Source organism: Eptatretus burgeri, chromosome 4 (genome assembly GCF_056783735.1).
Source record: "Eptatretus burgeri isolate ZD-2024b chromosome 4, Ebu_testis_v1, whole genome shotgun sequence".
Lineage (NCBI taxonomy): Eukaryota > Metazoa > Chordata > Myxini > Myxiniformes > Myxinidae > Eptatretus > Eptatretus burgeri.
The window spans coordinates 93,812,355-93,877,354 of record NC_140964.1 but is presented as its reverse complement, the minus strand read 5'-3'; the positions used below and the strand labels follow the sequence as shown (position 1 = coordinate 93,877,354).

General features: G+C 44.3%; 3 long non-coding RNA genes across 6 annotated transcripts; 2 read left to right on the top strand and 1 right to left on the bottom strand.

Annotated features, from left to right (window-relative positions):
• Positions 1-10,886: 10,886 nt before the first annotated feature.
• Positions 10,887-35,698, top strand: LOC147028698 (uncharacterized). 2 transcript variants are annotated; one of them, XR_015057673.1, is made up of 3 exons: positions 10,887-11,320; positions 11,481-12,715; positions 27,351-35,698. It is a non-coding gene; the product is annotated as an uncharacterized LOC147028698 (long non-coding RNA). The 2 variants fall into 2 exon arrangements; XR_015057674.1 differs by lacking the exon at positions 27,351-35,698 and having other exon boundaries at positions 10,890-11,320; positions 11,481-11,619; positions 11,768-15,007.
• An 884-nt stretch (positions 35,699-36,582) lies between these two features.
• On the bottom strand, positions 36,583-62,239 carry LOC147028697 (uncharacterized). 2 transcript variants are annotated; one of them, XR_015056934.1, is made up of 3 exons: positions 62,153-62,239; positions 38,313-38,414; positions 36,583-38,208 (listed from the first exon to the last, which is right to left on the bottom strand). It is a non-coding gene; the product is annotated as an uncharacterized LOC147028697 (long non-coding RNA). The 2 variants fall into 2 exon arrangements; XR_015056933.1 differs by lacking the exon at positions 62,153-62,239 and adding an exon at positions 61,029-61,402.
• A 31-nt stretch (positions 62,240-62,270) lies between these two features.
• Positions 62,271-64,388, top strand: LOC147028696 (uncharacterized). 2 transcript variants are annotated; one of them, XR_015057672.1, is made up of 2 exons: positions 62,271-62,490; positions 63,581-64,388. It is a non-coding gene; the product is annotated as an uncharacterized LOC147028696 (long non-coding RNA). The 2 variants fall into 2 exon arrangements; XR_015057671.1 differs by having other exon boundaries at positions 63,576-64,388.
• The last annotated feature ends 612 nt before the right edge of the window (positions 64,389-65,000 follow it).

Sequence of the window (65,000 nt, the reverse complement as noted above, 5' to 3'; positions counted from 1 at the left end):
GGGTGTCTGAAGCAAACATCGTTCAGTGTGATAAAGAAAAGCAACTGGAATGAAGTTGATGGCACGCCATCACAAATCCCCATACTTCCACCCAAAGCAAAGTTGAAAGATGGCAAAATGTTTCATGAGGAATGACCCAATATGAAAGTTTCAGTGATGAAAAAAAATATTTACATATTTAATGCATCTCTCAATGTCAACTACAAATACAAAGTTTCATAAAAAAAAAATTATATATATTTCATGACAACGGCATTCGGTAGAGAGCATACCTCCGACAGGCTGAACAGTTTAGGTTTTGTTTCCCACTGAAAGGCTGGATCTGGATCTGGACCTGAACCAAAACCTAATCAACTTCCTCTTGTCACCTTCCAAACTCATCCACCAAATGTTGTCATAATCCATCCACAACTTTTTGATACATCATGCTATGTATCGTTTTTGGTCCCGTCTCTCAATGGTGAAGAATCACTTCTAAAATAAATAAAAAAAATTCTTGGATCTGGATCCTCACCAAAATCAAAATCGATAAGTTCATCGCTGGACTTGGTATTCCAACGCTGGCGGTGTGGTAAAGGAGATTGAGAGCTGTACCAGGCTGATCCACCAGTTGTTGAGTTGGACGTCAGGAGAGGAGGAGGAGATTGGGACCATACTCTATGTGGAGCGTTAGTGCTGCTTCAGCAGTCTACTTGACAAATGGGCACAATCCTGGATGGGTCGCCACTCTGACACAGTACACCAGCATGCTGGCACTCATTTTGCCGACCTCACAAGCATGACAGGACGAGTTAACCCCACCTGGTATTAATTCAACAGCTGAGCAGGATTTGAACTCAGGACCCGAGGATCCAAAGCCAACCACCCTAACCATTAAGCCAACACCAGGCATGATGTCAGGGATGTTACTATATCCCTATTGCTGACCCCCCAATCAACTGTGGTCCATCTTCGTTTGTGGAAACACAGGCTGCATTGAACCGGATGAAATGGAGTAAAGCTCCAGGGATCTGTGGCATCCATTCTGAACTTCTCAAGGCTGGTGGAAATGCTGCACTCATGTCATTGCATGCAGTTCTGTGCTCTGGCTGGAACACAGGAATCATCCCAACTGACTGGAAGAGGGGCCTTGTTGTCCCCCTCTGGAAAGGGAAGGCTGATCGTCAAGACTGCAAAAACTACCGAGGGGTGACGCTGCTCTCAGTGCTGGGCAAGGTCATTGCTCGGATAATTCTTTGCAGGGTTCGCCACCATCTGCTTGAGCACCAGCGTCCAGAGCAGTCAGGCTTTACACCAAAGAGGTCAACGATTGAACGTATCTTTGCTCTTCGGGTCCTCACCAAATGCAGATGATAGTTTTTGCAGGGGCTGCTTGCAGCCTATGTTGATCTCTGTAAAGCGTTTGTTTCAGTGAATCGGGATGCCCTCTGGAGGATTCTTGGTCTTCGTGGGGTGCCACCAAAACTGATCGATCTGATGTCTGAACTATACTCTGGTACTGAGAGTGCTGTGAGATGTGGTGATACCATCTCTGACTTATCTCTAGTTGTTACTGGAGTTTGTCAGGGGGTGTGTACTGGCCCCCACACTTTTCAGCAAATGTATGGACTGGATTCTGGGGAGGATGTCGGAGAGATCAAGCTGTGGTGCATCGTTTGGGAATGTCAAGATCTCTGACCTTGATTTTGCAGATGATGCAGTCATCTTTGCGGAGACTCTAGATATCCTTTTGTGGGCCCTCGAAGTACTGAATGAGGAGTCAAAGCTGCTGGGATTACGAGTTTCCTGGGCTAAAACTAAGATCCAGACTTTCACTGATGTCTTGGATGCTGCTATCCTGTCTGTACCTGTTTGTGGCGAGGATGTTGAGGTTGCGGAAAGATTCACTTACCTTGGCAGTGATATTCATGTCTCTGCTGGCTGTGATCCAGGGTTTAACAGATGTCTGGGTTGGACCTGGGGAGTCATGGATTCACTGGATCACAGGGTGTGGTGCTGTCGGTACCTGTGTGGGAGGATGAATGTCCAAGTCTTCAGGTCCTTGGTGCTTCCAGTCTTGCTCTATGGAGGTGAGACTTTGACTCTGACCAGGGACTTGAGACCGAGACTTAATTCCTTTGGTACCAGGTCACTTCGGAGAATCCTTGGCTATCGCTGGTTGGTCTTTGTGTCCAACGAACTGTTGCTGAGAGAGACTCAAATGAGATTTGTTACCTGCATCGTCCGTGAGCATCAGCTGTGACTGTATGGACATGTGGCTCGTTTTCCTGACGCTGATCCTGCTCACCAGATTGTCTGAGCGAGGTATCCTCGTGAGTGGAGGAGGCCAATGGGCCGACCATGTGCCTCGTGGTTGCAGCAGGTTGATCAACATCTCAAGGAGATGGAGATGGGCCAGGCATCTTCCTGGGGGGTGGGCAGACAGACGCCCTTGGAGTACCGGCAGAAAGAGGACGCAGCGACGCGCTGCTCTTGCACATGCTGACCGACCTGACCTGACCTGACCTATGGTGATGCACCAGAAAGATCTACTGGAAGGGATTTATGATTCATGTTGCTCGAGGTTTTTCTCCCAGCTGAAATCCTCCTTCCCTGTGAGTGGAAGTTTCCATCCATTAGAACCATACTCTGTGCAGAGAGTTGGTGCTGTCTCTGCAGTCTCTTTGGCTATTGGGTACAATCCTGGATGGGTCGCCTCTCCGAATCAGGATACCAGCAAGCTGGCACTCATTTTGCGACCTCAAAAGGTTGAGAGGCAGAGTCAACCCCACCTGGTATTAATTCGACATTCGAGCAGGATTTGAACTCAAGATACTGGGATGCCAACCCACCACCCTAACCATTAAGCCAACTCCAGGCAGAGTGGAAGGATGTGAGTGGTTAATATACTCATTATGCTTGTGAGTGGTTAATCAACTGAATATCATTGTGTGGTTACATGCCAATGATGCTTATTTATGATTGAATACATTCATTATTCATTTTTCGGTCTACACTTTGAATTAGCTTATAGTTTTTACGAGCAGAGTACCCACCAGACTTGCTCCAAGATGCAACTCAACAACATGGGCATCCAAGCCAATTTTATTGAAATTTTCGGGAAACCCCTTCCACCAACGCAAGGTCAACCATAATAAGCCAGCCATTGCACGGGGTGATTCCTCTACCATCAGCCATTTGTGTTTACTGCGTATGCGTGATTGCATAATAAGCATTCAAGGATGGAAATCCACAAAGCTACCTTCTTCCCCTGCCCTCTCACCTCCATCTCATCACTCCACCTTCTCAAATCCTCAACTGCCTTCTGCCCCCTCTCTTGCCCCCCCCACCCTCTTTCCCAGCACCACGGAGCCTTTTCTCCTCCTCATCCAGCCCCATCCCCTAGCTATTCTGCAATCCCCCACACTCTTTCAACAAATCTCCTTACCTCCCCCACTCCTCCCTTGTCCTACCCTCCCACTCCCATCCCACCCCCTGCACCCAAAGCCTCATTCCCTCCCTCTTCCTTAACAGTGTGGACCTCAAATATCCAGGGCCTTCGCTCAAACCTTTCAGATCTTTCCATACAGGTTGCCACTGAGAAACCAGATATAATCTGCCTAACAGAAACTTTCCACCCTCAAGACGTATCTGACTCCCAAGTATCTCTCCCTGGTTACTCCCTCCTCCGGTATGACAGACCTGAGCCTCATCCTGGTGGAGGAGTTGCTCTCTTCATCAAAGACTCTATTCCTCACTCTCCATGCACTGCCCTCACTCCCCCACACACCCAGGAATACCTTTGGCTACGGCTTCCCCTCAACTCCCACCTCATGTTTATATGTGTACTGTACCGTCCACAAAACAGTGATGACTCCATTTACACCTCACTATCCGAAAACATGGACCAACTTCAATCTTCTCATCCAAACTCTTCCTCATATGTGGCGACTTCAATTGTCTTCATGCCAGTTGGCTAGGTGTGGGTACCTCTCTCACCTGTCATGGCACTTCAGCAAAAACTTTCTGCGACTCATTAGGACTGACTCAATCGGTCAATTTCCCGACCCGGATCTCAACCAATGGTACTCCATCTCTTCTGGATCTGATTTTGACAAATTTCCCTGAAAATATCTGCTGTTCTTCCTTCGCTCCAATCAGTTCTTCTGACCACGTCCTTGTCAAAGTGGACATCCCTCTGGCTGTTATCAGAGAACCACCTCAGCGCCGTCGAGTCTGGCATTTCACTCAAGCTTCCCATTTGTCCTTCCCATTGCTATTCAGAAGCAACTCATCCAGGTGCACTGGATGGTGGCACTGGTGGCAATGGTGGCATGGTGGCAACTCACTGGTGGCAATCGGTCGGGGGTTTGTGAAGCAAATGCATGTCCACTCGGGCCTTGCACCGACCCACATGGTCGGGAGTTTACAGTACGAGCAGCTTCCCTTTCAATCCTTTCTCAGTACTGAAAAAGTTCTCCAAGTTTTTCGTTGTGCAGAGACAGAGCTCTTTCTCTCAGGTTCTTTTCCAAGTATTTTCACTTTATTTCAGAAGCTTTGTGAGCCATTTCAAGGAACAATATTTATCTCCCACACACAATGTACTTTGTGATGCCCCGGACGCCGACGTTTCTTGGACTTTCTGCGCAAGCGTGTCGCGCATTCTGAGGAGGCATACATCATTTTGAAAGTCACATACAGTATTTGACAAACACATATATATAAGGATATAAAAGGAACTTTGACACAGGATGAAGCTATTTGACTCATCATGCCTGCGCCATTATCCTGAAACGGCCTACACATCCCGATTCTTTGAAGAAATAATGCTCCAGGCAGCTTAGCAACACTTGCATGTTTAAATCACTTATATTTTATTTTAAAACACTCCAAGTGTGACAGTAAAAACTGTGCTTCCTCCACACACAACCACCAATCTACCAGACAGGGAAGAGCCGAACCCTCGCCCCCTGCCAGCAGAGATGATGCAACACATGGGCGGAGAATAAATATACATGAGGCAAAACATGATTATGCATGTGTCAAGACATGGGCAGAGAATAAATATATATTTTACATTCAAACTTGGTGACATCACAGCCATATCAACATTACTAATCCCTAGTTTTAGTAAAGAGGGTGAAAGCCTGATGTTGGCATCATGGTGAGGTTGGCTGGTTGGTTGCGGATCTTAACATCCTGAGTTCAAGTCCCTTGATGGATGAATTAATACCAGTTGGGGTTGATTCAGCCTGTCATCTTTCTGAGGTCAGTAAAGCGAGTACCAGTGTACTGGTATCGGGGCACAACATCAACATCAATAGCATAGCTGTGCCTCAACAAAATGATAGCTAACCAGCAGCCAACCTACTATACGCAAGTAGAGTGTTTTATTTACTTTTTCTTCCTATAATTATTTTTTTCCTGCTTGCCCTTACGAATCATGTTTTCAGTTGAGGTTCTTTCACTCTCGTGCCTGCCTGCACTTACTCCACCCTCACCACTGCCTGATAAAACAGTATTTGAACCTCGGTTTCCGACATCATGAGCCAGGAATTGAGATGGAAATACCAACAAGCCAAACCAACCCACCTGTTTTCTCATTTTCTTTTCCCTTTTTACTTATTATTTCTTCCTTTTTATTTCTATCGTTGCCAGGAAGCATCTTTGTGGTTACAGCACCTTTGCATCAATTGTGTTCTTTGGTTTTAAGGGCCTGGCAGAAGGCTTCATTACTTCATTCTGTCTTGATGATGATGCCTGAGTGCAGGAACAGCAGGTGTTCTTGTCTGACCATAAATTTTGGCGCTACGTCTGTTTATTTGTTTGAGGACACTTCATACAAGAGATGCAGGTGCAAGCTAAATCATTATCTTTGGAGGAATATCCTATCGACATATTACATATATGCAGGAGGGTAGGTTCATTAAAAAAAAATCATTGAGAAGTTAAAAGATAAGGATATGGAGGGTAAGGTGAGTAGGTGAGAGGAGGGTAGATAAGGGAAAAAATAATGTCAAGCTTGTAAATATTCACTGCTTTTGTGAGACATCAATTAATCCGATCTTGCCTGTCGCTGCAGCTGAATTGCAACACAGAGCCTCATGGTGAGGCAGTCACTATGAAGCAATTGTCAATATGGAAGGCAAGTTCAATTTATGGTTAACAGATTAAATTTCAACTTCTGAAAGTCAAAAAGATCGCAAAACTGTGGTCTTTGACAATACTGTTACAGCTGTGGAAATTCGCATTTCACCATAAAGAGTCCTCAGGTGAGATATCTTCATAGGTACATGTGTAGTTAGCCCAAACCCGTTGTATAGAGGGAATTTATGTGATTCATCTGGGCTGCGGTGCTTTGAGTTAGTCATTTTTTTCTTTTCTGTCGTTATTTTGAACCAACCACGTCTCAACCACCATCACACAACAACCACCGACCTGACCACCATACCAGCCATCGTCACCAACTACAACCACGCTCCAACCCACAGACAACAACCACAACGCCAACCCTCCACCACCTTCGCCTTTACCTTCACGAATCCATCCCACATCATCGCTTCCACGGCCATTCCCGCACCACCTGTGAACACTGAACGTCGGGCTGTCTCGGGCCCGTTCGGTGATTGGTGCTGAACGCACCGAGCCGCGAGCGCCAATGGCGGCCTTTCCGAGGGGAAATTCGGATCAGAAACGCTTCACGCCCACTTCTCCTTCGTCCAATTGGCGAGCGCGGGGCGGCTTGGCCCCGCCTCCAAGCGTGTGTATGTGAAGTCCGTATATGCAAATTTTAGGATCAGGAGAGGTTCACGCCCATTTTTGCCAGACCAATGGCTGACCGGGCGGGGCGGCGTGGCACCGCCTCCAATCACATTCTGATCCTAAAATTTGCATATTGGCTGCTCCTGCCGCCTATAAAAAGGTGAGCGCAAGGCGAATTGAAGAGTTGGGTTTTGGAGTTGCTTGGAGAGTGTCGTCGAGAGGGTGCTCTTGGGGGACAAGGAGGATGCGTTGGCGGAGTTGAGTGCGCGCGGTGGAACTGCAAGCAAGGGAGCTCGGGTCCGAAGCAAGAAGGACGGCGGTCGGCGACGAGGTTGCGGTGTGGGGGATCGCTCGTCTCGTCGTGGGACCCAAGCCAGCCAGCCACTCCCTCCCTCAGGGCATCAACATTCCCCCCCTTTCCCCCGTGCTGAGATAGTGCAAAAGGGGGCCCCATTCCCACCCCACTCCAAACGTGGTGCCAACGAAACCCGCCAAGGAGCACGGAGTCGGGGCACAGCGGTGCGGCCACATTTGCGGCTTGCCCGCCAACGCATCACGAGGACGCGGGTAAGACCTCCCCAGTCGCGCGGACCTGGCCGCTCCTCCAGGTCACGCACACATTTGGCCTACGGGCCTGTCTGCCTCCTTGTCTGTGAGGGTGGCTTCTTTCCTTTGCTTTTGTGTAAATGTGTGTTGGCGCCGTCTGTGAAGTAAAACTGTATAAGTGTTGCCGTGTGTGCGCGTAGTGGGTTTTAGCTCTTACATTTGCTTTATGTGCATTTTGATTCTGTATGGCTGCATATACGTGCTTTCCTTGTGCCGGGAAATAAAATGCTTGCTTGTTGAACTGTGCCCGTTCTGCTTTGTGTTTTCTTTGTCGACCCTCCATCTTGCATCACGTAAGGGGTTCGTAGTGGGTGCAACATCCCGGTAATTAATCTGAACCGTCCAGGTCGATGATAACACCGCTCGGTTATCCCGATAGTACGGAAAGGGCCGCCCAAGCGGCTCGTGTCCGGAGTCGACCTGCGGCGAGGTACGATCGCCCGGTTTACCATCCTCGTGGGTACTTAGGTAGGTCGAGTTTGGCGAACAACCCTATCCTACACGGGTGGCCGATTAGCACGATTGTGGTGAGGTCGAAAGGCCCACCCGTGACTAGCTCCCGGCGTTGGTCCGAGAGGGTCACGACAGAATTGTCCGTCCGGTGGGCGACGTGCCACGATTCGAGTTACGCGGCCGTTCGCACGCTTGCGGGCGTGAATTCGCAACAATACGGTGATCGTTTGAAATCAGAACCATACGAACATTGATCATCCTCCTTGAGCAAGACCTTATGCTTCCTCGTCAAGAAAGTCTGCATGGACTGTTCCTCTTCCGTTCCCTCCCTCTAAAGAGAGAAATTGATGCACAAGACAAGGCAATGTGCCGAAACCCTCCCTGAATTTTCTTTGAAAGCCTTGATGCCTATACAACATCCCTTCCTGTCGGATAGCTCAGAAGTAATGCACTTGCTCTTGAACAGTCTCGTCTGGGTTTGATTCCTAATTTGACTATAAACTACCACCATGGTATTTCCGAAGCAGGGTATTGCAACAATGTGTGTGTTATCTCTCACATGGTATGGATGCCAAGTTGGGGACCCTTCAGCTTGCACTATCTAGAAGACATTAAAGAGCTTTCAACAGAGAGTTGGTGATTCATCACTGGCACCCCGGCCAAATTCTAAATGCCTCTCCGAACCTACATCAACGACACAGCCATGTCCCATAGTAATGACGAAACCAGCAGCCAGTGACAAACATCTTGAAGGGATACAGTCTTTTTATCATGTGGGATTCACCATTAGTCATGACCCATTATGGGAAGGCATAATTTCTAAACTGGTTGAAGCCAAGTACCAACAGCCCATATTTTGTACATGAAGTCCTTCCTTAACACTCCTCAGCTTCTGAAAGCTTACAGGACATCAGCACAAAGTTCACTGGAGTATTGCTTTTATTTATGGGCTGGGGATCCTGTATCCTACCTATCATTTGTGGAGGCTGAGGCACCAGTCTTGCTCCTGTAAAATCACAAACTAATTTTTGGTGTCCTCTTCTCATGAGGTAGGTAATACACCTGCTTTATTTTCATGGTACAAAATACAAGTTGTCTTATCACCTTAATTCCTTTGTTCCTCTTTTGCCGTTCCTGTGAAATAACCTCTCTGTGTCTGCTTACTCTTTTTCTTTCATCGACCATATCATGTCACCCTACTTCCTTCCCCCACCTCCTTCTCAACCTTCCATAATCTACCTACCTGTTATCTTCTTTCTTCTCATGGTTTACATTTGGCTGTATGTCATGCAGGTCGGTTCTGCACCACTCATTTACGACTAGCTCCTCCTGCATCTCATGATGCATTGTCCTTACATGAGCTCTTCCATGGGTCTCATAATGCATTGTCCTTACACTACCTCCTCCATGAGTTTCAGTACTGACATGCATATATAGTCTACACCCCCTTTCAAAATGTTCACCTTTTGTTGCCTTAAAGCCTGCAATTAAATTTCATTAAATCAGACTTTTCCCACCTTTATTTACACATCGTAACTCACAACTTCCAAGTGAAAAACAAATTCCACAAATTTCAGAAAATTAATTCAAAATACAAAACCAGAATATCTTCGTTGGATTAGTGTCCATCCCCCTGGGTTAATACTTGGTGGAAGCACCTTAGACAGCAATTACAGCTGTGAGTTTGGTGGGATAGGTCTCCACCAACTTTGCACACCTTGATTTGGCAATATTTACCCATTCTTCTGTAAAAAAAAAAAAAAAACTGCTCAAGTTCAGTCAAGTCACGTGGGGAGCGTTGATAGACAGCAATCTTCAAGTCATGCCACAGACTTTCGATTGGATTTAGGTCGGAGCTTTGACTGGGCCACTCAAAGACATTTATCATTTTGTTCCTAAACCACTCCAATGTAGCTTTGGCTGTGTGCTTCAGGTTGTTGTCATGCTGAAAGGTGAACTTCCGTCGCAATTTCAGCTTTTTTGCGGAGGGCAGCAGGTTTTCCTCTTGGATTTTTCTGCATTTTGCTTCATCCATTCTCCCTTCGATCCTGACATGTGTCCCAGTCCCTGCTGATGAGAAACATCCCCATAGCATGATGCTGCCACGACCATGCTTCACAGTAGGGATGGTGTTCTTTGGGTGATGTGCTGTGTTGTGTTTGTGCCAAATGTAACGTTTTCAATTGGGCCCAAAAGTTCTGTCTTGGTTTTGTCAGACCACAAAACTTTTTGCCGCATGGCTTCAGAATCTCCGGAGTGTTTTTTGTGCAAACCTCAAATGGGACTCAAGGTGGGCTTTTTGACTAATGGCTTCCTTCTTGCCACCCCACCATACAGGCCAGACTTGTGGAGTGCTTGGGATATTGTTGTCACGTGCACACAGTGACCATTCTTTGCCGTAAAGGCATGTAACTCTTTCGAAGTTGCTATTGGCCTCTTGGTGGCCTCTCTGGTCAGTCTCCTCCTTGCTTGGTCATCCAATTTGGAGGGACTGCCTGATCTCAGCAAGGTCTTGATGGTACCACACGCCTTCCACTTCTTAATGATTTTCTTGACTGTCCTCCAAGAGATATTGAAGGCCTTTGAAATATTTTTATACCCATCCCCTGATGTGTGCCTTTCCACAACTTTATCCTGGGGGTCTTTTGAAAGCTCCTTGGTGCTCATGGTTGAGTCTTTGCTATGAAATGCACTACCCAGCAGGGGAAACCTCCAGGAACAGCTGCTTTTATTCTGAAATAATCAGAATCACTACAAATTAACACAGGTGGAGGCCAGTTAACTTGGTGTGTGATTTTGAAGGTGATGGGTTACACCTGAGCTAATGTACAATTGCTATTATAAGGGGGGTGGGCACTTATCCAACCAAGATATTCTAGTTTTGTGTTTTTAATTAATTTCCTGAAATTTGTAGAATTTGTTTTTTCACTTGGAAGTTGTGGGTTACGATGTGTAAATAAAGGTGGAAAAAGTCTGATTTGATGACGTTTAATTCCAGGCTTTAAGGCAACAAAAAGTGAAAATTTTGAAAGGGGGTGTTGGCCTTCTATGGACACTGTACTGTATATGCATAGTGTAATCCCATACAGTGCTGGCAGGATAGCCTACTGGTATAAACACTCACTTCTGAGCTGTCTAGCTTGGGTTATAATCCCAACCCAGCTGTAAACTGTCATCTTGGTGTTTCACAGGCAGGGTGATTCATCAATGTGTGCGCTGCTCCTTGGATAGACACTAAACTGGGTGTCCCAACTCCCAGCATGAGTTGGTGGACGTTAAAGATGTCACGGTGTCCTTTCTGAAGAGTAGGCGAGCTAGTGCCGGCACCCTGAACAAATTGCAAACCCTGCCCTGACTGATTACTGGGAAAGCAATGGCAAACCACCCAGTATAACCCCTTGCAACGAAACTGCTTTGGCAACACCAACACTCTTTAAAGAGGCTGGTGCATACCATACCATCTCAGCACCACACACCATCTTTTTGTCGCTCAAGATCTCTTCACCACACCGTTTAAAATGTAAGTATATACAGAAGGTAAAGGTATATTCTGGTATATCCCTTTTGCCAAGAAGAAATCACCCAATGTAAAACTGCTGTGGCTTGGTGGTTGCGTGTGATGGGTAAAGCCTCGATGCGTTGGTCACACTCGTGTGCATTCGATTCCCTTGGCCACACAGGATGGAAATTGCTGCACCCCAAGACCAAGTGGACACCTGTACAGGGTCGGCTCTCGGCCACAGAACTTTCTCAACTTGTCCCGACTCCGCGTGCCCCCAATGCTTCGTCAAGAGTACAGGACTCCACTTCCAAAAATTTGTACATATGTTATGTAGAATAATTTTAACACCCTTTCTTACTTACTTACAATCACCTTCAACTGTTGTCTATGCAGTTGTCTCTAAGTTGTCTATTGCAGGGTTTGAATCCCACCCCAGCTATAAACTGTCATCCTGGTGTTCCACAGGCAGAGTGATTCATCAATGGTTGTACCGTCCCTCGGATGGACCTTAAACTCGGCGTCTACATATGCCGGCATTAGTTGGTGGACGTTAAAGATCCTATGGTGCCATTCATGAAGAGCAGGTGAGCTATTGCCGGCACCCTGAACAAATTCTAAGTTCTTGCTCTGAGTTCTGCTGGGAAGGCAATGGCAAACAACCCAGAATAATGCCTTGCTTGGTAAGCTGCTTCGGTGGCACAGATGCTCTGTGAAGAGTTATAGAGACACAGAGAAGAGTTTAAGGTCAATTGAAGGATTTTCAATACTTTTCCAAATTGTAAAATCGATCAACATTTTCCAAACGACACAATCCGTTGCCAGTCCAACTTTAACATTCCTTCTCTTACACACTCAACGAAATCTCTGCACCTCGTCCACGTTGAAAACACTTTGTCTAAAACCCGTGAGAGTGCCTTTTGTAAATGAGAATGAAATTCTGAAAAATGCAAAACATCTTTATGATGAAATCAAAAATAACAGCAAAGAATAGAAAGAACGAAAGGCTCTTTCGCAAGGTATGGCTTGTGAAAACGAAGGCATGTTTATCTTCCAGAGGATGTTATCAGACGTGGAAAGCTCTCTTGCCCAACTCGAGCAGATAATTTTCAGCTGGGAGCACAGATTGCGCCAAAAGATTGAAACCAAACATCTCAACGACCTGCTCGTGGCTCTTCTTCGAAAACCTTGCTCTGACACAAACAGCTGTCATGGAAATGGCTTTTTACCTCAATCTCAGGTTCGTGGAGGAGCTTGAACTTGTACATATTATGCATTGGCAGTATAGAGACAGTATATGGACAAATATATGGACAAATATACAGAATATATGGGATTTGAGGCTGGGATCTCAGCATCGTGAGGTGAGCAGAGACCAGATCATCAAACTCACCGGAACATGGACTCTTAAGCAAGGTATCACAATTATTTCCTTGATCCCATCTGTAATATCAACAGGCTGTTAGCATGATATCCATGTTTAGCAATATTCTACAGCTGCATTGTTCGGCTGACTGTCCGATCTAACAATATTTGTGTTAAGCTGGCTATCCTATCTCCCAATATTGGTAGATTTTATAGGCAGCTTCACACCTCTTGAAAGGAATGCTATATCATATAAGAGCTCGGGTTGGGGTTATGGTCCAGTGTCACTGCTCACCTCCTCTCATTTGTTCCTTCTTACCACCTGTGAAGCCAACTTCCATATTCCCTTCAATCCCATTCTTCCCTGCAGGTCTTCAAAACAGCTGTTCACCACCATCTCAGATCATCCCCCATCCAAAACCATGATCTTTTCTACACCCGTTAGCCCTCCCGACCCCTCACCTCCAAGCCCTTCTCTTTCCAAATTCCCAGTTCTTCCTTCCTGGGAGTTTGCTCTGTATCCATCTTGTCCACTGCATGCGTCCTCCGCTTCCCCTCATTCCTTCCTACATCCATGAATATTTGACAAGTCTTCCTCTATTTTGTCCATCAACCCGCTGTTGGTGTTTCCTCCTCTTTCTTCTCTTCCTTTTGTTCTGTTGTATCCTGATCCGTACAGTGTTCTCGCTCTTTCATGAGCCTCGACTCTGCATATAAAAAAAATTCTGCATAGCAGCAGCATGAGCATTTATTTTTTCTATGAACTACTACTACTACTACTACTACTAGAGCAACAATTATTCCCAGCTTCATGTGAGGTCGGCTGGAGACTGTTTTTTGTTCCAGTCTTTCACGAACTGGCTGGACAGGCATGACGTTCGACTGGAGGTAATTTGTGCAGGAATTTGTAATTTGGCCACAGTGCCAGTGATAGCTTACCTACTCTTCACAAAGGATTTTGTCGGATCTTTAACATCAACCAACAAATGCTGACAGATGGGACACCCAGTTTAAGGTCCATCCAAGGGACAGCACACACATTGATGTATCACTCTACCCACCTGTGAAACACCAAGATGGCAGTTTATACCTGGGCCAAGATTCGAACCCAAGTTAGACAGCATAGATGTGAGTGTGGATACTTATTTTTTATCTTATTTTATTTAGCTGGCATACCTGCCAGCTTACAAACTATGAAATATTGTTTATCAATATTATTATTAGGAATATTTATAATCTGTTATGAATATTGTGCTTTTTTAATCTAGTTCAATCGAAATTAATTATACAGAATAATACGCAGATGATTAACTGGAGAAAGCGACTTCAAAAGAAATTTTGATCCGATCATGAAGATAAGTAATTTATCAATCAACATGCTTGGTATCATGTACCATTGACATGTAATCAAAATTAACTGAACATGTTTTGCTCTTTAACACTTTACTAGTTTCCTCTACACCTCAAACCGCAAATCTACAGGCAATCTGTGTGAGGTTTGGATGGAGCTGGGAAAGTGAGATGTAAGATGACCTGGTGTGAAACAGTGGCGTACTATCGTGTGCTGTGGCCTGACAGATCTTAGTAGATCGATCGGTCAGACATTGGTCATCGAAAAGCACCCTTTGATATGTTTCTTGCTTTTGCTAAAACGCTCAGACGTTCATATTCACCTCGTCGTCTCACAGATACACACACATATATATATATATATATATATATATATATATATATATATATATATATATATATATATATATATATATATATATATATATATATATATACACACATATAGACTGCATATCAATCGAATAAAAGGTCCACACGTGAGATTGTGTAGAAAATGCTTTTGGGAACGAGAAACTCACAAATGTCCAAGAAATGTGAACTTAATTTTTAAAATGCAGCATATAAGTGAATATTAATGAGAAAAAAAATTCTATTTTCCTTCCTAATTTTCTCCCACTATTACCACTTCTTTGAAGACCTCAATGATTCCCATCTTCTTCTGGGGAAGGCTGGGAAAAAAAGGTTTTTGGCCCAAATCTTTCATGAACTAGCTGGCTAGACCTGCTGTTCAAGTGAAAGTGGCAGGAATTTGTAATTTGTCCACAATGCCAGTGATAATTACTCGCCTACTCTTCGTGAAAGACACTGTTTCGGCTTTCACTTCCATCGACGACCTGGACTGTTCTACTACCCATCCGAGGGACGGCACCACACATTGATGCCTCGCCCTGCATGTGAAACACCAACATGACAGTTTATATCTGGTTCTGGGATCAAACCCAGGCTAGATAGCACAAAGACACACTCACATCCCTCTAAGGCCAAAGTTATCCTCCCAGACCATATTTTCCTCACGTATTTGATATATATATATGTGTGTGTGTGTGTGTGTGTGTGTGTGTGTGTGTGTGTGTGTGTGTGTGTGTGTGTGTGTGTGTGTGTGTGTGTGTGTGTGTGTGTGTGTGTGTGTGTGTGTGTGTGTGTGTGTGTGTGTGTGTTGTAGCAGGGTATGCTGATGCATTGTAAGCAATAATGAACCGTGCTTTCCCATTGTCTCGGGTCGGTCACCTGCATTTATTTTTTTCATTTATTTATTTTCGGTTATTTAAATTTTCACTTGCAGTGAGTGCTTTCTGACGGTTCTGTGATTTTTGTGAGTGTATTGGCTTCGATGTCCATCGGCACGGAAAATTTAAGCTGTCGACGTCACCCGGAAGGTACCGAACTTTCATATCAGTCATTCATTTCGTGGTTAGAATGAGCTTCACATCATGTAGGTATGTATACATATATATATATATATATATAAATATATATATATTTAGGTATCTATATATATATATATATATATATATATATATATATATATATACATATATAAATATATAGATAAATATATATAGATATACATATATATATATATATATATATATATATATATATATATATATATATATATATATATAAATATATATATATATTTGCATGAATTTGTGATTTGCATGATGCAAGGGAATCAAGGTGCTGCCAGGCCATATTTAGTGGTTTTGATTCAGGATTGAAATGGTAAACGAGTTTCATCATGAGATGCAACCTTGCTCAATAAGCGATTCTGGATCCTTTATAACTGCCACCAATGTTTGTTCAATAGTTTACTGTCATTACTTCTTCAGATTCCTCATAAGTATTCTCAACATACAGCTTGCAGACACTTTTTCATTCCCAAGCTTTTGCTTCCAATGATTTGCTCTGAAGATGTGTAGAATATCCACTGTGTAGATAATATTGTGAACAGTTCATTTCAAGTCATTCAAAATCATATTTTTTCCCGTTAGCAAAGTTTTCATCATTATGCAGTCGAGGGTCGAGGTAGGTGTGTGGAGAGAGACCCACTCCTGGAATCATCTCTCATCCCTTATTATGATTTCAGCCAATGATTTATTATGATCAGCCAACCTCGATGTCTTATTACGCTATGCACAAGGAGCAAAGTGGGGTTAACTAATTGGTTCACTCTGTCTGTCTACAGATGTCAGTATAAAATAGAGGAACAACTTAATTTCAATTTAATTCAATATTTTGAACACTGTGGAGCAAGAATCTGAACACGAACCTTCAGTTTAGCAGTACTTTGGCTGTGAATTTGGCAAATTGTAGGAAATCTCGTCCTGAGCGCACATGCACAGAGTTTGTTTTAGTCTGTCTGCCTGCCTGGCAATCAAACGAAATTGAAAATAATTCCATTGAAAATTAGATTGAAAATAATTCCAAAATTGAAAAAAAAATGAAAAGAAAATAATAAATTGAAAATAATTTAAATTTTTTTTCATTGAAATGAAATTGAAATTCATTCAAAATTTAAAATAAAATAAATTGAGAATTTCAAACAAAATTGAAAATAATAATAATAATAAAATAAAATAAAAAGTCAGGAAACTGTTTTTCAAGCATCATAAAGGACACAAAAAGCAGGCACGAAGAATGAATATAATGTGTTAAATAAAGTGATGTAAAAGATGGTGCATCAACGGCGGCAAACTTCGGGGGGAAAAAAAGGTTTTCTTTTTTCAGCAGCCGTGAAAACTTTTATTATTTAAAAAAAATATAATTATATACTTGAACAGTGTAGAACACAAATCACCTTGTTGGCACTGCCAAAAACCTCCAGTTTAGCAGTACGGTTCTTCGGCAAAATATTAAGCCATTTTACACCATCTCGACCAATCCGATATGCCGCAAGCACTCTCAGAATTGGAGAATATCGAGATTCATAAAAAAATGTTGCTCGTGTGAAATATAGATTGTGGTTGGAAACGCAAAGCAAGAGATGAAAAGACCCTTCCCATGTCCTTTTTCTCAAGACTGTGTGTGGTAAGGTGTTCTATAACCTCTGAGTTATAGTATTGATCTGAGGGACATAAAAGAGCTTGTACATAAATTGCATGCAGGACAATGACATGAGTATACATCAGTGTACTTGTATGTCCCACAAGAAGACACAGGGGAAGGTAGTTGCCTCGAAGCTCTCTAGTTTCAATTGCCATCAGAAGTAAAAACGGTCAAGTTGGGGTGCTTTCTCGGCAGAGTGTTGCATCATAAATTTCCATGTCCCTCCATTGGAGGGTAAGCTGGGTGTCCTGTCTACGAGCATTAGTTGGTGGACTTTAAATATCTCATGGCATCTTTAGCAAAGAGTAGGGGAGTTCATTGCCAGCCCCCTGAACAAATTACAATCTAGAGAGTTCATACAGGACATGGTAAGGTTGCTAACGAAAGAGAGAAAGAGAGAAAGAGAGAAAGAGAGAAAGAGAGAAAGAGAGAAAGAGAGAAAGAGAGAAAGAGAGAAAGAGAGAAAGAGAGAAAGAGAGAAAGAGAGAAAGAGAGAAAGAGAGAAAGAGAGAAAGAGAGAAAGAGAGAAAGAGAGAAAGAGAGAAAGAGAGAGAGAGAGAGAGAGAGAGAGAGAGAGAGAGAGAGAGAGAGAGAGAGAGAGAGAGAGAGAGAGAGAGAGAGAGAGAGAGAGAGAGAGAGAGAGAGACCAATTTGATTGGTTGAGATGGTGTAATATTTTGGCAAAGTACTGCAAAATGAAAGCTTTTTTGAAAGTGCCAAGAAGACGATTTGTGTTCTCGTGTTCAAATATATAATTCAGTTGAAATAAAATAAAGATTTTAAATGTTATGGAAAAAAAAAAACTTTTTTCAAAAGTTCACCACTGTTAATGCACCATCTTTTACATCACCTTACTTAACACGTTACATTAGTTATTTTTGTGCCTGGTAGTCGTGTCCTTTATAATATCCTTAAAAACAGTAAGTTTCCTGTTTGGAATGATTTTCAATTCTGGTTGACTGATGATAGACAGACTAAAACAAAACTCACTTCTCTGCACATGTTCAATTGGGACGACATTCCGTACAATTTGACAAATTCAGTGCCAAAGTACTGTTAAACTGCAGGTTCTTATTCTGCTTCGTGTTTTACATTTATCAAAATATTACATTCAATATAAATTAAATAGTTCCTCGATCATTGATCGACGTCTGGAGACAGAGAGACAGTCATCCAATTGCTTAACCCTTCTTTTTGCTTACTCATACGAGGAAATTACTGTCCTGACTAATGCTGGGAAGGCAAAGGCAATCCACCCAGAGTATTCCTTGCTATGGGGCTGCTTTGGCAGCAATAAACCTGTCTTTGGTCAGAGCACCACAGAAAGATTATACTTTTAACATTAATAACTAGAAGGGCATTCGGGAGAGCGCATACCTCTGCCACGTAATGCATGATCCATAAGAACATATCGGGCCCAATACATTTATAAACTAGAAGGGTACTTGGTAGAGCACATACCTCTGCCACATAATGCCTGATCCACGAGAACATATCAGGCCCAATACATTTTGGAAATATCATGCCATATAATCGTCTTTGGCCCAGTCTTTCAAAGGTAAAGAATCACTTACATAATTCTCCTATCCAGATCCAGATTCAGATCTTCACCAAAATCTAAACAATTCGTCGTGGTCACACACAAAAACCTATCCACCAAGTTTCAACCGAATCCGTCCAAAACTTTTTGCAATATCGTAATATATATCATTTTTCGGCCTATCTCTCAATGGTCAAGAATCACTTTAAAAATTCTAGTCGTCGGATTCAGATCCGGATCTTCACCCAAATCTACTCAGTTCGTCCTTGTCACACAACCAACCTGCCCACCAAATTTCATCCGGATCCATCAACAAATTTTAAGATATCCTTCACTCAGACAGACAATCAGACAAACAAGAAAGATGTCATGCATAACATGATACTGGCAAAATCCATAAAACAAATACGACCTCAACAATAATTGGTGATTGAATTCAATAACTAAATATGCAACTCCTCTTCAAATCCCAAGTCAATTGAATGAAAATTGACAATTTTAGAAATTCCAGCTTCGTTGTTGACCTTTGGCCCATGATGACCATTTGGTCGATGTTGACCTCAAAAATAATTGTGTGGTTTAATTTTATGACCTAAAATACAAATCCTCTTCAAATTTCATATCAATCGGATGAAAATGACGATTCTAGAAATCTGACCTCAAATTAAGCTTTGACCTTTGACCTCAAAATCAATAGGCTTTTCAGTTGAGACTACCTCTACAACTTGGTGGTTTCATGAAGATTAGTTTTAAATTGTGACCTGAAGGCGATTGACAAACAGACAGACAGATAACAAAATCTACTGACCAATATACATTAAAAATCTTCGATTTTGCAAGTAACAAGAAAAAGACGTCATGCAAAATCCACCCCCCCCCCTCCTCCAAAGGTTGCAATGGATACATCAAATTGCCCATTTCATTAAGATTGAAATTGACAATCTTAATGAAAGCTCAGGTCAATCTGATGAAAATTGATTATTTTTTCAGATTGAACTTGATGATTTTAGAAGTTTGACCTTGAGTTCACCTTTAACGATTGCACCTCAAAAAATGGTTGGTTTTCTAATTTAGTGATGCGCTGTGCAATTGCTGCTTAATTATCAGGTTAATCAGATGAAAATTGATGATTTTTCACATGAAATTTGATTATTTTAGAAGTTTGACCTTGAGTTGACCTTTGACCTTTTGACCTCAAAAAGAATTGTCTCGTTGAATTCCGTGACCTAAAGTATAAATCCTCTTGAAATTTCAAGTCAATCAGATGAAAATTGAGGATTTTATAAATCTCATCGAAGTTATTGACCTTTGGCCGATGTTGATCTTTTGACCTTTTGACCTCAAAAGATAAGCTTCTTCCTTTTGACAAACTCCACCATGTGGTGAAGTTTCGAGAAGATCGGTTTAAAATTGCAACCTGTCGGCAACAAACAGACAGACAGACAGATAGACACAATAACGAAATCGGCCAACCAATATACTTGAAAAATCTTCGATTTTGCAAGTAACAAAAAGAAGACGCCGTGCAGAGCACGATACTTGCAAAATCCATTGAACACAATTGACCTCAAAAATAATTGGTGGTTGAATCAAATGACCAAATTTGCAAGTCCTCTTCAAATTTCAAGTCAATCAGATGAAAATTGACAATTTTAGAAATTCGACCTATGTGGTCCTTTTGGCCTATGTTGACCTCAAAAATACTTGGTGGTTGAATTCATTGACATGATATGCAAATCCTCTTCAAATTTCAAGTGAATGAGAAGAAAATTGAGGATTTCAGAAATACCACCTTAGTTGTTTGACCTTGGGCCTATGTTAACTTTTTGGTCTTTGTTGAAAAACAAAAATAATTCGCTGCTTGAATTCCTTGACCTGAAGTATAAATCCTCTTCAAATTACAAGTCAATCAGATGAAAATTGAGGATTTTAGAAATATCACCTTAGTTGTTGACCTTTAGCCTATGCTGACCTTTTGGTCGATGTTGACTTCAAAAATAATGGATGGTTGAATTCAGTGACCAAAAATATAAATCCTCTTCAAATTTCAAGTCAATAAAATGAAAATTGAGGATTTTAGAAATCTCACCGAAGTTGTTGACCTTTAGCCGATGTTGACCTCAAAAATAATTGGCTAGTTGAATTCAGTGACCTGAAATATAACTCCTCTTAAAATTTCAAGTCAATCGGATGAAAATTGAGGAATATAGAAATCTCAGCTAAGTTGTTGACCTTTGGCCTATGTTGACCTTTTGACCTGAAATACAATAGGCTTCTTCCTTATGACAAACTGTACAATGTGGTGAAGTTTTGTGAAGATCGGTTTAAAATTGTGACCTGTCGGCGATAAAAAGGCAAACAGACAGACAGACAGAATAACAAAATCAACTGACCAATTATACTTGAAAAATCTTCGACTTTGCAAGTAACAAACAAACAGTCAGGAAGGGGTGAAAACATAACCTCCTTCATTAATAGACAACAGGCAAACACTTATTGTCCATTGGATTTGAACCTCGGATCCCTAATGAGGGTTCACATGTGAATGCGAAACATGTCAACTGATAGACAATCAGCAGCCTCTTCCCTCTCTGCAGACGTTGATACAATGCTAAGCTGGAATATGTACTCTATTTCAATCCTGAGAAATCTCACACACACTCTGTCTATCCTAAAAAAAAAAAAACCTCTGACAAACCCTCCATCTCCTTTCTTAACAATCCTCATGAAGACGTTCAGTCACTCAAACTTTTGTGTCTCATTATCAGCCATTGTCTTTCTTGGACAACCCACATTTCTTAGTTGGCCTCCGAAGCCAGCTGCCTAGTGGTTATCCTCCCTTGTGCAAAGACCTTCCTTGGCACACCTGAACTTCTATCCACCTATAAGGCCTTCAGCTTGATGGAGTACCGCTCTCCCCTCTGAGCTGGCACCACTGCTCCACACCTTTCTCAGATTGATGCTGTGGAAACCAAGGCCTTCACGATCATTGCAATCTCCCCTGCTGAAGCTGAGTCGATGGGCCTATCACTTTCACAGCAAAGACAGATTGGTGGTCTCATTTACCACCTACTTTCTGGTCCTGCACACCACTCTCCTCGACTCTTTATATGCTCTGGCTGATGGAGGCTGTGGTTTTTGATTGAAACTGAGTTTTATAATCTACTAGACGACCTGTGAACCCGTTGGGTTCCCGTTGTGACAGCGGTTAATAAAAAAAATCATTTCAAAAAATAAAAAAGATAGCTCCAGCGAACTATACCACTGATATTGTCTGCATTGATCAAATAATCCCGAAGAGTACTTGACTGAATCGGGAATTGATTTTTGAATAATTTTTTCGTTGCCCGATTTGAACGAAACTTGATACTGCACACCGCAGGAGAATGGTGAGTAAGGTGGGTGGAAATTTTTTGCACTCTCGTGTACCGTTTTGGCTGTATTTCGGGAACATACATACATACATACATACATACATACATACATACATACATACATACAAGCCGGTAGGCGACGAGGGATTCGCAAGGATCAAAGCGCTGGATATTATGCTTTTCATTCTGACCAATCCACCGACGAAGATTCATTGCCAAGACGTATTGGTTCACATACAATTGTTCCTATGCCTGGCAAGATTTTTCCTATTGCGTATTTTGCCAACTGACACTCCTCATAAAAAATGACGTTAAATAGACACCCTATTTTAGAAGGACTACCATTTGAAAAATAATCGGTTTGCTGGTTTGTGCTGTGGAACCTCACGTTGCAGACACACACACACACACACACACACACACACACACACACACACACACACACACACACACACACACACACACACACACACACACACACACACACACACAACGCGATAATCTTCTCTCAATGCTCTTGTTTGACCACACCTCTTGAGCCACACAATATTTTTCATAAGCCACGCCCACTTTCCTACACCACTCCCACTTTTCATCAACCACATCCACTTTCCCTAAGCTCCGCCCACTTTCCTCAGCCCCTCATAAAAAATGATGGTGAATAGACACCCAATTTTTGAAGGACTACCATTTGAAAAATAAAGCCTCGATCAAAAATTGGCTTGAGTGAAATTTTCTAAATATCTCGAAGTTTTTAATCCCGAAGTCTCGCTTCTCCACATTCAAAACTGAAGGACAAGTATTGAAAATACTGTACGCTGTTTTTCGGCCGCTGCACAGCAACGGGTGGTTGCTTGGCAAAAAAATTCAAACGCGCACGTTCCCAGTATATATTCCACATGTTGGCAAAGTTTCATCGAAATCGGTTTGCTGGTTCGTGCTGTGGAGCCTCGCGTTGCAGACACACACAAATCAATAAACAGCCATAGACAGACAGAAATAGACAGACAGACGGAAAACCCGACAATAAGGGATATCTAGCAAATATAGCGAATCCAATATACAAGATGAGAGTTTTAGTAATATAAAGATGCAAATATTGTAAAGGGAATTATAAGCTGGCAGGATGGCCTGGAGGTATGCACACTCACCTCTAAGCTGTGGAACCTGGATTTGAAACCCGATCTCACTATAAACTGTCGTCCTGATGTTTCACCAGCAGGGCGATTCATCAATGTGTGTGCCATCCCTTGGATGGACGATAACTGGCATCCTGGCTGCTAGCATTAGTTGGTGGATGTTAAAGACCCCACAGTGTCCTTTGTGAAGAGTATGTGAATTGTCGCCGGTACCATCGTTAATTTCCAAATTCCTGCACTAACAACTTAATTGGGTATCAGACCTGGCCAGTCTGTTCGTGAAAGATCAGGCCAAAATCTTCCCCCAGCCAACACCACAAGAACAGGTCAGGTCAGGTATGGGAGCATGAGTCGGAGCAGTGCGTCGCCACATCCACTTTCCGCCCGTACGACAGGGGCCGCCGTCTGGCCATCCCCCAGCCAAATGCAAACCTATCCCCACATCCATGAGATACTGATTAACCTGCTGCTACCATGAGGCACGTGGTCAACCCGCTGGCCTCCTCCACTCACGAAGCTCCAATGCTGAGACAATCTGTTGAGCAGGATCAGCGTCAGGAAAACAAGCCACATGGCCATATAGCCGCAGCTGATGCTCACAAACTATACAAGTAATATATCTCAGATGAGTCTTTCTAAGTAAACACTCGTAAGACAAAAATCCAACCAGCGATAGCCAAGGATTCTCCAAAAAGACCTAGTACCGAAGGAGTTAAGTCTTTGTCTGAGATTCTAAGTCCAAGTCTCACTCAAACTCCTGCATTGGTTCCAACAGCTCCACGCCCCATTGTCCAGTGAATCCATGACTCTCCACGCCCGACCCAGGCATCAATCGACTTGTAGCTCACAACATGCAGAGACATGAATATCACTGCCAAGGTAAGTGAATCTCACTGTGACCTCCATATCCTAACCACAGAGCAGTACAGACAAGACAGCAGCATCCAATATGTCATTGAAAGGCTGGACCTTTGGCTTGAGACCTGTAATCCCAGTGGCTCCATCTCCTCATTCAGCACCTAGAGGGCCACCAAAAGGATATCCAATCTCCACAAAGATGACTGCATCATCTGTGAAATCAAAGTCGATGGCCTTCACTTTCCCAAACAATGCACCACAGCTAGATCTCTCCAACATCCTCCCTAGAATCCAGTCCATACAAGCACTGAAAAGTGTGGGGACCAGTATACACACCCCTGAGGAACTCCAGTAACACCTGGAAATAAATCAGAGATGGAACCACCACATCAGCACCAGAGTATAGTTCAGACAATCAGTTTTGGTGGCATCCCACGAAGACCAAGGATCCTCCAAAGGGCATCCCGATTTAGGCCTAAGTCACATTTGCTTTATGGCGAGGATACGGCGGCCGTACGCCCTCTGAATTGACAGAAACGTGCGGCGGCCGCAGAGTTTCTGAGGTGCCCTCAGGGTGGCCCATCGCCGCATGGCTATATTTTACAGGCTGTAGGGTCGCCGTGGAATTATAGCGCGGAGTTATAACTTTTTTCATTTCTATATTCACCGTAGCAATTCGACAAGCCGAAACAAAAGAACTGGTAAAAAAAATAAACCCACTCGTTACCGTCCGTCTGGCCGCACGTTCGCCTTCGGGCCCCCCTGCGGCCCCCCTGTGGGCACCTTGCGTCTGCCTTGAAAATTCTATGGCCGCAGCAGGAACGCCCTAAGGTCACCGTGCGACATCAAATCGAAGACCGTCCGGCACCCCCATGTTTCCGGTCTCCACAATTTATAAATACGCCATGTGGCTCCCCAAAAATAAAAACTTATGTGACTGCTACATTGTGTGACCGTGGAAATACTGTGGCCGCCGTATAATTGCTAGTGGCCGTAGATTTTGGAGACCCCACGGCCGCCGTGCCAAATGTGACTTTGGCCTTAGCACAGGTTTACATGGTACCTGTAGCAGGTCCATGATCTGATCTGGCCTTACCTGACAATAGGATCTGATCTGGCCTGACCTGACAACAAGAACATGGAAATAATTGTAGAAGTTAAAGAAGATGTAAAGGGAATTATATTTTATGTCACAACATTTTTGACTCAAGCCATGCTATTTCGGGATTCGGCTCAAATCCTTTTTACCAACTGTCATACTTGGTTGAGTTGAGTGGAACTGTTTGGTTACCATGATGGTGTAATACGCCTGGATAACTTGGCTCCAAGTTGTAACATTTTAATGGAAACAGTCAGAACAGACCAATCACAGCAAGCCTTGGTTTTTACAAATATTTCTTTCACCAAATGAGTCAGAGACTGACTTATTCATATTTATTATTTTTCTGGCAAAAAGTTAATGGAATATGGGGGTGAAAACGGTGACACCACAACCACCAAGATGAGATCCTGCACCAGCAACTCAGCACTAATGCTAGTCCTCCTCTTTGTAGTTCCCAGCCAGTGTTACCCTCTTACCGGTGAACTCGGAGGAGGGAGGAGAGGAGTGAGTTTGCTGATGGCATTTGAAAAGAAGTCCTCTTTTTGGCTCCAAAGCCTTTTTGAAAAGGAAAAGCTTTTTGACCATCCTTCTCCCTTCCCCCTCCCAAATAGGTGTCCATGTTTGTGGAGGAGTTGAGTAACCAAGGATTCGTGGCGTTCATAATGACAATGGTGGTAGAAAGGGGAAGAAAGCACACTCACAAGGCTAATAAGACGGAGCTACAGACAGAATTTGAAGGAAGTCCGGTGACTCATTCTTGAGCCTTTTCGAATGTCGTTATATTATTTGAACGGAACGTTAATGCCACAACACTCTGCTGCCATTGCCAGATGAGCCTCAGCTGGATCAGCAACCGCAGGCACAACTATTCACCGCTTGGCGGTAACTTTTAGCTGAGATGCTCACAATGTTTGCCTCGACTCGCAACAAACCTTGCCACTTCCCTAAGGCGCCAGCTTTGTCCACCAGGCCATGGTGGTCAGAAACTGCCAAAGAGACATTTCTTTTCTCCTGTGGTTCCTCACTTTTGTTTTTTTTTTTTGTTTTTTTTTTAATCACAGCCTTCAGCAAATCAATTTTGGCATTTATTGTTGTTTCATTATGCTTTTTGGGGAAAAAAATTTCAATGGTTGACTAATTCTTCTCGCCCTCATCCTCCTCCATCACCTCCTCACTCCCTCCCTCTCTCCTTACTTCATGTGACTCTTCATGTCTCGGGGTTTAGCATTGTGCTCAGGTTTGGGCAGGCTAGTCAGAGACACTATGGGATAATCCCCATCAACTAATTGCTATCAGACAGGACACCATGCACACCACTTTGCTATGCAACACCCTCCATGCAAAGCACCAATTTGCCAGTTTACAGTCAAGTCGGGAATCAAACCCAGTCTAGACAGCTCAAAGGGAAGTGTGTTACTCCTGCAACATCCTTCCAAAGGTGAAACACAAATCAGTGTTCCTATAAAAAGATCATATATATATATATATATTTTCTCAAGCATCAATGAATGGTCCTGCAGAAGCAAAACCCAGCACCAGCACCGACGCGACTCCTTTTCAAAGGAGCTTCAAGGAGAGTCTCGGATTCTTATCAGATGTAGCCTGTTTCCTAATGTCATTGCAATTCGTCATGTTTTTGGTTCTGAAACATTTTGAAAAAGGGAAAAAGTCTTATCTCCTCCGTTGGAAGTATATTTATTGGGAGACGGTCTATAGTTTTTCATGAATTCCAAGAAGAATCGGATGAAATATCTCCTTGTTTAGGAGATTATGACACAACAGCAATCTGACGAGAGTACTGTATTATAGGAGACAATGGTATTTGAACCTAAGGTGCCAGCATTAGGAGCTTTGTGCTCAGTTGGGAATTATTTTCCTTTGTTATAAATGTACGAGCCTGGTCGTGGATAACTAAAGGGGGCTGGTGGCAGAAACTGCAGTATCTTCGTCCTCTGTAAGACAGTGGCCATTTGGCAGGAAGATGCCTTTTATACCTTATGGGGATGAGAAGATAGCTCAGAAGTAGAAAACTCACCTTTGAGTCGTTTAATGGGGGTTTGATTCCCGACCCGACTATAAACCGCCAAGCTGGTGCTTTACAGGTATGGTGTCACATTAATGAGTACACTGTCGTTCAGAAACACTAGGGGGGACACTAATCTGCTTGTTCCATTTGCTTGCAGACGTTATAGGTCATACGACGCGTTTTGACATGAATAACTGATTGTGTGCCGGTAACCTGTCCTCATTCCCAATCCCTGTCTGATTCCAGATCTGCTTCCCCATGAGGGCCCTGCAATGAATCAGTGACCTGGAGTGGAGACCTGTCTCGGCTATGAAATCAGATGCATTTTGACAACCCACTACATCCTAGCACTTCTGTACAGGACAACACTTTCTGTAATATTCACACGTATGCTTTCATTAGACTGCGGTACTCAGATGCACTCGAGCAGCATTCCCTTGCGAGCGCCCAACGGTTTCAAACTTTCCTGACCACAAGACATAAATGACAGACACGTTACTTCTCACTGGTGCACGTGGCAAGGCATGACGCCATGTTAGAAACCGCTTTGCAACAACCCATCTACATATCAGTGATTGCGTCCACTACGGAAACTTACATGTGGTGGAGGTCTGACCATGCAAGTACACCTTCCAATAACCAGGAATGCAAGCAGTTAAGAGCAAAATGGTTTCCTTTTGTATTTGTAAGCAATTGGAATGCAACATCAAACCCTTGGGTCATTACTGACCTCCTTTCTGGTTTGTAAACACCTCGGCAGCCCCACCATGTACCAAGAGGTGAACTGGCTTCCAGCAGGACGTCTGCTCACAATCTATATAATCGCTACCCTGAAAACAATTCAACTGCTCGGTTGCTTTTGGATCACACATTAATAATGGGGATGTGGAAAATTACGTTTTTAATATCCATGAGAACTTTCCAGTGTTCCTCCTAACTCTTATCTGCATCATTTGTCCACATTTATCGCAACACAGACATGTTGTTCTTCAAATACTTTAATTCCCCGTTTCTACAATCATAATAATCACGTATTTTCAGCCGAAATCACTCTCCTTCCTCATTGACAATCTGTCCAGTATACCTTCTACCTTTGACATTACTACCGAGAGTCATTCAACATAACTTCCAATCAATGCCCTTCGGGTAGGTCATTCAGGGTGATTTGTTACTGAGAATAAGCTAAGTGGAAACGTTTAATGTGAAAGCCAAGTGTAAACGAAATAGCCACTTGTACATGTCATATATGCCAAAAATGGGGGATTTTAATAACCCCCATCCCTCAACTGCAACAGGTGCTTTATATCATGGCGTCGAATTTGAGAAGTTTTGATCAATTCTGCACCACCGGAGAATACTGAACCCTTGAATCGGGCAGCAGGATAATGCACATTGCTCACACTGTTGTGTCTGTTAATGAATTGCCTCGAGGACAACAACACTGAAGATCTTCAGTGACCATGGCCCAGAGCAATGACTTCGAACCAATCTACAGGACGTCTTGTAACATTGCACGCAGGAATCAATAGAACACGATCCACCATGAGCTGCACTAGCTCCGAAGGAGGAATAGTGCGATTATGACGTCTGTTGTCACATCTACCAAGCATGATGTAGGGACACCCGATACATGATGTACAAATGAAACCTCCTCAGAAATGGAATACGTATCTGTGAATGGATTATCCCAAATATTTCCTTATAGTCTCGAGGGTTGTCAGGATAGCCTGGAGGTATGCACATTCACCTTTGATCAATCCAGATTGTGTATGAATCTCGCAGCCAACTACAAAAGGGGCATTGTATACATTAAATAAATATATATTGCTTTACAAGGGACGTAAACGGAGGAGGCCAAAAGGCCATCCATCCATCCATCGGAACCATACTCCGTGCGGAGCATTGGTGCTGCCTAAACAGTCTCCTTGGCTATTGGGCACAATCCTGGATGGGTCACCACTCCGACACAGGATACCAGCATGCTGGCACTCATTTTGCCGACCTCGGAAGGATGACAGGTCGGGTTAACCCCACCTGGTATTAATTCAACAGCAAAGGGGGATTTGAACTCAGGATCTTTGGATCTCAAGCCCACCACCCTAACCATTAAGCCAACAGCAGGCATAAAAGGCCAACAATGCTTGTACTATGATTACTTACCTCGGGTTACTTGTCCATGTTCTATTCTTTTTAAATGTTTTAACCATCAACCAAGGAAGCAACACATCCCATTTTTACCTCATCTGGAATTGGAATTCCAGATGAGGTACAGTATTATCACTGTGCACTATGCACTGTCTGTCCGACCGTCCGTCGCCTATTTCGGCTTCTCCTGCCAAACCGCTGGGTCGATCCGGCTGAAATGTGGCAGCAAGGTTCCGTCCCTGACTGGTAACGGGATTTCACCAACTTGTTCCGGTCACACGACTAGGAAGGTCAAAATGGTGAACTTGGTAAATTCCTTCAAAAATCTTCTCCAGACCCACAAGTCTGAATGCTCCCAAATTTGGGATACAACATTAGGATGGGATACTGATGTTAAATTGTGGAGGCCATGCCGATCACGTGACTAAAAGTGTGTCAAAATGGCAGACTTAGTAAATTATTGGGAAAAAATCTGTAAATTCCTTTAAAAAAAAACTTCTTCTCCAGACCCAACAGTCAGAATGCTACCAAATCTTGGTTACAACATTAGGCCAGGGTCTCAATAAGTTACAGGTCCAGTGGTCCTTTTTTAAAGTTTCGTGTTATTACTTGGCAGGTATTATGAACCACTGACCTCCCCTATTCAGAGCAAACACTCAAACAATTACACCCTGAAGTCTGGGATCTTTACCAGAGTCTTTCACAAATAGCATGCACATTATCACCGGCACTCTGAACAAATTACACTTTCCTGCCACTTTCAGTCAAATGTCAGGCCTGAGTAGTCAGTGCCTGGGCCAAAAATGTTCCCCAGCCGACCCCACACTGAGGAAGGAACAATTAGGGTTGTTGAAGAAGTACTGTATTAGAGGTCCTCATCGTCTCAATGCTTTTGGTAACTGTAGATTTTTATGTTTTACCTAAATATGCAACTTAAGTAAATGGACAGACATAGGCAGTGGAATCAAAATAAAGGCATGATGGGGCACTGTGTCCAACATTCCTTGCACAAGCCATACCAGGTGGTGAGATATGAATCAGCCGCCATGAAGGAGGTCAACATGATGCCAGGATGGAATAATGGTTCCAGAAATTGCGATATTTTTAAGCGCAGGTGTGAGGGTGTTCTCTGGAGCGTGCAACCATCAAAACCGTTTTAGGTCCTGATTGGAAAACCTTTATACCATCTTGAGGAATATCAGATTTTAAGAGAGTTTCATACACAGCATGAACAAGGTCAGAATAAAAATGTTTTGAGCATGACAGTAATGGTAATGTATAAACTATGATGACTAACAATGCTATTTTATAGTTCACTTTTGGTTTTAATGCAGGTGTAGCCATAACTAAGTGTCTGCTCTGAGTCTGTGAGGTCGGTGGTTCAAAACCCACCCAAGTCATACCAAAGACGTAAAAAGTGCGTGCTGCTTCCTTGCTTGATGATCAGCATTTAAAAGGTAGAGCACGGACAAACAATGATGGGAAGGCAATGGCAAATGACCCAGTATAACCCTTACCAAGAAACTGCTTCGGCAGCACCAACGGTCTGCGAGGATGGTATATCATGTCAAATCAATCCATAATTAGTGGGAGGACAGCCGAGAAGCATCTGCACTCACCTTTCAACTATCCAGCCGGGTTTGAATCCCGACACAGCTAAAAATTGTCATCCCTGTGTTTCACAAGCAGGGTGATTCATCAATGGGTGTACCATCACTCGGATGGACATTAAATTGGGCATCGCGTCTGCTGGCATTAGGTTGGTGGATGTTAAAGATCCCATGGTGTCCTTCACACAGCGTAAACGAGTTATCACCGGCCACCATGGCCAAATTCCAAATTCCAAATTCCTGGCCTAACTACTGCTGGGAAGGCAATGCCAATTACAACCCAGCATAGTCTGTACAGTGAGGCTGCTTTGACAGCCCTAAATCTGCCTCCACACAGAGTACTAGTACTGGTGGTAGTAATACAGTAACCATTAATAAAGTTTACTTTATAACAGCAATAAAATATTATACCAGTCATCAAGAAAGGGCATGGGAAGGGGTTTTTCAACTCTTGCTTTGTGTTTCTGAGCACTATATACATTGGTTAGCTTTGTTCGTAAACTTCGAATAGCAGGCGCAATGGCAACCATACAAAGCCAATGGATCAAAAGGAACAGTGGCAAGCTGAACCTTCTGGAAACTACTCTTGGAGAAACTGACGATTTTGGAACAATCTTTGAGAAAAGGGTGCACTTAAACAAACTTATTTTGGACGAAGTTCGCTCTGTAGTTGCATGGCTTGGCATCAGCATTTTTGTCTGAATGTCACTGTTGTTCCATCCTCAGAGCACACGAAAAATGATTGCTTGAGATGGTGTACAATTTTGCCCAAGTACTGCTAATCTGAAGGTTTTTGGAAGTGCCAAGAAAGCAATTTGTGTTCTGCAATGTTCAAATATTATAATTCAATTGAAATTAAATAAAAGTTTTAAAAGACTGGAGAAAAAAAAAAACAGCGTTGAATAGGAAGTGTACCACCACTGATCACCTTCTTTTCCACCAAGTTACAAATAAAGAAAATACTTTACTCCTCTGTGCGCATGTGCACTCAAGACGAGATTCCGCACAATTTACCAAATTCAGAGCTAAATTACTGATACAACTACAGGTTCGTGTTCCGATTCATGTTCTACAGTGTTCAAAACATAAAATTCAATTCAGATAAAATTCACAATATAAAATTCAATCCTGAATCTTAGAAATAGACTGATAGACAGAGTGAAGCAATACGCTACTTTCAAAATGACGTGATCCGCTGCACATACCCAGAAACCCCATGAAACTGCCGAGTTTGGGGCGAAATGAAATATATTGTGTCCAGGATAAGGATTATTAGCTGAAATGGTTCATAAAGTCTCTGAAAGAAGCCAAAAATACTTGGAAAAGTACCTGAGAGAAAGGACTGTGCCTCTGCACAACAAAAGAGTTTGAGAACCTTCTCAGCTCCCCCAACAAACTCCCGACCATGTGGGTCTATGCAAGGCCCGGGCATGTGCTACAAAACCTCCCAACCGCCCCCCCCCCCCTTGACCTCAAGAGATCACCACCAGTGAATGAACTGTGTATCTGGATTAGTTGCTTCTGACGACCGATGGGAAGGACATATCTATACAGGAGCAGTGAGAGCTGGTCGAAGTATATTGTTTGTTTGGTTCTGGGGCCAGAAGACAAATTATATGAGATTTTTTCCATATATTGCTTAAAGTTGAAGTGTGTATGTGTGCGTGTGTGCATGCATGTGTCGCGCCGCCGCCACCAGTCGTCATCTCCACTCACGAGTCTCGAAGATGGAACAGAGCCTTCCCTGGTCCTGAAGCATCCATCTTCAACCCAGCAAAGAACCACATCTCATGGACCAAGCTGTCTCCTTGGACCAAGTTCCATTTCCATCTCTGTCCCTGAAATGGTGATGTAGATCCACACGACCTCCCGTGTGGCCTCTGGGGTAGGCCTGGTCAGGGTCACTTCCTACTCGGTCTCATCGTTCCTTGACGCGATAGTCGGCGAAAACCCAACAAGCCGCAAGGCAAGGTCAGGCTGCGTCCCAAACGCATGTCGATCAGTGCAACTCCAGGCGTCTTTTGCGCGGGCCTCGGCTTCACCAAATCTGCCATCATCGGCTCTGTTCTCGCTCCCATTGAAGTTGCATTTGGCGTAGTCCGAAATCCCACAGAATTCAGTCCCATGTGGGCAAAACTTGGCAAAAAGGGAGTCGCCAAAGCTCGGGCCTTCATTCTCAGCATGATTAGAACAGCAAAACCCAACAAGTCATAAGGCCAGGCTGCATCCCAAACACATTGTTCAGTACAACTTAGGCATCACCTGCGCAGCCCTCAGCATCACCAAAGCTGCCATACTCGGTTCTCACTCCTATAGAAGTCGTTGTATTTGGCGCTGTCCACAATCCCACAAGACTCGGCTTCTGTCGCCCTTCGCGGGACAACTTTACAAGAGGGAGTCGCCAAAGCTCGGGTCTTCTCTCCCAGCAGCATGAGTTCAACAAGTCCCGCCAAGCTGCAGGCCCAGACCGCGTCGCAAATGCATGTCGAACGGCATGATAAAGGGCGCCTTGTGCATGGCATTTGTTTCCATCGAAGCTGCCGTTTTCAGCTTCGTCTTCACTGCCTTCAAAACAGTTGTATTCAATGTGCCCCTCGGTCCTTTCCATCCCAGGAGAGAGGGAGGCGACAAAGCATGCTACCTCCTCCTCGCCGCCATCTTGTATATCCCAAAAAAAAATTATGGTTAACCATTTTGAATTTACCACTCTTTCGACTAAATGCTGAAAATTATGTTTTAAAGATGATTTGAACCACAGATTTCGCACGAGTAAAGGCAGGTTAAAAGTGCCTGGTGAGCAGGACTGAATCAGTGTGAACACACACACACACACACACACACACACACACACACACACACACACACACACACACACACACACACACACACACACCACGTGCTTGAAAGGCCTCATTTAGCATCCATCCGTCATTTTGAAAGTCGTGTAATGCTTAACCCCAATTTGTGATATGCGTGTGGGGTAATGAAGAAAACAGAAAGGACTGCAATTAGCAGAATCTGAGGTTTATCTGTTTGTGTATTTATTTATTTATTACCATCGGCTTGCTGTCTTTTAAACTCCAAAGACGTCTCTCGTTTAGGGAGTTCTCTAAGAAGTTTCATAACAGTTATCAGCCAAGTAAAAGGAGCCATGCAGTTATTACATACCATATGGATACTGATCTTACTTTGTTTGTTTGTTTGTTTGTTTGGGGGGGGGAGGGTTGGTGGGGAGGGAATGAGGCAGGTTATAAATTTACACCATTATATGCATACATAATAAATCAATGGACTCTAACGTCATGATATTTCACACTTACCTTATGATATTTAATTCATTATTTTTTGTAACGAATATTTTGAGGACTGGCAGGATTGCCTGGACGTGTGCACACTTGCCTCCAAGCTGTCTATCCTGGGTTTGAATCCTGACTCTGGCATGCACCCTGGTCATATTAAAAATTCCTGCTCTAAATTCCTGTGTTAGAGGGCAACCTATCCAGGGAGGTAACCCCAGCCATAGAAACTGCTTTGGCAGAAATGACACTCTGTATTAGAGGATGTTTCATGATCTGATATTAATATTATGCTCATTGGAAGAGTGAGGAGACATGGTTATAAGGCAAGGTAGGAAGGCATACGAATAGTGGAACAGAAATTGGATGCAATAATCAGGGGAATTAAAAACAGGAAAAGAGAGAGATACGCACAGAAACCTGCAAGTAAGTGTTCGGTGGAAGTTTGGAACAACAACAAACACTGGAGCAGCACTTGGTGGAGAGCAAACCTCCGCCAGGCTGAAGAGTTTATGTTTTGCTTTCCACTGATATGTCAGATCTGGATCTAGACCCCAACCAAAATCAAATTACCTTGTTCTTGTCACTGACCTAACTCATCAACCTCGTTTTGTCATAACTCATCCACAACTTTTTGATACATCATGCTATATATCATTTCTCGCCCCATATCTCAATGGTGAAGAAGTAGTTTAAAAAAATGTTGAATTCTCATATTTGGATCTGGATTCGGATCTTCACCAAAATCGAATCAATTAGTCCTTGTCACATATCCAACCTGTCCACCAAGCTTGGGCGAATCCGCCCACAACTTTTTGAGATATCGTCTCATATATAATTTTGGCCCTATCTCTCAATGGTGAAGAATCACTTATTTAGTCCAAATCCGTCCACAACTTTTTGAAATATCCTGCTCACAGACAAACAAACAAACTGACAGACAGGGGTGAAAACTTAACCTCCATCCACCTTTGGTGGCAGAGGTAACTACAACAAAGTCAGAAAAAAAATTGGAATGCCAAAGTTATCACTTCTTCTTGGCACCATATGAAGCGGGCAACATGTAACAAACTGAAATGCGCTTATCCCAGTAAGATGCACGGTTCGGGTAAGCAGGTGGTACTACCAAGCAGATGTTGACTCAAAAGTGAACAGAAAGTGCTTCTCATGAAAGTGCGACTGCGATCGGGAGTGAAGCGAGATTCCAGGAAAGCAGAGTGGAAGTTACTTCTGCCAGAAAGAACCACAAAACCCTCACTGACTGTCATTTCTGGTGATGAAAGCAAACAAAGTACTGTACACATGCAAACACAGTGCTTTCAGGCTTCGGGCCTAACTAGGCCTCAGGCCTTTTTGCTGACACGTGTCTGCTTTCATTGCTGTAATGTTGTTATTTATGTTGCCAATATATTGTTCTGTTCATGTTTTAAGATCACCTTAATGTTGTGATTATTGCTGCTATGTTTCTATGCTATATCAATTGTGTAAGTTGAGTATACTTTACATTTGATTGAAAAATAAAATACCAATATGAAAGAAGTTCTTCCTGTAGAAATTGATATTTTGGAGATGTTAAGTTTAAAAATACATCAAAACAAGTTGCGAAAATAGAATGTGTGACATTATGCCCTAAGACCGTTTGGACACTTGGTTAATTCCTCTGTTTTCCCACTTTATCACCAATATATTGTTCAGCACTTAGTTTTATTTATTGCACCTTTTTCTGGGCAATAAAAAAAGTTTAAAAAAATAATAATAATTGTGAAATGCTACATTTTAAAAATTTGATCCAGTTATTATACTATATGTTATATATTTTCGGTGCATTGTTACATGCTAATGCTTATTACTTAAGAAAATGCAACAGATTACTATAAGTTATGGTAAAGTATCCAGGATAGTGCTGAAATCCTACACATTGTTCTTTCTCTGCACAAAGAAACAGTGTAACAACCACAAACAACTACCATTAGAAATTATTCGACTGAAGCGAACATTGGCCAAGGTGACACCAGGGCTGACTGGTCACTTGCAGCTGCTACACAAGTTCAGAAGATAAGACCCTGATGAAAGGCATCTCAAACCTCAACACAGTCTCATGCTCCTCCTATCTCTTTATGCAGGACAAGGGTGCATGGTGAAGTGTTTAATCAAACGTGCAGTTTCTTGGCTAAGGTTAGAATCTTGGTGGGGTGACTACTCTGATGCTAATGGCTTGATTGTGCAGGATCTTGGAATTTGTTCAGGGTGCTCGTGATAGCTCACCTTGCCTTCACGAAGAACAACATGGGATCTTTAGCGTCCACCAACTAATGCTGGCTCAGAGGCAAGAGTGTATGCTTCCAAGTTATCTGGCCGGCCCCAAGGAGAAAAATAATCGATTCGAAATAACAAACAAGGGAATCAAACAGTTTATTAATCCCTTGAACAGATGGTGAAAACAAGTAAGGATACAGAACATGAGCAGATACAAAAACAATGCAATAAAATGCTATTGGCTAAGGGGTTACTTATTTATTATGTACGCATGGGAGGAGAGAAGAATATATGACCCCCCCCCCCCAAAGAAAAAAAAGATATGGTTTATATACCAGCAGATATCACAGAAGAATTCCCAAGAAAACATTTTTTGTTTATTCATTTGACTATTCTTATTGCTTTGTTACTTCTATTCCTATTCACTAGTGACCTCATGGATTTTTTGGTGAAATAGCATATACAGCAGAAATAGCAAGCAATAACAAAGCAAATAAAAGGGAGATGTCAAGGTAGTTATTCAAAAAGCCCCGAAGCCAAATTGAATCATAGGTTAATGCAAAATATTTATATTAGCTATATGAACTTCTTAATGTTGCACAAGCACATTGTACTTGTTTTATAAAATTACAGACTGGAGGACAATTTTAACAAGTTTGCTGAAAACGGGGGGGTTATTGAAAGTAGGTACGTTGAGGAGAAATGGGAAAGGAGAGGTTGGGAGGAGGGCCGCGAGAAAATTTCCCAGCCGGACATGGAAGTGTAAAAATAATAACGGTGATCGTTCAGTTTAAAAGTTAAAATTCAGAAAACTTCCATTTGGAGTAAATCCAATAAGAACAGTTGTACAAATGTAGAAAATAACATTTTTTGCCATTATTTTATCGACTTTTAATTTCAGGATAATGGACATTTACATGGGATGAAGGTATTGATCTCAATAAATAGCTGCACAGAAAGTTGGCTAAATATTTTGAAAGAGCCAGAAATATGGAGGTGGCCATGTTTGGAATCCAAAACGAAGCCTTGTTTTGAGCTAGCCAAGCAAAAAACTTGTGTTGCATTCAAGTGCTGTTTGGGTTAGAAATCATTTCACAAATGTGTTCCATTTATCCAATTGGTCATTTTGGTTGATAATTGGCTGAAGGATTTAGGCCGACGCAATAATGGTCCAAATAAGAATTGGCTTTGGCTGATAAATAGTCTAACGTCAAGCCTTACACAAAAAAAATGCTTATATCGACGATTTATTTAATAGCCACAATGAATCCGACCTTATTGTGGGATCGGCCATCGAGGAAGTTTGGCTAAAATATTTAACAGACTGGATGACCAGGTCTGACATTTAACCAAAAGTTATTTAACAGGTTTTTGTTAATTTATTTAGGGTGCCAGTCATTATTTATTGATTTATTTGTTCATTTACTTATTTGCATGCAGCCTTTGGCTGCTTGGCTGTATCATGTTCTGGGGTATGGCTATGCTGCTGATGCAGTGCCCCTGTTATCAGTAAGCTCGTTCTCATTTTGCCAACTTTGGAAGGATGGTAGGCTGAGTTAACCCATCTGATATTATTTCAACAGAAGTACAGGGGCTTGAACTCAAGACCTTAATATTTTAAGCCAGCCACCTTAACCATTAGCCAATAACATGCTTGTACAAGTCATAACTCACCTACTATTCCAAAAAATACACCATGGGATCTTTAATATCCACCATCTAAAAGTGTGGGCGAATGGGTCCTCAAGCTAAATGTCATTCCGATGGACGGTGCACACAATGATGTGCTGCATCAACCTGCATGCGGAACACCAGGGTAACAGGTTGCTGCTGGGTGCCAGATTAGACAGCTCATAGGGTTTCAAACCCAGGTGAGACAGCTCAATAGTGAGTGTGCATACCTCCAAACTATTCTGCCAAGTCCACCAGTGAATACTGCGAGACGAGATGCCCAGATTAATGTCCATCCGACAGAAGGTGAAATTTGTACTGCAACACGGTTCCTGTGATGCACCAACCCAACAGTTTAGAGTCAGATCAGGACTTGAAACTAGACAAGACAGCTTAAAGGTAACTCTGTTACCTGTACACCATGAAGTCGATCAACAAATATTAAGTTAACATTGTGTTGATAGAGTGCAGACATGTCAAAGTTCTTTGTTTCCTGTCAAACGAAATATGTATATATATATATATATATATATATATATATATATATATATATATATATATATATATATATATATATATATATATATATATATATATATATATATATATATATATATATATATAGCTGAGTTCATTGAACAACGCATCTTCTATTATTAAATTAAGATACCATTTTGAGGAAACAAAGGTACATTTTAATTACAACTAAAATGAGATAATGCAAGTTTTGTCGGCAGTAATGGCGGTGTCTAATACACACCGCCAAATAAAGGTACATTAATTCTCAAATTCAGAGGAAAGGAAATATTGATATTTCTTTTTTTTAAGTTTTGGTTCTGGCACAACTTTTCAAGACTACAAACAAACTGATGGACATGTAATATTATCATTAAATTCAGCTTGGTCGTGAAACACCTGCGTCCATAATTAATTAGTCGGAGGCCGGGGAAATTCCCGAGAGATATTTGTTATGTACATGTCCACTTTAAAGAAGTGATGTAAACACACACTTTAAAGTTGTATGAAACGTACATGTCCACTTTCGTACACTCAACATCACCTCTGAGTTGATGTAAATTTTAAAACTGAACAAGGTACGATTTCAAAACAATGAAAATAGTCATGGTTCATATTTGGAGTAGAAATTAAAAAACAAAAGTCCTTTTGTCGGCGTTTTGTATGTACTATATGCTGATGAGATGTCTCGGGGTGTGTTCAGTTATCAAACAGCAATTCTATCTGCGCTTGCCAAGCCAGTCGTTCCTTATCAACGGTTGATAATGCAGTGCTTGCGCGAGTGCTAAAGCCACTTGGCGAGTGCTCCACAAGAAACTTGGTAAATGAACACACCCAGATTCATTACTTGGCAATGAGGATAAGCATTGGGACCATCAATTATTTCAGTCATATCAATGAATTCGTCCATCAGAGAGTGGGGCAGGAGGAGGCAGGGGAAGGGGTGGAGTGGGAATTGGCACCTAACGTTTGCCAGCAATGACGGATGCCCCTATATACATATACAGTATATATATATATAGAAATATACAGTATATATATATATATATATATATATATATATATATATATATATATATATATATATACATATATATACATATACAAACATTTATATATTGTCGCGAATTCGCGCCCGTCGGCGTGCGATCGGCCACGTGACTCGAATCGCGGCACGTCGCCCACCGGACGGACAATTCTGTCGTGACCCTCTCGGACAAATGCCGGGAGCCAGTCACGGGTGGGATCTGTTATCATCTGAGCTCAAGGGTTTGGACATCGGGATTGCAGCTCTCTCTGAGGTTCAGAGACCGGATTGCGGCGAGATAATGGTGGGTGGTTACACCTACTATTGGTCTGGTCGCTCTGATGGTTACCATACCCAAGGAGTTGCTGGAGCTGTGTCCAATAAGCTGACCCCAATGACAATTGAGGTAACACCGGTCAACGAGCGTATTATGAGATTAAGGATTCGCCACTCCTCAGGTGTCATTTCCCTGGTCTCTATTTATGCTCCGACTGAGGCGAGTGATCTCACCATGAAGGACACATTCTACGCCACACTCGAGTCTGTGGTTCATCAGTGCCCCAGACGAGATACACTTCTAGTCTTGGGGGATTTCAATGCATCGACTGGAACTGATAGGGATGGTTATGATGTGTGTGTTGGTCCCCATGGGTCAGGAACTATGAACCAGAATAGCACTAAGTTCCTTGACTTTGCAAGAAGTCATGGACTTAGGGTGGCTGGTTCATGGTTTCAGCGCCCGCAAGCTCATCGCTGGACTTGGTATTCCAACGCTGGCGGTGTGGCAAAGGAGATTGACCATGTCCTCATTGACGGTCGTTGGAGGATGATCCAGAACTGCAGGGTCTACCGGAGTGCTCAGTTCCTCAATACTGACCACAGGCTTGTTGTAGCAACTCTAAAGCTGCACCTTAAATCCTGGAGAATGGTACCATCCCAGCCGAGGCTGGATGTTGCCAAGCTCAGGGATGAGAGAGTAGCTGAGGAGTTTGCGAACAGGCTGAGTGGACACTTGGCGGGTCTGGGGGCTTTGGGGGCTCCTGAAGAGTTGTGGAGCACCTTCAAGACCACCGTCCTTGATGTTGCCGGTGGATGCCTTGGAGTTCACCGCAGGGCAAAGAAGAATTTTGTCTCTCAAGGGACACTGGATACCATTGACCAGAGTCGCAGGGCCAGGCTGAATGGCAGAGCAGAGCTGTTCAGGGAGCTGAGGCGTAAAACTGTACGTGCACTGAGGGTGGACAAGGAGGCCTATGTGCGAGGAATCTGTGAGGGGGTAGAGCATCACCTGTTGACAGGTGATTCTCGTCCCGCTTACAGGGGAATTCGCGCATTACGTTCATCCAAGCCCATCCCTCGGAGCACTGCAGTTCGAGCAGAGAGTGGTAGGCTCTTGACAGAGGAGTCTGAAGTGAAGGCCCGCTGGGCCGGTTACTTTGAGCGGTTGTACCAGGCTGATCCCCCAGATGTCGAGTTGGACGTCAAGGGTGTTACAATCCCTGTTGGTGACCCTCGAATCAACTGTGGTCCACCATCGCTTGTGGAAACACGGGCTGCGGTGAACCAGTTGAAACGAGGCAAAGCTCCAGGGATCTGTAGCATCCATGCTGAACTTCTCAAGGCTGGTGGAAATGCTGCACTCGTGTCGTTGCATGCAGTTTTGTGCTCTGCCTGGAACACAGGCATCATCCCAACTGACTGGAAGAGGGGCCTTGTTGTCTCTCTCTGGAAAGGGAAGGGTGATCGCCAAGACTGCAACAACTACCGAGGGGTGACGCTGCTCTCAGTGCCGGGCAAGGTCTTTGCTCGGATAATTCTTGATAGGGTTCGCCACCATCTGCTTGAGCACCAGCGTCCAGAGCAGTCAGGCTTTACACCAAAGAGGTCAACGATTGACCGTATCCTTGCACTTCGTGTCCTCACCGAACGCAGACGAGAGTTTCGGCAGGGGCTGCTTGCAGTCTATGTTGATCTCTGTAAAGTGTTCGATTCAGTGAATCGGGATGTCCTCTGGAGGATTCTTGGTCTTCGTGGGGTGCCACCGAAACTGATCGATCTGATGTCTGAACTCTACTCTGGTACTGAGAGTGCTGTGAAGTGTGGTGGTACCATCTCTGACTTATTTCCAGTTGTTACTGGAGTCCGTCAGGGAGGTGTACTTGCCCCCACACTTTTCAGCACTTGTATGGACTGGATTTTTGGGAGGATGTCGGAGAGATCAAGTTGCGGTGCATCGTTTGGCAATGTCAAGATCTCAGACCTTGATTTTGCAGATGATGCAGTCATCTTTGCGGAGACTTTAGACATCTTCTTGGGGGCCCTCGAGGTGCTGAATGAGGAGTCGGAGCCGTTGGGATTACGGATTTCTTGGGTCAAAACTAAGATCCAGGCTTTCGGTGACATATTGGATGCTGCTGTCCTGTCTGTGTCTGTTTGTGGTGAGGATGTTGAGGTCGTGGATAGATTCACTTATCTTGGCAGTGATATTCATGTCTCCGTAGGTTGTGAGCCGGAGGTCAATAGACATCTGGGTCGGGCCTGGGGAGTCATGGATTCACTGGATCATGGGGTGTGGTGCTGCCGGTACCTGTGCGGGAGGACAAAAGTCCGAGTCTTCAGGTCCTTGGTACTTCCAGTCTTGCTCTATGGGTGCGAGACTTGGACTTTGACCAAGGATCTGAGATGGAGACTTAATTCCTTTGGTACCAGGTCTCTTCGGAGAATCCTTGGCTATCGCTGGTCCGATTTTGTGTCCAACGAGCGGTTGCTGAGAGAGACTCGGATGAGATTTGTTACCTGCATAATCCGTGAGCGTCAGCTGCGGCTGTATGGACATGTGGCTGGTTTTCCTGACGCTGATCCTGCTCACCAGATTCTCTCAGCGAGGGAGTCTCATGAGTGGAGGAGGCCAGTGGGCCGACCACGTGCCTCATGGTTGCAGCAGGTTGACCATCATCTCAAGGAGATGGGGATGGGCCTGGCATCTGCCTGGGGGATGGCCAGACGGAGGCCCCTGGAGTACCGGCGGAAAGTGGACGCAGCGACGCGCTGTTCTGGCACATGCTCCCATACTTGACCTGATCACCGACCAACCAGTAAGAATTCTGGCTCTCACAGACCTGTTAGTTTTGTCTTAAAGAAGCCCCCCCATTCTCCACTCATTACCTGTATTAACTGCACCTGTTTGAACTCGTTATCTGCATAAAAGACAGCTGTCCACACTGAATCAATCAGACTCCAACCTCTCCACAATTGGCAAGACCAGAGAGCTGTCTAAGGACATCAGGGACAAAGTTGTAGACTTGCACAAGGCTGGGATGGGCTACAGGACAATAGGCAAGCAGCTTGGTGAGAAGGCAACAACTGTTGGCGCAATTATTAGAAAATGGAAGAAGTTCAAGATAACAGTCGATCTCCCTCGGCCTGGGGCTCCATGCAAGATCTCACTTCGTGGAGCCTCAATGATCATTAGAAAGGTGAGGGATCAGCCCAGAACTACACGGCAGGGCCTGGTCAATGACCTGAAGAGAGCTAGGACCACAATATCAAAGAAAACCATAAGTAACTCACTCTGCCGTCATGGATTAAAATCCTGCAGCGCACGCACGGTTCCTCTGCTCAAGCCAGCGCATGTCCAGGCCCATCTGAAATTTGCCAATGACCATCTGGATGATCCAGAGGAGGAATGGGAGAAGGTCATGTGGTCTGATGAGACCAAAATAGAGCTTTTTGGTTTAAACTCCACTCGCCGTGTTTGGAGGAAGAAGAAGGATGAGTACAACCCCAAGAACACCATCCCAACCGTGAAGCATGGAGGTGGAAACATCATTCTTTGTGGATGCTTTTCTGCAAAGGGGACAGGACGACTGCACCGTATTGAGGGGAGGATGGATGGGGCCATGTATCGCGAGATCTTGGCTAACAACCTCCTTCCCTCAACAAGAGCATTGAAGATGGGGCGTGGCTGGGTCTTCCAGCATGACAACGACCCGAAACACACAGCCAGGGCAACTAAGGAGTGGCTCCCTAAGAAGCATCTCAAGGTCCTGGAGTGGCCTCGCCAGTCTCCAGACCTGAACCCAATGGAAAATCTTTGGAGGGAGCTGAAAGTCTGTGTTGCCCAGCGACAGCCCCGAAACCTGAAGGATCTGGAGAAGATCTGTATGGAGGAGTGGGCCAAAATCCCTGCTGCAGTCTGTGCAAACCTGGTGAAGAACTACAGGAAACGTTAGATCTCTGTAATTGCAAACAAAGGTTTCTGTACCAAATGTTAAGTTCTGTTTTTCTGATGTATCAAATACTTATTTCATGCAATAAAATGCAAATTAATTATTTAAAAATCATACAATGTGATTTTCATGATTTTTGTTTTTGATTCCGTCTTTCACAGTTGAAGTGTACCTATGATAAAAATTATAGACCTCTACGTGCTTTGTAAGTGGGAAAACCTGCAAAATCGGCAGTGTATCAAATACTTGTTCTCCCCACTGTATATATATATATATATATATATATATATATATATATATATATATATATATATATATATATATATATATATATATATATATATATATATATATATATATATGGATTTTGAAATCAGTATCAAATCCCGCATTGAGATCCCACTTCGCTGTTGAATTACTACCATGTGGGGTTGACTGCCTGTCATCCTTCCGAGGTCGGTAGAATGAGTGCCAGCTTGCTGGTATCCTGTGTCAGAGTGGCGACCCATCCAGGATTGTATCCAATAGCCAAGGAGACTGCTAAGGCAGCACCAACACTCTGCACAGAGTATGGTCCCAATGGATGGATGGGAACATATATGTTCAGGTCAGGTCAGGTCAGGTGTGAGAGCATGCACCAGAGCAGCGCGTTGCTAGATCCACTTTCTGCCGTTACTCCAGGGGCCTCCGTCTGGCCATCCCCCAGGCAGATGCCAGACCCATCCCTATCTCCTTGAGATGCCGATCAGCCTGTTGCCACCACGAGGCACGTGGTCAGTCCATTGGCCTCCTCCACTGACGAGACTCCCTCGCTGAAAGCATCTGGTGAGCAGGATCAGCGTCAGGAAAACGAGCCACATGTCCACACAGTCGCAGCTGACGCTCACAGACTATACAGGTAAAAAAAAAACTCATTTGAGTCTCTCTCAGCAACCGCTCGTTGGACACAAAGTCTAACCAGCAGGAGCCAAGGATTCTCCGAAGAGACCAGGTACCAAAGGAATTAAGTCTCCGTCTCAGATCCCTGGTCAGTGTCCAAGTCTCACATCCATAGAGCAAGACTGGAAGCACCAAAGACTTGAAGACTCGGACTTTCGTCCTCCCGCACAGGTACCGGCAGCGCCACACCCCATTATCTGGTGAATCCATGAATCCCCAGGCCCGACACAGATGTCTATTGACCTCTGACTCACAGCCAGCAGAGACATGAATATCACTGCCAAGTTAAGTGAATCTCTCCGCGACCTCAACATCCTCACCACAAACAGGCACAGATAGGACAGCAGCATCCAAGATGTCATTGAAAGCCTGGATCTTAGTTTTGACCCAGGAAACCCATAATCCCAGTGGCTCCGACTCCTCATTCAGCACTTCGTGGGCCCACAGAAGGAGATCTAAAGTCTCAGCAAAGATGACCATCATCTGCAAAATCAAGGTCAGAGATCTTCACATTCCCAAATGATGCACCACAGCTTGATCTCTCTGACATCTTCCCAAGAAAGCAGTCCATGCAAATGCTGAAAAGTGTGGGGGCCAGTACACACCCCTGATGAACTCCAGTAACAACTGGAAATAAGTCAGAGATGGTACAACCACATCTCACAGCACTCTCAGTACCAGAGTAGAGATCAGACATCAGATCGATCAGTTTTGGTGGCACCCCACAAAGACGAAAATTCCTCCAGAGGGCATCCTGATTCATTGAATCAAATGATTTACAGAGATCAACATAAGATGCAAGCAGCCCCTGCCGCAACTCTCGTCTGCGTTCAGTGAGAACCAAAAGAGCAAGGATACGGTCAATCGTTGACCTCATTGGTGTAAAGCCTGACTGCTCTGGATGCTGGTGCTCAAGCAGATGGTGGCGAACCGTTTCAACAATTTTCCGAGCAAAGACCTTGCCCGGCACTGAGAGCAGCGTCACCCCTCGGTAGTTGTTGCAGTCTTGGTGATCACCATTCCCTTTCCAGAGAGGGACAACAAGGCCCCTCTTCCAGTCAGTTGGGATGATGCCTGTGTTCCAAACAGAGCATAGAACTGCATGCAACGACACGAGTACAGCATTTCACCAGCCTTGAGAAGTTCAGCATGGATGCCACAGATCCCTAGAGCTAAACCCCATTTCAACCGGTTCAACGCAGCCTGTGTTTCCACAAGCAAAGGTGGACCACAGTTGATTGGAGGGTCAGCAACAGTTATTGTAACACCCTTGATGTCCAAGTGACCACCTGGTGGATCAGTCTGGTGCAACCGCTCAAAGTAACCAGCCCAGCGGGCCTTCACTTCGGACTCCTCCGTCAAGAGCCGACCACACTCTACTCCAACTGTAGTACACCGAGGGATGGGCTTGGATGAATGCAATGCATGAATTCCCCTGTAAACAGGACGAGAATCACCTGTCCACAGGTGATGCTCTACACCCTCACAGATTCCTCGCACATAGGCCTCCTTGTCCACCCTCAGTGCACGTACAGTTTTACGCCTCAGCTCCCTTAACAGCTCAGCTCTGCCATTCAGCCTGGCCCTGCGACTCTGGTCAATGGTATCCAGTGTCTCTTGAGAGACAAAGTTCTTCTTTGCCCTACGGTGAGTTCCAATACATCCACCGGCAACATCAAGGACGGTGGTCTTGAAGGCACTCGACAACTCTTCAGGACCCCCCAAAGCACGCAGACCCCACAAATCTCCACTCAGCTTGTTCGCAATCTCCTCAGCTGCCCTCTCATCCTTGACCTTGCCAACATCCAGCCTAGGCTGGGAAAGGTACCATTCTCCTGGATTTAAGGTGCAACTTAAGAGTTGCTCCAACAAGCTGGTGGTCAGTATTGTGGAACTGAGGACTGCGGTAGACTGTGTAGTTCTGGATCATCCTCCAGCGACCGTCAATGAGGACATGGTCAATCTCCATGGCCACACCGCCAGCGTTGGAATACAAAGTCCAGCGATGAGCTTGTGGGCGCTGAAACCATGAACCAGCCACCCTAATTCCATGACTTCTTGCAAAGTCAAAGAACTTAGTGCGGTTCAGGTTCACAGTTCCAGACCCATGGGAACCAACACACATCTCATAACCATCCCTATCAGTTCCAGTCGATGCATTGAAATCCCCCAAGACTAGAAATGTATCTTGTCTGGGGCACCGATCAACCACAGACTCGAGCGTGGCATTGAAGGCATCCTTCACGGTGAGATCACTCGCCTCAGTCGGAGCACATACAGAGGCCAGGGAAATGACACCTAAGGAGTGATGAATCCTTCGTCTCATAATACACTCATTGACCGGTGTTACCTCAATTATCATTGGAGTCAGCTTATTGGACACAGCTGCAGCAACTCCTTGGGCATGGTAACCATCAGTGACCAGACCAATTGTAGGTGTAACCACCCGCCATGATCTTGCCGCAATCCCATCTCCGAACCTCAGAGAGAGCTGCAATAACGATGTCAAAACGCTTGAGCTCAGATTATAACAGAGAGAGGTGATCATCCTTTCTTCGGGATAGGTCATTCCAGGCACCCACCCGAAGGGACCGCCTCAGGTTAACCCAAGGAGACGCCGTCTGGTGGACGACACCTCAGCACCACTCCGACACACTCTCCCGCAATCTGACCCAGGGATGTTACCCCGTGGTTTCCCTCCTATCATCAAAGATTGGGGGTCCCGGATGCTTTGCCCCAATCCCGTCATCCGGTGAGCTGCCCTGCGAAGGGAAGCTGCACAGGAGGTACTCACACGGAGTGGGTTTTCAGATTTCTTTGCGTTTTTGTGTTTTGTGGAATGAAGGGTTTTACGGTGGCTGGAGTGAAAATCTTGCCACCAACCTCCAAATTGAAAGTTACCCAACTGCAGGAGGACGTCCGCAGATGCAGTTTGGTACTAGATATGGATGGCCGTTGGCTCACAAGGAGCTCCTCCGCCCTTTGACAGGTTTTATTTTTCATCCTGCTGGGTGTCCATATCCAAACACCCTCCTCACCAGAAAACCTGGTGGGGGAGACGGTTTATTCACCAACATCCCGACCATGGAACAGGTTAGTACAGGTTTACATGATACCTGTAGCAAGTCACAGATCTGATCTGGCCTGACATGATCTGATCTGGCCTGATATGTTCAGGGTGTTCTGAAAAGACAGACACATTTGATTGTTAATATATTTGGAACCACAAATAAATCAATGATACCCTTTGGTTTATGTGATATGGAATCTTATACAATTTTGTGCACATCGTCAATACATTTCAATGTGAGCTCTGTTTGTCGCACGTGGTACATCAAGGCGGTATACAAGTTCTTGCCATGTTCGGCTCAGCATGTTTGCGTCCACCAGTGCACATGCAGCTGTGATCCGAGAAAGAAGATCCTGCAGATTTGCCACCTTGGCATTGTGGACAACATCTTTGACAAACCACTATATAAAAAATTGAAGTTGGCTGATGTCTGGTGATCGTGGGGGCCAGGTGGTTGATCCATCTCAGACAATCTAGAGAACTGGAAACTTTTCATTCAGGACGGCTCATCCTCCGTTTATATTGGTATCTTAGTTCATTTCACACAATGAAAGAACCAATCATCAGTTTGAATTGGATTAAAAAATTTCGTTACCCAGGGAGGGGAGATAACCCCACCCCACCCCCACCTTTCCAAACAGTTCCTTCCCTCCCGCAACCTTCGCTCTGCTCCAAGATCCCCACCTTCCCAGACCCTCCACCCGATCCTCCCCCACACCTCCCAGACCGCACTCCCCTCCCCCACACCTCCAAGACCCCCACCCCCCTCCACCACACCGTGGGTCCTTTCCATTCTCCCGCATTTTCTTCTCTCAATATTAGCAACTACGCAAATGGCTTAATCTGGGACATTTTGTGTCCGCACGGATATCACTCAGGGTCCAGCGCAGTGATCACTCGGCTCGAACCATTTGCTTGTTGGTTGCGGAGTACCAGCACGTCGCATAGCTGGCTTCGAAGTTCAACCGAAGAGTCTTGCTTTGCACACATCGATGAAAGTAAATAATGACAGGTTTTTTTTTCAAAGTGTCACAACATTCCCGGAATTACTTTGACAAAGACCCTTATAATGACGGTCGAGTTTGTAAAGAGAAATTATTTGGAAACAGAGGGCTGCCACTATCACTCCAAAAAATAAAAATAAAACTTCAGCAAAACTTCAGCATTCTCCTGGATTTAAGGTGCAACTTAAGAGTTGCTCCAACAAGCTGGTGGTCTCCGCGACCTCAAATGCTGTACTCGTGTCCAAACTCCATTTGAAGCAAAAACATGTTCATTGCCCATGTGCATATGTGTATATATATATATATATATATATATATATATATATATATATATATATATATATATATACATACATGTATGTATGTATGTATGTATGTATGTATGTATGTATGTATGTATGTATATGTAACATCGATCGTGGTGATATAGCTCGGACAAATTCAATTCGCACTTTCCACAGAGGCCTGGGGAGTGAGGCCGACACCGTTACAAAGGCTCATGATGCCGATGATCTCCAACCTTTCCATATTTGATGATCATTTTAACAGTCTCATTGGTCATTTTACACTGAAGAAAAGAAACTTGTATGGAGGGCATGGCAATTGTGAACATCACCGCTCGGAATGAATTGATCCATACCGTCACATCAAAATGATTCTGCATAGAATAAGACGGAAGATGGAAACAAAATAACGTCTGAAATCCAATTTTCTTTGGGTCATATTATAAATACCACCTGGAGATAAATACCGCCCAGACATGTACGGAGACAAACACTGCCCATACACATCCGGAGACGTGCAGACACGGCCCCGACAGGTCCAGAGACAAACACTGTCTGGAGATATACAACGCCTGGATACAACCCGTCGCTTCACTGACGGGTGTATAAAGGGTCGGGGGTGGGGGGGTAAGAAGTAGGGGAGGGAGAGGAGGTGTTCACTCAATATAATTCTCCAAACAGTGGAAAAAGATAAGTTTAATGCTCTTGAAATTTCACATTTTCTTGTGTATGTATGGAGGAGGAGGGAACATCACCTTGGTTGCTTAAAGTAAATCTGTATATCGACTTTAGTTATAAGACTCGTTATTTCTTCAAATTATCAGATTTCACAACAGATTTCAACACTTATTTACTGCGGACGATATCTGATCCTCAAAACCGACATAATATTTCAATGATATACTTTAATTAGTCTGTGACAGTACATCCTGAAAAATTGTATCATAAAATGCATGAAATCACTCTAAGCTCCTAATTTGAAAACTATAGTACTTACAAAAGCGATGTACCCAGCAATTGATGAATGCCTATGATGAACAGGCATTCGATAGTATAAGTGAGGAAACTGAAAAAAACATTATCGTTAAGAAATTGTTGCGGCCTGTTCCAAGTCAAGGCATGGTTGAGCAGGCCAAAAAAACATGGCGGCTTCAGACCCAAGCGTGGTTACCCAGGAAATGCCTTCAGACCCCAGAGAGTGAGGTCGCCAAGGATCACCTGATAAAGGATATAATTATATAAGGCCGTTATTTATCTTCAAAGGGGGTGTTTTAATTAACCCAAACACCCTATTTTTAATCTTAAGCTTCCTTTTAGTTTTCTGAATATTCATGCAAAGTTTCAAGCTGCGACGTTTTATGGTTTTGGAGTTATGGAGGAGACACCCACACATTTCCTTAAATCATAAAAATGAGTATCTTGATTAGTCTAGCTTGCAGAGGTTGTCTGCGCAGATTAAACAATCAAATCAGCTTCACGTTCTTTTACAGTGTCAAACCCCTCTGTGTCAGTTCACCCCCCCCCCACATCACCAACAAGCCTACGTTCCTCCAACTCCACCCCTCCTTTGTGCCCCCCTCTTCAGCATTCCTCCACTTCATGTTCCCCCTTTCTGAATCCCCCCGCCCCACCCTCTCCAATCTACTCTATCACCCCACCCTCTCCAAGCTTCCCCTCATCCACCTTCTCCAAATTTTCCCCACACTCACCCACTCAAATCTTCTCCAAAACCCACCCCTCAATACTTCGCCCTCTCAGCTGCACCCTCGTACTACACCCTCTCGGTTTCCCCCTCATCCTGCTCCTCTCAGCTTCCCGCTTGTCCCGCCCCTATTAGCTTCGTCCTCATCCCATTCCCTCCCATCATTCCTCTCATCCAGCCCCCTCCTGTTTTCTCCCCCATCCTACCTCTTCCCCCTTGTCCCACCACTCCCATCTTCCCCCTCATCCTGCCCCTTCCTATCTCCCTCCCCTCCCATCCAGCCCATCTCATCTCCCTCCTCTGTCCTGCCCCCTTCCATCTTCCTCCTCATTCTGCCTTCTCCAATCTATCACTTCATCCTACCATCTCTCATTTCCCCCCTCATCCCACCCCTTCCCATCTCCTGCCCTCCTCCCACCATCCTCGACCATCGAGCCCCCTACGATTTTCCTCTCTAGCCCAGACACTCCAAGCCTCCTCCCCCCACCCCCCGCCTCTCACCCTCTGAGCCTCCCTGTCCTGCACCTTCCAAATGCCTCCTCCCATGTCCCTCACTGTGTGGACCTCAAGAATCTGAAGCCCCCGCCCCAACCTGACATCTCTCAATCCAGGCTGCCGCTGACAGCCTTTCTCCCACGAGATGTCCATGACTCCTTATTGTCTCTCCCTGGCTATCATCTCCTCCGGTTTGATCGAGCTGACACCTGTCCTATCAGCAGAATAGCACTGTGCATCAAGAACTTCATTACTCAACCATCTCCATATACTACTCTTACACCTCCCAACCCACAGGAGTATCTTTAGCTGCAAGTCCCCCTCCGCTCACTCCTGTTGTTTGCCTGTGTGTTGTACCATCCTCCAGACAGTAACGACTCCATCTCCATCTCTCTCTCACACAACTTTTAACCATTCATCTCAATTCTCTCTTCTTCATATGTGGCGATTTCTATAGTCACCATGCAAATTGGCTGGATGTTGGTACCTCGCTCACCAACCATGGCACTTCAGCAAAGGACTTCTGTGACTCCATAGGACTGACTCAATCTGTAAACCTTCGACTCCGTGGGACTGATTCAATCTGCAACCCTTCCAACCCGGGTTTCTCTAAATGGCAAATCCTCCCTGCTGGACTTGGTGATGACTAATTTTCCCACAAATTTCTCCTGCTCTTTTTCCACTCAAATTTGTTCACTTGATCATGTGCTTGTGAGAGTCAATATCTCTGGCTATTCTTGGAGAGTTACCTCAACGCTGGCAAGTCTGGCAGTTCACTCAGGAAGCTTGGCAAGTACTGCAAGCAGCCATCTGTCTTCAGGACTGGTCTCCCATATCGACTGTCTCTGATATTAACTCAGCCTGGGAATTCTTCCACAGAATCCTGCTGCCACTTATGCTCAGATTCATCCCATCTCGTCTTCAGTTATCATCCCCGTCTCCCTGCTCATGGTACCCTGAATCATGTGGTGTGGCAGTTGCTCTTCAACAAAAGGAAGGAAAATACGACCAACGGCAATCTCAGTGTCTTCCAAAAAGCCCGTAACAAGTGTGTGTCCGCTCTCGGGAGAGCGAAAAACAACATCTCTCCAACCTCAAAATTTAACTTACCAACTTGTCCCCTTCGTCTAAAACATGTTAGAGGATTGAACATCAAACTTGTCTCCCTCCTCCTCTAAAACATAAAAAAAAACTCCTCTAAAAAGGCTGTCTCTAGTGTATGGTCCCCTCCATCCCTTCCCTCACTTCAAATAGCACCACTGCCGACTGCTCGTGAGAAGGCTAATTTGCCTCAAATCTTTATGCTTCAAAATCTTGTGCATTTATATACTTTCTCTCTGTAGCCACCCTTCCCAATCATACCATACTGCTCCTGCACTCTGTATCTTTTTCACCTGAGAAGGTGGAGAAGTTTCTGTGAACCCTCGACTCTGACTCTGCTACTGAACCGGACGGCATCAGCTCACATCTCCTCATAAATACCTGCCCTGCTGCTCTTTCACATACTCACTCTGCCCACGTTTTGGACTCGGTCATCTTCCATCTGCTTGGAAGTCAGCCAACATCACTGCATTATATAAAAAGGAGCGAAAACGGATCCCATGAACTCCAAACCGATCAGCTTACTTCCAGTCATCAGCAGGGTTATGGAATCCCTCAACGCAGTTGATATGAAATCCTTCCATTTCTCCAACAACCTCATCTCAGATCACCAATTTGGTTTAAGACCAGGTCACTTAACCTTGGACGTTCTGCTTCGACTCACCCAACAATGGATGGAAGCCCTCAATGCCAAATATGAGAACATGAGAGTCGGGCAAAAAATGGATCGGGGGGGGGTGCATGGGGTGTGCACTCCCCCCCCTACAGACTTTGCCTATGTTTATGTTTCACTTTTACACAAACTGATATTTTCACCCGAATTTTTGTCCCCAACTTATGGAAAAAACCAGCTCTTATTTCAATTTTGCCCGCATATACAGTACCGCAGTTCATGTCGGGCCCACCACATAGTTGTCAGCGGTGATGCATGTCTGTGCACTGTGTCAGGATATAGTGAGTAAGCTGCAAGCACCATCAGGTTCTCAGCTCTATCGTGCGGACGAGTTCACGAATGCACTCAACGACTTCCAAAGGCCCTTCTTTACTTCTTTCTCCGATACTAACTGATGGCCTGTGGCTCATCAGTGCCCCCATGAAGGGGGCACAGATGGGGACACCAATATCTGTTTTGATGACATGGCTGACCCAGTACAGGTGAGCTTCCATGATATAGGCCACAATCCCTCACATGCTACAGCGCTCCAGCACCTTCATATTCGGCACCCGATCCTGCTATTTCACACCTACAATCTTTCGTAAGCAGCGCATGTGGAAGGCTTCTAGTTGTTTGATGTGTCACCGGTAACGTGTCCTGGTTTCACAGTTGTAGAACAGCAATATCATTATGACGAAGGAGGCTGACTCTTGTCCACCATCCACAACATGGGCCATCGTGCCGTCGTGAAATGATCTAATGATATTCACCAGATTCTCAGGGCATCCGACTTCGGCTAGCAGTTTCCACAGTCCTGTTCAAGTAACCGAGTCAAAAGCTTTTGTCGGGTCCACTTTGACCAGGTAGAGGTCATTGTTCTGCTCCCTACATTTCTCCTGGAGTTGGCGTGCCGTGAAGATCATGTCATCTGTGTCCCGGGTCTTTCTAAAGCCACACTGACTGTTAGGGTTCACTTCCTCAGCTCGTGTGTTGATCCTGTTGATGATCACTCGCATGAGAATTTTGCTTGCAATGCTCAGCAATGATATGCCCCTGTAATTGTTGCAGTCGGTTTGGTCACCTTTTCTTTTGTAAAGGTGGATTATCATCGTTGCATCCTTAAAGTCCTGCGGCACAACTTCTCACAGATGGTGTTGAATAAATGGTGAAGTCTGTCTGTCAGGTGGCTTCCCCCATGTTTGAAGACTTCTGAAGGGAGACCATTAACTCCAGGGGCCATTCCATTCTTTAGTGATTTTATGGCCTTTTTGACTTCCTCCAGTTAAATGGGGACACTGAGGTTGTCCAGTGTCGACCTTTGCGGTAGTTCATCAGTGACAGCATCAGTGATGTCAGACAAGCGGTTGAGGACCTGCTCAAAATACTCTGCCCATCTCTGTACTCTCATTGTCGGTTCCGATACGAAGAAGTTTCCATTGGCACAGCGAATGACAGCTGTATTTTTGAAGCTTGGGCCATGAACCACTCTGAGGTCTTGGTAAAATGCCCGAACATCCTTATTGTTTGCTGCCTCCTGCAGACATTTGGCCCGATCAATCTACCACTTGTCCTTCATCCATCGGATCTTAGCCTGCACAACTGATCTTGCCTGCCGATCGAGTTCCTTCTTGGCCTGACAGTCGTCATTCATCCATTTCAGATGTTTTCTAAGTACATCAGACAGGATAGTATGGATCCCCAGTTCGTTATCGTCAAAACAATCTTTCTGCTGGCATCTTTTCTTGCCAAGTGTAGTCAGAGCTGCTTTCCAAGTTGCTTTCCTTCAGATTCTGCCATTCTGTCTCAATGTCGGCAGGTGCATAGCACTCATTGGCTGATTCTAGCTCTGCATTTATGTTTTGGTGCAGTAGTGCCCTGTTTTCATCAGTCTTCAGTTTGTCCACATCCAGGTGCAGTACTCTTGACGACAACTTGGCACGAACTATCGGGGCCATGTTCAATGGAGTAATGACCTTGACCGGCCTATGGTCAGACCAGGCTGTTGAAATATGAACTGTCCACATGAGGTGGATGTCTGTTCTGTCCTTTTGCTGCACAATAGCAGTGTCAAGCATTTGCCGGTGTTTGGATCTGGGGTGTCTCCACAACGTTTTGCTGTCAGGGTTCGGTTGGAAGATGGTGTTGGTGATAACCAGTTCACGTGCAGCACACAGACTCAGGACAAGCGTTCCATTGAAGTTTCCCTTCCCTACAACATGACACAATCCCATGAAGTGAAATCATGCCAAAATCTAGCATTGACATGATACTCCTACTACTCAACCTACTTCTACAGAAGTCAGAAAAACTATGTCTGGGAAACATGAACACTGGCCAGTGAGGTTTCTTCAAGTCTTCCAATAGGTTGAGTGATTGATCTCCATGATTTGGGCTTATTTTTCATCGCTTTTTTTTTTTAGCGGATCTTCAATGCTTTGCGGAATTACAGGAGGGATAGAGCACAGACAGAGCAGGGGTCCGGGGCAAGGTGAGAGAGAAGATGGTAGAAGACAGAAAGACCACCGACCTTCCTGCGGTGAGAGAGCGAGAGACCCAAAGACTCAGCCTCATCGTGAGAGATACCAATGATCCTAAAAACCTTGGTTTCCACAGCGTGAAGTCGAGCTCGGTGTGAGGCAGGAGCGCAACCCCAGAGTGGAGAGCAGTGCTCCATCAGGCTGTGTATGAAAGCTCTGTAAGTGGTGAAACATGAATCATTTTCGACATGAACAGATGGTGCAGGCAGAATTAATCCACCAAGCTTGTTCCTTACATCTTGATGCTCTGCAAGCAAACATTTGGATAGCTGGGAATGCTATAAAACCAGGAACAACCAATCAGCCCCGAGTGCTTTTCCATGCGAGGAGGGGAAATGGATTTTAAAAAGGGAGAATAATCACCGGAGAGCAAGGAGGCAGGTTATTGAGGAGCTTTAAGATATACCAGCACTTCTCGGTTCTTTTTGCTTCCTGGTTCTTTTCATTTTCCCTCGTGACCATCAGCATTTCCTACCTTGCTTCCCACAGACTACTCACATCGACCGGATGAACTTTACTATTTCAAAGGCCTTTGTATTTTAATCTGCTGAAAATCAACATTTCGGGGCTTGTTTCCTGCTGGGGTTTTCGACTTGGGTTCCAAAGAGCATTGGCTGCATCTTGGTTTAACTTCCACTATTACTCTGGTTTCGCTGTTTGCTGAGCATTATGGAGACTGGGGGACGCCGGCATTTATCTAACCACGGTATGACCATATGTGAGTGGAAATTCAAACACACACACACACACACACACACACACACACACACACACACACACACACACATTTTCTACAATGTCATCAGTGAAGTGGTATTGGTTGAATAATTTTCTAGCTATAATTGGTTGAATCAAAATCCTGGTCCGCAAAATCTGAAACTTCATATATCTGATCTACGACCAAATGTGAGTGAGGAATTAAATTTATGATGTCATTTGCACTCAGGCGACCGTAAAACCCTTCATTCCGCAAAACACAAAAACGCAAAGAAATCTAAAAATCCACTCTGGGGGAGTACCTCCTGTGGAGATTCCCTTCGCAGGGCAGCTCACCGGATTGGCAAAGCCTTCGGGACCCCAATCTTCGATGATAGGAGGGAAACCACGGGGTAACATCCCTGGGTCAGATTGCGGGAGAGTGTGTCGGAGTGGTGCTGAGGTGTCGTCCATCAGACGGCGGTCTCATTGGGTTAACCTGAGGCGGTCCCTTCGGGTGGATGCCTGGAATGTCCTATCCCTAAGAGAGGATGATCACCTGTCTCTGTTATCATCAGGGCTCAAGGGTTTGGACATCGGGATTGCAGCTCTCTCTGAGGTTCGGAGACCGGATTGCGGCGAGATAATGGTGGGTGGTTGCACCTACTATTGGTCTGGTCGCTCTGATGGTTACCATACTCAAGGAGTTGCTGTAGCTGTTTCCAATAAGCTAACCCCAATGATAATTGAGGTAACACCGGTCAACGAGCGTATTATGAGACGAAAGATTCGTCACTCCTTAGGTGTCATTTCCCTGGTCTCTGTTTATGCTCCGACTGAGGCGAGTGATCTCAACGTGAAGGATGCATTTTACGCCACACTCGAGTCTGTGGTTGATCAGTGCCCCAGACGAGATACATTTCCAGTCTTGAGGGATTTCAATGCATCCACTGGAACTGATAGGGATGGTTATGAGGTGTGTGTTGGTCCCCATGGGTCAGGAACTATGAACCAGAATAGCACGAAGTTCCTTGACTTTGCAAGAAGTCATGGACATAGAATGGCCGGTTCATGGTTTCAGCGCCCACAAGCTCATCGCTGGACTTGGTATTCCAATGATGGTGGTGTGGCAAAGGAGATTTACCATGTCCTCATTGATGGTCGCTGGAGGATGATCCAGAACTGCAGGATCTACAAGAGTGCTCAGTTCCTCAATACTGACCACCGGCTTGTTGGAGCAACTCTGAAGCTACACCTTAAATCTGGGAGAATGGTACCATCCCAGCCTAGGCTGGATGTTGGCAAACTCAAGGATGAGAGGATATATGAGGAGTTTGAGAACAGGCTGAGTGGAGATTTGGGGGGTCTGAGTGCTTTGGGGGGGGGGGGTCCTGAAGAGTTGTGGAGTGCCTTCACCTTCAAGACCACCATCCTCGATGTTGCCAGTGGATGTCTTGGAACTCACCGCAGGGCAAAGAAGAATTTTGTCTCTCAAAGGACATTGGATACCATTGACCAGAGTCGCAGGGCCAGGCTGAATGGCAGAGCTGAGCTATTCAGGGAGCTGAGGCGCAAAACTGTACGTGCACTGAGGGTGGACAAGGAGGCCTGTGTGCGAGGAATCTGTGAGGGTGCAGAGCATCACCTGTGTACAGGTGATTCTCGTCCTGCTTACAGTAGAATTCACGCATTGCGTTCATCAAAGCCCATCCCTCGGATCACTGCAGTTAGAGCAGAGAGTGGTAGGCTCTTGACGGAGGAGTCCGAAGTGAAGGCCCTCTGGGCCGGTTACTTTGAGCAGTTGTACCAGGCTGATCTACGAGCTGTCGACTTGGACGTCAAGGGTGTTAAAATCCCTGTTGCTGACTGTCCAATCAACTGTGGTCCACCTTCGCTTGTGAAAACACGGGCTGCGGTGAACCGGTTGAAATGGGGTAAAGCTGCATGGATCTGTGGCATCCATGCTGAACTTCTCAAGGCTGGTAAAATGCTGCACTCATGTCATTGCATGCAGTTCTGTGCTCTGCCTGGAACACAGGCATCATCCCAACTGACTAGAAGAGGGGCCTTGTTGTCCCTCACTGGAAAGGGAAGGGTGGTCGCCAAGACTGCAACAACTACCGAGGGGTGACGCTGCTCTCAGTGCTGGCAAGGTCTTTGCTTAGATAATTCTTGATGGGTTCATCACCACCATCTGATTGAGCATCAGCGTCCAGAGCAGTCAGGCTTTACACCAAAGAGGTCAACGATTGACCGTATCCTTGCTCTTCGGGTCCTCACCAAACGCAGACGAGAGTTTCGGCAGGGGCTGCTTGCAGCCTATGTTGATCTCTGTAAAGTGTTTGATTCAGTGAATCAGAATGCCCTCTGGAGGATTCTTGGTCTTCGTGGGGTGCCACCAAAACTGATCGATCTGATGTCTGAACTCTACTCTGGTATTCAGAGTGCTGTGAGATATGCTGGTACCATCTTTGACTTATTTCCAGTTGTTACTGGAGTTCATCAGGGGTGTGTACTGGCCCCGACACTTTTCAGCACTTGTATGGACTGAATTCTAGGGAGGATGTCAGAGAGATCAAGCTGCGTTGCATCATTTGGGAATGTCAAGATCTTTGACCTTGATTTCGCAGATGATGCAGTCATCCTTGCGGAGACTTTAGATATCCTTTTGGGGGCCCTATAGGTGCTGAATGAGGAGTCGGAGCCGCTGGGATTACGGATTTCCTGGGTAAAAACTAAGATCCAGGCTTTCGGTGACATATTGGATGCTGCTGTCCTGTCTGTGCCTGTTTGTGGTGAGGATGTTGAGGTCATGGAGAGATTCACTTACCTTGGCAGTGATATTCTTGTCTCTGCTGGCTGTAAGTCACAGGTCAATAGACATCTGGGTTGGGCCTGGGGAGTCATGGATTCACTGGATCATGGGGTGTGGTGCTGGAGATGTGGAGTTTGAAGATGTGACGCTGAGATGGAGACTTAATTCCTTTGGTACCAGGTCTCTTCGGAGAATCCTTGGCTATCGCTGGTCGGACTTTGTGTCCAATGAGCGGTTGCTGAGAGAGACTCGGATGAGATTTGTTACCTGCATAGTCCGTGAGCGTCAGTTGCGGCTATGTGGACACGTGGCTCGTTTTCCTGAAGCTGATCCTTCTCACCAGCTTCTCTCAGCGAAGGAGTCTCGTGAGTGGAGGAGGCCAATGGGCTGACCACATGCCTCGTTGTTGCAGCAGATTGACCAGCATCTCAAGGAGATGGGGATGGGCCTGGCATCTGCCTGGGGGGTGGCCAGACGGAGGTCCCTGGAGTACCGGTGGAAAGTGGACGCAGCAACGCGCTGCTCTGGCGCATGCTCTCATACCTGACCTGACCTGGTCACATGGACTGGTGGCCAAATTGGATTGAAAATAAACACATTTTTTAAAAATCTTCTCTATAACCGCTTAACAGATCAATGTAAAATATCATGCATATGGTTGATGAGCCATGGGGAATATAGTTTGAATTTTTTTTTCATATTCACCTTAATTTATGCAATTTAGCCTTAATGTGCACAAAAGTGGTTGTTAAATATCCTAACAATTAATGAATCTGTATGAATAAATGTTTGTGTGTGAATGTGTCTCCTCCATAAGTCCAAAACCATCAAATCTAGCAATCAGAAACTCTGCATGCATACTAAGGGAACTCCAAAGGAGTACATGAATGAAAATTGGGTGTTTCCGTTAATGAGAACACCCCTTTTGAAGATAATTAATGGCTTCCCTCCATGAAAGTCTTATCCTTGGTCAGCCTAACTTCATGTCGCAGTGGTCTCAGCCGCCATTTTGATTTGGCCTATTCACGGACTAATTAAAGTATTTAATCAAAATATGATTTCTGATTTGAGGATCGAATCTGGTGGACTAAATAAGTGTCAAAATCTGGAGTGAAGTCTGAAAATTTTAAGAAATTACCGATTAAAATTATTTATTTAAGCAAAGCATGAAACTTAACTTTTTCTATTGTTCGAATGATTATAATATTGAGTGAAGAAATGATTAAGGAATGCCGTCCCTCAAGTAGCAGTTCAGCAGGGGACCCTTCTACCATCTTTAGTTGGTGTACAATAAATATCTCACTGTTTTTTGGCAAAAGGTTGGTGAGTTGTTGCGAGAATCGTGAACAGATTGCTGCCAGCTTCAGTCTGTTCCCAGCTGTTCCATTGACCTTGTTCTATTGTGTGGGGGTGGTGTTTGGGAGAAATTGCGTCTTAGTAGTAGTGGGAGCGGTGGTAGTAGTAGTAGTCATGGAATAAAAAATAATTTTAAAATATTACTCAGCTGCTGGAGAGCTGACACAACATGAGCCTGCTGATATCGGTCTCAAAAAACAATTCAGATCAGATCATATACATTGTGTCAATTTTCTGCAGCCGTACGAATTTTTTCATTTACTTCCCTATGATAAGCTGTTGGAAGGAGAATATTTGTGTCTTTGCTCTGTTATGTTGAATACATGCTGTTATCCGGACATGAGAACTTCAGCGTTAAGCTCGTTATGGAATAAGATGCAGAGTTTTTGATGAAAAAGTGTCTGCAGACTCAAAACGAAATGGATCTTCCTGCAGACCTGTGATCTTCAACTGTGTTAGACTGACACCAATGCCTGTGAAAAAAAATAACTCCACACAGACTGACCATTTTAATGCTCACCCGAAAAGAACATCCACTATCCTTGATCTGGGTAAGTGGGTGGGGAGGGTTGAGGAGATATCACTTCCATCAATTATCCAATCGCCTCCATCTCCATCGTAAAATTTGCACAAGAAGCTGAAGCAACTGGTGGGGATGGATTATGTGAAAGGGGGAGGACTTTGGAGGGTGAGGGACATCTGCAGTGAGTGGGGGAGTGCTGGCAAAGAATGCTTATAGAAGCTAAATAAGACGGGGGATGGAAGGAGGGTCATTGCACAATTAACACCCATTACACCAGCGACTAATCTGAAAGGAACAAACATGTTGAAATTTGTATTTTGTCCTCTCTGAGGATTGTGCAAGTTAAAAAATATGCATTAAGGAGTTTGATAGTCTCGAACAAATTCTGACATAGTTTAATATGGGACATTGCCAAACTAGACAAACTGCACAAACAAATGGACCACTGCATCAGGAGGTCCCAACTCCATAGTGATGGTCTCTTCTCCAACACCTAAGTCCTTCACTGGTATAATATTTATAAAATAACCTTTCCCAAGGAAACAATTAACAAACTTCCCCCCATTCTTTTTAATTTCCAAAACTACCTTTCTCACAGAAAGTTAAAAGGTCATCAAACCTTTTTCAAAACCACAGTTTCATGATGTTTGATTCACCATGACACGCGAAGTAACCGACCGCTGATCCGGTTGACGTTTCGAGGAGACGTGTAATGGAAGTGTGGCAGGTACATGTAATTATCATGAAACAATCATGTCACACTTTTTAAAAATGTTTACAGTGTTAATTGGCTCAAGGGGGAGAGGCACGTATATCAACATGCTGGACAAGGACATTACTCGAGACCAGAATTTAAATAATAAAAAAACATGAATCACAAGGACATTGGTTATCACGAGGCAAATTAACAATGTATGGGGTTTGAACATGGGATCCCAGCATCACATGACCAGGTAGGAATGCCATGCGGGCCAAACTAAATATCATTGAACACATCAATGAACCTGAATAAAATATACGAAGGCAAGTTCAAGTTAGAAGAACTAGTTAGTGAGGTGTTAGTGAAGATGAAGGAGGGAAAGTCTTTAAAACTTTCACACCCAAACCTTGTGCTAATTTACCTGCTTAATACGGCCCCTAATAAACTCGCTCCTAGTATGGTACTACCAGAAGGTCCAAGGTCTCCTCCATCCTTTAATAAGCAATTGTAACCCTGAAGAACTCCCCCCTCCTCTTCAACCCCCACTTAACCCTCCATCCCCTATCTCTCCTACCTCCTCCCCAAAACTTCTACCCCCACCATCTCAAGGCAGCTCCTCCCAACTGTGGGATTTCACGTCCCACAACTTCCTGCCGCGAGCGCTTATCAGGGCTCGAGCAGGCGGTAGTGCCACAGAACACGCGGATCTCAACCCTCTCTCCGTCTGTCCATGTCTCTCCCTGCTCATGCAGTGACAAGGTAACAAGCTGAGGTCGTGCTGGCCTGGTCCCATAACTGGTAAAGTTGGTGACATTGTTCACATGTGTTTATTTTCAATTTAATATTTTAATGGAGGGTAGTTCAGTGTTTGGTGGAACAACAAACTACACCTCGAGGTCGTTCATTTGATTATGCTCAGGTTAATTTGGACTTGCAGGTAGTGTTTGTTTGCTTTTCCGAAGTTGATCGCTGCTCTGATGTCCTGTTGTCCTTTCTGTAAGAATTTATTTTCCAGACCAATCACTGTAGGTCCTTTGTAATGGGACATTGATGTAAAGTAAATTAAATTGTCGTAAATTTAAATGCAATAAGTTGCATTTGTATGAAATCCACTGGTCTGGAGCCGTTGGAAGCCATTCGGAAAATATGGCCTCACTTTTGATGGCCTTCCCTTTTGGGGTTCTTCTTCCTCCTGCTGGATGCTGATAACTCGAATGGGTGAGTCACACCCGCTGCAGAGCGTGGTGCATGGTGGCCAAGATGATGGAAATGACTGACTAACCAACCCTGAACTCCACACGCCTCTCGACCCCCAAGTTTCTAACTACACAGGTTCTGCACCGGTTTCATTTCCTGCACCTAGTGCTGGAGTGATGGTGTAACTACTGCAATTCATCCTAACATGTCCTTTATTTAACTAACAAATGGCAGACTTTTTGGACAGTCTTTCCAGTTCCAATAACTAAAAGGTAGTCAGAAAAAGAGATGGTCTTAAGATCCCAGTAGAGATGTAAAAACTCACTCTACTTTGTTCAGAAAAAGAGATGGTCTTAAAATCCCAGTGGAGATGTAAAAACTCGCTTTACTTTGTAAACGCTCAAAGAGTCCCCAGGTTAGTGGCTCTATCCATGCGCTGCAAAGGGGGAAACGAATGAATAAATTGTTATTAACCTCCTTTTTACAATCATGTTTCACTTTTGCCAAACATCTTTTACAACAATGAATCTTTAAAAAGCCTCCATTATGTGGCCAATTCTCTTATGGGGCCACCTTCCCTTGGGAGAATTGACTTGCTTTTGCCTGTGTCGTAAATTAATAATTCCTTTTTTTTTTCTTTCCCCAAGAATAGAAGAAAATGTGAAAGAATTGGGGGCTCTTCGAAGATTGGAGGAGTGAAGGAAATTTCAATGAAGTTGATCTGCGTTGTCCGTTGTTTCATCCAAACAGAAATGTGAGAATGATGAAGATACAGCCACACTTTTACTACCTGCATGTCCCGAATCAAATGGGATAATATGAGGAAGCACGTCTCATTAGTTGGTGTTATTTTGTGCAACAATGTAAAGTTAAGGACATCGAAAGATGTATTATGTGGCCACCGTTTTGGAACGGCCACTTTACACGGTAGTGGTAACCGTAATAATGGAGTGATGCAGTGATAGGAATTATTGAGAAAAAATGTTTTTGTTTTTTTTAATGGAAAGCTACATGACAGCAATTGAAGTATTATCTGAAATCCCAACTTGAGAAGAAAAAGAAGAAGTAATAGTGGAAAAGACCACCTCCGAGTGGCACACCAGTGGAGGATATCATAATGTACTGTAACTTGATTGGAGCCGTTACAGTATATATGATGTGCTGCATTGGCCTGTGTATGGGCAACGGGGATGGATGCATGATCGGCGTCCGGTAGACGCGCTACCAGGCATCAGACCTGGGGCCTGCCAGGAAACCGTTACCATTATTGCGTGTTAATAATGGTAACGGTTCTTTTGGCGTGCACCACTTTTCAACGGAATGCCCTCCAAGAAACGTGTTACTGGTGTTATGGTCTCAGTCAAAGTTTGTACGGCATACAAGTTTTGCAATATTAAAACTACCAGTTATGTTTTGTTGTGTTGTAGAGTTGAAAATAAATTTTTGTGTTTATTCTGTTATTTGGCCCACTACTGTATGTTGTGTTTTTTTTTTGGACACAAAGTCGAGGCTCGTGGAGGAGCGAACACATAGAACGGATCAGGATGTAACGGAACAAAAGGAGCAATAGAAAGAGTTGGGGAATACCAACAGCAGGGTTAAGGAACCAAATAGAGAGACTTGGAGAAATAAGGGATGTGGGAAGGAATGAGGGGTGTGGGAGGATGCACGGCCTAGTAAACAACATGGATACAGCCGCAAACTCTCAGAAAATAAAAACTGGAAATTTGGAAGGAGGTAGGCTTCGGGGGAGAGGGGAGATAATCGGGGGTAGAATTATCATGGTTTTGAAATGGGGATGATTTTAGATGGTGGTGAACATCTGTCTTGAAGACCTGGAGGTAATAACATTGAAGAGAATGTGGAAGTTAATAATATTACATGAATATCATATTTTAATATTAAATGATTACTAATTAATAATCATATTGCATTACAAATGTTAATAATACTAGTGCGGGCCCGTATGTGCGTGCCAGTATGTGCAGCTTCGTTCCTTCGCTCTCGTAAACGATGACTGGATTGGGGCATTTTTTCAATTAGATCGGACCAACCGTATCATAAATGGCCAT